This window comes from Neopelma chrysocephalum, unplaced genomic scaffold (assembly GCF_003984885.1).
Source record: "Neopelma chrysocephalum unplaced genomic scaffold, ASM398488v2 Primary Assembly neopelma1_94, whole genome shotgun sequence".
Lineage (NCBI taxonomy): Eukaryota > Metazoa > Chordata > Aves > Passeriformes > Pipridae > Neopelma > Neopelma chrysocephalum.
Window position 1 is genome coordinate 1,708,584 of NW_020897756.1, and position 71,331 is coordinate 1,779,914.

At 46.9% G+C, this 71,331-nt stretch overlaps 1 protein-coding gene and 1 long non-coding RNA gene across 3 annotated transcripts in view; one reads left to right on the top strand and one right to left on the bottom strand.

The window, feature by feature from the left end:
• MAFB (MAF bZIP transcription factor B) overlaps nt 1–306 on the top strand; it is a 3,713-nt gene extending 3,407 nt beyond the window's left edge. The window contains exon 1 of the mRNA XM_027693933.1: nt 1–306. This exon is cut by the window's left edge and continues 3,407 nt beyond it. The gene's annotated coding sequence lies outside the window, so the exon portion shown is untranslated.
• Nucleotides 307–11,373: 11,067 nt separating this feature from the next.
• Nucleotides 11,374–29,017, bottom strand: LOC113972639. Of its 2 annotated transcripts, none has more exons than XR_003535956.1 (4): nt 28,839–29,017; nt 27,574–27,688; nt 21,476–21,480; nt 11,374–11,385 (listed from the first exon to the last, which is right to left on the bottom strand). It is a non-coding gene; the product is annotated as an uncharacterized LOC113972639 (long non-coding RNA). The 2 variants fall into 2 exon arrangements; XR_003535955.1 differs by lacking the exons at nt 11,374–11,385; nt 21,476–21,480 and adding exons at nt 26,671–26,905; nt 27,175–27,197 and having other exon boundaries at nt 27,569–27,688.
• Between the last annotated feature and the right edge of the window lie 42,314 nt (nt 29,018–71,331).

Consider the following 71,331-nt stretch of genomic DNA (forward strand, 5'->3'; position numbering starts at 1 on the left):
TAATAACAAGATTGTAATGAACAGCATGGTGCTTGCAGTTTTAAATATTGTGGATATTAGTCATGCATCAGAAAACGATCTTTGGTTTTTACTGATTCAACTGTGTTGAAATCAAAACATTGCAGCAGCGGAAAAAAAATTGTTTTTATTTCATGTAAAGTTCTGAAGGGATCAGTTTCAAATCCTGCTTATGATATGAAAAATATTAAAAACCTGGTCTATTGTAGTTTTATTCAGACTGGTTTCTGTTTTTGGTTATTAAAATTGTTTCCTATTTTGCTTATTAAAATCATTGAAATGGCATTTCTTGGAGGGACCTGCTTCTCTGACGTCTCGTGTTCCGGGGGAAAAAAAAAAAAAAAAAGGAAAGAAAGGAAAAGTTGTGGCCCTCTCCCCGTCCTCACCCCGCTGCCGGCGCTGGGCTTGCGGGGGGCGCGGAGCTGCTTTGCCCACTCGGGAACGCTGCTGCCGGCGGGGAAGGAGCGCTCAGCCCCACACCCTCCTCTGCTCGGCTCGGAGCTCGCCCGTGGCAGGGGGAGCATCTCCCCAGCCCCTCCGGGGGACCCCCGCGCCGGCCCTGGCGGGGTGTCCCCCCCGGGCTCCGCTTCCCCCGCCGGGAGCGGGAGTGTCCGGCCTCAGCCTCCCGGGGCTGAGGGAGCGGGGAAGCGCTAAGGGCAGCCACCCCTCTTTTGAATTTTTTCTTTCTCTTTTTTTTTTTTTTTTTTTCCTTTTTACATTAGAAAAGGAGAGAACTTGGACAAGTCTGTCCTTTCCCCGTGCTGGCCGTTCACTCTCCTCCCGTCCATCCTTCTCGCTGTCCTCACACTTTATTTATTCCGGTTGCTTTTTTTTTAGCATGAGCAACGGGCAGCTTCGAAGACTCTTTAGGTGCATGTGGGGAAGGGGACGTATCTCCCTCCGCCACCCCCCAGGGCTCAGCACCTCGTAGCCCATCACCATGCACCAGCTGCTCTCAGGGCAGAATAGCTGCACAGCTCCCTAAAGTGAAGCAGGAGGAGGATAAAAATACCACCCGCTCCTTGCCTGGGTGCGGGAAAGGGACTCCCGGAGCCGGGTCGCAGCGTGTCTGGACGCTGCTGCTCTCGGAAGTGTGAAAACGTGTGGGACTTTAAATCCCTCTTAAAACCAAAATCCAAGGTACCACAGAAACAGAAAAAATAGCTTCTCTCTTCCCCGCTGCCCTTCCCAGCAGCAGTGAGCTGTCCTTGCAGGGACAGCGTAAGGCGTGTTTGGAGAACGAACCGGTTAAGGACAGAGTGTGGAAAAATAATTTAAAAGTAAATACAGTAACTTAAAACAAAATCCCCTCTTAAATCCCATCCCCATCCCTGCCTTGTCAGAGCCAGCTGGGCCAGCCACTGGGCTGAGGGAGTTTGGAAGGGGCCAGGGCCCGTCCCTGCCCCCCGGCTGCGTGAGTCAGGCCCGGAGAACAAGCTCGTACCCTGCTGCCCTGCCAAGGGGGGACAGGAGTTTGCAAAGGAAAAGGCTGGGAGAGCCTGGCTTTCCCTGTATAACCTCCCCCCTTGCCAGTAAATGCTATGGCTGGAGAAAGCCTGAGAGGAATATTGTTTGTGGGAACTGCCACCGCATATTAATGTCCCCTCATGCATGCATTGAATAAATCACTAGGCCTAATTGAACAACAACAACAACAACAACAACAACAAAAAAGTAGGAAAAACAGGCCTTAGAAAAGCCCTCCAGATTCCCACCGCAGAACGGTGTCAGCGGCGGGGCAGCCCCGCGGCACGGCCGGGGCTCTGCTGGCCCGGCCCCGCTCCCGGCCTTGCATTTATTCCTTTGAAAAGGAAAGAAAAACGCAACCCCGTCCCACCGGGGGACTTGGGGCCGGTGGGACCGGGACCGGCAGGGATCGGCGAGGAGCAGGGGCCGGGCCGCGGGGTCGGGCTGGCTCCTCTGCCCGCGCAGGCGGCTCTTGGAGGGGCTTCAACGCGCCCAGGGGGGCAAAACCCACCCGCACTTGTGCTCGGCGCGGCCTGGGCAGCACCGGCACCGGGGCCAGGCAGCCCCGCGGGGACTGGGGCGGGCAGCGCTGCCTGTGCCCCGCTGCCTGTTCCCCCGGGGGAGCCCCCTCAGCGAGGGGTGACCCCCTTCCCTTCGCTCGCCTATTGCCATCCGCGGGAGCGACTTTGATCTCTCGCCGTTCATCCCCGGGCTGACACAGGGGCAACCGCGGAGAGCAGCTACTTGAAGCGAAGGGAAAACTCCTCTTTCCCCTCTTTTTCCTCCCGGGAGCGGCCTGCCCGCGGGGTGCTGCGCGGGTCAGCTCGGGGGCGCCCGCCCGGGGCTCCCCGCTCCCCTCGGGGAGAAGCTGCGTGTCAGCTGCGGGGAAAGAGCATCATCCCTTCCCAAGCGCTCTTCTCCCCCGTCTCCGGACGTGCCGCTTTGCCTGCGGGTGCTCTGCCCGTCCTGCGGTGCCGCAGCCCCGGCCGGCCTGGCCTTCCCGGGGCTCGGAGGGGCCGGGGGGCTCAGCTGCTGCCGCACTCCGGGGCTCACGAAGGCCACGGCTCGGAGGGGCCGGGCGCTGACCACCCCCCGCTCCCGAAACCGCCCAGGCGACCCATCGCTCGCCCTCGGGGCTCTCCGGAGCGAAGAGGCTGCAAAGAGCCTCCAAAACAGCCGGGCGAAGCGGCCCTCATTCCGAGTCGCTCCCTGCAGCCCCGGGAAGGATGGGGTCGGGGTGCCAATGAGACAGGACCGGCCCCGGGCCCAGGACTCGGCCCGGCCCCACCAGCCCCGGCCGGAGCGGAGCCCCGGGTGCGGGGAATGCGCGGGGAGCAGAAGTGGCGGTGCCTTTGCCGGCGGTGGGAGCCCCCCAGGGCAGCCCAGGGACGGATGGGGCGTGTGACGGGGAAGGACCCCAGGTTTGCCCCGCTAAATTTGTCTGCCAGACGACGGTTCACTACGTGATCTCGTGTAGCGCAGGAGGACGGTTCCCTCAAGTGAAAATCACGATCTCGCAGTTTTGCAAGAGCTCTTGCTAACAGCCGCAGAGAGCTCCGCACCCCCCGCCGGGACAGAGGTGGCGACCGGCTACGGCTGCTCCCAAATTGAACGAGACACTCAGACAGGAAACACAATTGGCAACAGCCCCCCCTTCCCCCATTTACTGACACAGAGCTCACAGACTATCGCTGCCAAGCGCTTAATAGACTCTTCTCAATATTCCCTTCCCTCCTCCCCTCCAGGAGGGTGTATAAAGCTGATTGTCTTTAATTCCAAAACAGAGACATCTAAGACTAAAAAGACTTTTTGAACTAAAGATAGACACATCGCTCTAACACTTCCCAGAGATGCTGAGCGCTGCTGCCGGCCGGCAGATGAGTCGCTCGGTATCGAGGTGGGCAGGCGAGATGTGTTATAACGACGAGCCAGGGGTTTGCGAGATAACTGTTCCCAGCTGCTTTAGGGTTTAATTTTTTTTCTCTTTTTTTTTCCTTCCCCCTTTCCCCCTCGGGCTGGCGTCGTGCCCGCCTGGCTCTAGCAGGCTGCTCAGTGATTGACAGGGCAAGGTCAGGGAAGCTCTTCGGGGCTGGGGGTGCCGCGTTTCGGGGAGGGCAGATAAAACACCTCCAGCGCTCGGCAGAGCCCTGTCCGGCTCCGGGGCCGCGCAGCGCCGTGCTCATGTTCCGCGGGGTCGGGGAGCTGCCTGGCCCCGCGCCTCCCGCTGCCCGCATCCTGCCCTGCCCCGCTCCCGGGGGTCCCTCTTTTCTATTTTAATTTTTTTTTTTTAATCTTTATTCGGGCCAGTTTCACTTTACTTTTTTTCTTCTTCCCCCTTGCCCCCCCCCTTTAAAATCATTACGTTTCACTCCATCAGGGTTACATTAAATCTGAAGTTCTGTGCACACACACACACGCACACGCACTCTAAATAGCTTATTGCATAATCCCGTGTAGCGTGTTCAGTCTCATGCAGCGGTCTGGTGGGATCCCACGCTGGACTTTTGTTTCATGCAAGAAGGAGAACAAGAAGAGGGCACTTAAAAGACGCTTTCAAGCTCTGCCTTTCCTTGATTTTTAAATGGTGATTTCAGTACTGAATTCTGAATGCAGCACGAAGTGCTGCAAAAGGTTTTCTTGCTATTGCATCGAGGACAGGGAAGAGACAATTTATATTTTAGCTGGTCCTGCACATCACGGTGTGGAAGTGTTAGGAAATGGACTGTGGTGGACTCGAGACCTCAGGTACTGCAGATCCTTTGCCTTAAACAGAATCTCTCCAATGGGGGCTTATTGTATGTGCAGTTTTGTCACAGTACAGCAGAAATAAACACTGCAGTAAAGAGGGAAAAAAAATAATTCCACACAGAGAAAGAGACATGTTTTTCTGTCCCATGGAGACTGCTGGTGGGTTTTAGAGATAGTTGTCCTTTGCCATGTTTTATTTCCCCTTTCAAAGTTTCACTGTTTGTCTTAAGGCACAGATTCAAAACACTGCATTTCCACTTTATACATGTGTTCTCTTAAAAGATTTGTTTAGACAAGGAAACCAATGCTAAGTGTTCTCACTTGAAAGAAATTAAATATATAGAATGATAAGCTGCTGCTAAAATATATAAAAAACACTTAAATTAATAATAAGAACTTGTTCTGAGGCAAAATTCAATTTTACTTCCTATTATGCAATCTTTGCATGTAAAGTTGCTTTAATGCAAAATAGCAGCTCATCAAAAATTCTGTTTTATTGGTATCAAAAATTTATGATATCCTGAGGCATGAGGGGCAGAGAGCAAGGTAGCAAAGCTGTGTCCTTTTACCAAGTTTAGTGCTTTCTTTAAAGAAACATCTCAAACTTATTACTTCTCCCTTCTTCCTCGTTGTTGGAGGCAGTGGGTGAAGGTTTATAGCAGAGAAAACTCCACTGCCAATGTCACTGTGCTGCTCTAATGCACCATTTTAACTGTCCCCTCTCTGCAGACTCTTGCTTTTACTGCAATACTAGGAGATAGTAGGACATGTCCACACAAATACAGAGCTGGGATTATTTCTAAACTGTGATATTTTCATCCAATATTGCAATAATGCATATGTGTTGCAAATATATGGGCATTGCTCGTGCCTGCATTTGATTATCGAAGCCTGAAACCTCCCTCTGATAAAATGTAAAGACCTGATTCTGCTTTAACCTCGACTTTCCACTAATGAGACTTCATTTGTTTCCAGAAAGGTGCTCCTGGCTTTATAAAGGATATTAAACACTCGGTGACAAGGGCATTGTGGTCAGCATGATTTTCTTCTGAAATAAGTGTGGCAAGCACCTGAAATCTGCATTTATAAAAATAAACAGTACTCCTTCTACAGTAGAACTTCAGGTAATTTATTAAAGCAGGCCACTGCCCTTTCCCAGGGGTATGGTGACCTGGCCAAGGTGAGCTGCAGACTGACAGCAGGGCTCAGCCTGACGAGTTGCTCTGGGCCTGTCCCCCCCTCACACAGCTGGAAGCACAGGGCAGGATCCCTGAACACCAGGAATGGTGAGGCAGGAAGGCAGCACGAGCCTCTCTGATCCTGCCCGTCCCTGGTCCTGTTTTATTTACTGCTGAATGGAGCTGAAACTTTCCTGCTGCTTCAGGGGGCCCATTCACAGAAGAAATTACAGAGGGTAATAAACCTGCACCTTGGACTTCTGGTAACTGCTTCTTCCTTACTCTTATACTGTGGTGCACTTATTACCTAAAGCTTCTACAAACACGAGAAAAGGAACATATAATTATAAACAGGTCTCTGAGCTAACCCTGGCCCTCACAGCTCTCCAAATCTGCATTTTCCCCTTATTTAAGGCAGCCAACAATTACAGGAAAAAAGGGGTTTGAGCCTGAAATCTCTGCTCATGCAATCCTGAAGGAAAGCTTTTACATTTCTCCTCAGTCTGGTCCCCATCTCGCTCATTGTCCAACAACACCCAGCTTCCCATGTTTGGCAGTGCTGTTGCAGTGCTGCCATCAGCTCCAGCCCTGAGCCATCCCGTGCAGCTGCTGAGGCTGACAGACAGAGTGCATTCAGGACACCAGAAATACTGCTAAAAACTCCTTCTGACACAGCCCATCCTCATTCTCCTGTCAGCCTTGACCCGTGGATCGGGCGCTTTATTCTGGTGTTGCTGCGGTGATGCCACGCTGGCTCTGAGAGCACACGAGAATCCCAAGGGCTGAAGAGCACAAATTCATCAGGGCCAGCACTGGTTTTGTGGAGTGACAGGTTAACCCACTCCACAGGTGGATAAAAGGGGCAGCAAGGATGTTTGACAGCAGAAAATGGTTTTGAAAGGGTATTTCCAGGTCCTCACTTATCTCAAGTCAGACCCAAAAGAACAGAGTGTTAAGTAAATACCTGTGAGCCTCTGAGGCTACGTAACAAATGAATCATGCACGAGTCAGACAGACAGACAGGAATCATGATAATAACATTAATAGTAAAGAAAAGTCTATGGCATTCTGATTTGCAGTATTACCAGAACTCCCTCATGCAGTGATTTCTGTCCTGCTGCATGGAGACAAAAACCATGAACTGACACAAAGGAAAAGCATCCCTAAACAGCAGGTAAGTTTAAATTGGAAATAAACAGATCTTACAGTCATGTTACTCAGCTCAATAATTAATGAAATGGCTTGGATAAAATTTAAAACAAAGCAGAAGTATCAGCTGATGTCTGCTCCAGAATCTAAACCCAATGTTCTTACTAAGAAGTCATGTATCTTTTAAAAGAAACCCTTCTCCATAATCTGTTTTCAATTGAAGTCTACAGTAAATATATCAAGATTACTGAATCACATTGTTTACAGATGAAACAGTTTAAAGGTGAAGTTATTTTTGGTTTAAATCTTCTATGTTTTAAAATGAAAGGCATTTTTGGAGTAGCTGCTGAAAAACAAAAAATCAGAAAAAAAAGAAAAAAGGAAGAAGATGAAACGTGGCACTGTGAGGGTTAAGCAAGGTCCTAGAATCCAAGTAAATATTTATATGAGTGCTCAAAGAGGGGGGAAAAAATCTCAATATAACCAAAATATAAATCATGGTGCTTTATGTTAGCTGTCAAATTATTCTAGCCCCTGCATTCCAGTACTTGCTCTACTGGTAATGTCACATACAAGATGTGGGCTTATGCCCTGGTGCAGGTTTGGCAGGTAATTAAAGGCAGTTGCATGGAGGTTTACACAGACTCCCCGATCCCCTGAAAGACAAACAACCTGTAAACTGTGAGAGCTGCAAGTGTGCAGATCTGGATGGGAACAGGGATTCTCACAAGCAGGGGGGAAAGCCTGGCTCTAGGGTGCTGCTCTGCTCCTCATCTCCAGCCTGAATTAACTCTTTGAGGCCTCTGTGGCTGTTGCTCTTTGCACAGGCAATGAAAGCAGTGGAATCAGCAGCCAGGCGTTTGTCAGAGGGACAAAAATAATAATAAAAGCAAGCCCTGAGGGCAGCAAGCCCTCGGGTCAGGTTTGCCTGCATTCTTGACCTGGGGGAGACTATTCTTGCTAGAAGTCATCTGCGTGATTTAGTCTTTCTGCTTTGTCCAGGCTCTGTCAGTCGGAGACTCCATTCTCACAAGGGTGAATTATTCCCCCCAGGTTCCTGATGCAGCCTGTTCTCCAACCTGAGATGGTCCTGGGAGGAGACTGCAAATGATGCCCAGAGTGAGTCTCATGGCCTTTGACGAAACTCTCTCCCAAAAGAGAACCAGAATCAAACTCTGGGGCTCAGCCCCCTGTGAACTCTCATCTTCTCATTTGACTCTCTCCTGTGGATGGGGGGGCACAGATACCCCTTTCAGTTTGCTCTTCCTGCCGTGGGTGTTCCCACTCCGGGGGGGTGGATCTCTGCCCTGGGAGGCACCCGCCTGTCTCCTGCTCCGGGTAGGAAACGGGCACAGGGCTGCAGGTCCTGCTCTGGGAACTGGAGTGCTGTGCAGCCACACCTCTGTGGATGCAACCTCGGTGTGCTGGAGCCGTGCCAGCACTGACACCCTCTCATTTAGCCCTGGGATTAGCATGGCACCAGGGTGACGGGGTCCTGCCCCGCGGCTCCCTCCCCACGCCGTGTGTCATCCCCACCTCCAGCCTGCAAGGACAGGGGCTGGGGGCAAAGAGCAAATCCTCGGGATTTCACTGCCTTTCCATGCAGGCTTGCAGAAGAGAAGTCAAGCTGTAAGGGGGCCACCCCCCTACAGGGATAACCCCACCACCAGCATCATTCCACAGGGGCTGGTGAGCAGCCACCATCTGCTTGGCTGCCAGAGGACCATTCATATTCATTTAATCAGTCTCTTATGCTAATTTCTATCTACATCCTTTCTTACCTTCTAGTCATATACAAAATCAGAGAGCAAGGCCCTTCCTGAATTAGCCCAGATTCCTGTTACTCAGCTTGGGAAATGCCAGGTTGAATCCTGACTGTGAGGTGAAAAAACCTCCAGAATCCCAAAGCAAGCAGAGATCAACTTTTGGAATTGCACAGGACCCTTTATGTGCCCTAATCAAATGGTGATTTGTCTGTCTGATAGGAGTTTAGATAAAGTTTTCAGCAATTTGCAGTAATTAAATGTGAAAGGGGAAGAAGCACAGGGGTTCCTGGCAACATGCTGCAGAAGGGGAGTTTTGGAGGAAGGCAGAGAACCCCTGGTTAAACATCTGCCAGCCTGCATGGAAGGTAGTGGTGATTTCTCTGCTCTTATGGGGTTCCCCCCCTCCTCTTCACTCCCTGCAAAGATGTTATCCTCCTACTCTTAAAATCAACCAGAGGAGAGGGAAAATCCCTGGAGAGCAGGAAAATATCCTTCAAAACAAGTTATTGCCTTTGATTACAAGTAACAGATATTAAAAAAAAAAAGTCCCAAGGAAAGACACTCACCTCCTCCATAAGGACTTTGCTCCCATGTCAGAATTATGCAAGCTAGAGCACAGTGCAATGCTCAGGATACTCAAGATAGCTGTCAAGAGCAAAGTATAAACATTTCCAGCCAATGCACTTAACAGAAGTGTGTTTGCCAAGTGCTGCAGCCTCCTTCCTTGGTTATGGCAAGGAGAAGACCTTTTTTATTAAGTAGAAGAAAAAAATCCTCCCCCAATTAAAAAAAACTCCAACCAAATGTTTGAATGTCAACCTTTTCCTGGTGTTTTGCTTTGTTACCCAGCAGGTCTAGCAGCAGTGTATCCAAAGTCTACTCAGGTCCTCCCATCATGTACCCCTTTGCACAAATGTTGTCTGTGAGAGAACAGCCCCACTCACAGATGGGCCTGAGCTGACCAGCAGGTGGATGTGGTGAGTGAACCCACCACTGTGATCCCAAGGGGATGCAGAAGAAAGGGAGTGGAGCCCCTGTTGTGCATAAGGCACAGCAACATTCCTGGGAGAGCAGAGTCTGTGGGAATTTGGACATTGGACTTTGCTGGGACCAAAGGTTGACCCAATCCTCCAAGAGGGGTGAGGTGGCTCTGCACTCAGGGAAGAGAGGCACTGCAGTGGCAATTAAGCTGTAACCAGCATCTGCCTTTGCTTGAATCACTTTGCTCCACCCTGAACATGCAGTACAGCAGGGCTGGAAGCTCCTCCAGCCAAGAACTTGGGACTCCAGGGAAGGGGTGTGTTTGTTCCTCCTCTGAACTAACAACTTCATTCCAAAAGCAACCACAGTTGTCTCGAGCTACTGTCACCAGTTCCATATGCCTTTAGCTAGAAACAGAAGCTTTCAGTGAATGAAAAAGGCCTGAAGATGATGCTTCTGTTTTAATTAACTAATATACCCAAGAGATTCCTGCCTTTTCCTTAAAATCTCAAATGGCTTCTTTAATTGCTGTTCTCAGTGACAGTTTAATTCCCACTCCCTGGCCTGCACTTGCCTTTTCCCAGGGCACTCTCCCTGGGTGAGAGCAGAGCCCTCTCTCGTAGCCAGAGTGCAGGAGGGGCTGTTTTCCATTAGGGAACCTGCTGATGACTCCAAGATGACTATGGAAAACCCTCCCTGAGTTTGTCCCTCCATGCCACATGATAGAAGTGTTGACAGGAGGTCTCTCATCCAGCCTCCCACTCAAAGCAGGGCTGTTGCCAACCCCAGATCAGGTCAGCCGTGGCTTTGCCTCAGTAAATCTCCAGCAGTGAAGATCCCACCACCTCTCTGGATGTCTCTTCCACTCACGTTCTGCTAATTCTATTTCTAGGAACTTACCCATCTCCAAAGTAACTCTTTTCTACCAGCAGGACAATAACTTGAGGACACTTGGCAAGGTACCCCACCTGCTGTCCTTCAAGGACCTGACGACCCAGAAACACAAGAAGTTGAACACCTATTATGGAAAATAGGAAAATTAAGTCTTGTGTTTAGATTCATAAAACCCCCAGCAGGCTGTCCCTCAGCCTTACAGGCTGGAGCCACCATCAGCATCAGCAGTGAAGTTCTCCAGGCCCCTGGAGCTGTGCTCCTGGGATAGCCAGGAGCAGCTTGCTGCCTCTCTCAAGCTTATGTCTAATTCTCATACATGAAAATCAGATATTATTCTGCCTCTCCTGGCTTAAGGCTCAATTTGCTGAGGTGTTCTCAAAGCATTCCCATCAGATCCACCAGGTGTGGCAGCAGGATTTGTGTTCTGAGTGCATAATGTCCTATATGTTCACCTATACGTGTGTGTTTGCAGCCTCTTTCCTCCCCTCTGGCTCAGGTTATTCTGTGCAAAGCAGAACAGCTCTGACAGAGCACAGCAGGAAATAACGGTGCCAGGGCACCTCTGGGGATGGGTGTTTGCACCTTTGGGTGCTGCAGCAAACCCAGGCCTTGCCCTCTGCCCCCCAGGCAGCAGAGCTGGGGCCTCTGATGGAAAGGAGAGCTTTGGGTACCCACCCCTGGGAGAAAATCCTGCACGTGCCAGGGAGGCAGATGCCAACACAGGGCTGGACAGGGTGGATAATCCCCACCAGAGCAGGATTTAAGTCATGACTTTATCTCTTATGCCAGTATGGGTGGTGTGGTGGTTCAGATGGTGAGAGGGCTCATGGAAAAGTCCTGAGGATTCCAGGGAAAACATCAGTGCTGTGGTATTTTCACCATCAGTGAGAAGCTTCAGGGGTGATTTGGTTGTTCATCAAGCCACATGGAGGATCCAACAGCTACAAATTAGAGGAAGATGAAATTCCAGCCTCAAAACAGATTGAACTTTTTTGTCATGATAAAGCTGAAATAATGAGTGATTTGAACAACTCAAAGTTCTAATCCATTGCTTGGAAATTGTAGGGAAAAGATGGGATATTTTTCCAAGAGTTGTTTTAATCAAATTAGGAATTAATCCAGACATGTTCTATGGTCTATTATACAGGTGAAATCAGATTAAGTGGTAGCAGTGGTTTCTTCTGCTCTTACAATCAATGAAAAAAAATGTAATTGTGGTGCTACTGAAACAATGAAGAAATATACTGCTGAACTAGTGGGGAGGCTAAAGGACAGATGAAAATATTATGAATTCTAGAACTTATACAATAGATTGCATTCACTTCAGCAAGAATTCCACCATTGTTATTTTTTTCCACATTTAATTTAAAGAGGCAATATCCTTTTAAGCTTTCATTCGGCAGCAGGGTAGATTAAATTTAAAATAGAAAAGTGCTGCAGAATAGATCTAGGGATGTTCAAGGCTGGAGGACAACTTAATGAAGCAGAAACTGAAATACCATACGTCTCCAATAGCTTTAATTTATACAAATATTATCTTTGTGTCTTTCATAACATGATGCAGAGGAGCTCAGAGTACAGTGTAATTCCTTTGCTTTTCAAGATAATTTTATCCATTTTAGTACCTGGGTTTGAAACCAACCCAATTCAAACCAGAAGAGCTATAAAGGATTTTTCCTTTAATTGCTGAAACAGGCTTGCACATATAAAATCAGTTTAATGGCTGGAAAAGGCTGTGTGGTGGATAAGTGGGGATAAGTGCCAGACCACCTAGAGTCCAGTCCTACCACAGCTATTCAGGCTGGTCAGGGCTGGGCACAAAGTGCTGCAGGTCAGGGGCAGAGCTGGCAGCGGGAACTGGGAACCCTCCTACCCAAAGGCCATGGCAGATCCTGCTGCAAACAGCTGGGCTTTGTGGGACTGGGCTGCACCTTTGCTGGTTTGTGACCAGAAGCAGGTCAGTGGGACTGTGGCCCCAAAGCCTTGATGTGACAAAGCCAAGAGCAGGAGGAGCAGCAGGAGGGAGCTGAGAGTGACACACACTAGAGCTGGGATTTATTCCCTGTGGTGAGGGATTCCATGCTGAGATCCAGGGGCAGGATGGTTCATAACCCTGGCAGGGGACAGTCACAGGCTCCCAGAGTCCCTCTGGGGTGGCTCTTCTTGCCCAGGGAGGAGGGACAGTGTCACCCAAGCTGGTGACCTGCTCTGTGCTCTGTCCCTGGAGCTCCCCCTGTCCCGCACAGCCCTTCTGGCTGAAAGCAAAAGTGCTCAACACTTTGAGCTTAGAGGCAACAGCTTTTTGTGTACTTGACCTCCCAGATATTTTGGGATGTCACTGTACCCCCTCATATCCTGTATAGGATACCTGATCTTCTAACTCACTGCATGATTTTTGTTAAAAACAGCCTCATGTGACTTAATTTTCATTTCTGTCAGGTGAAATAGTATCTTTTACTAACATCTGAAAAGGGCTTTGAACCTTAAAGAGCAGGTATCTAATGTCTAGCACCTTATTTATTCACAGATGTTTGAATCTGCTCAAGACATGTAAAACTGGGCTTTTTTCTTTTCACTCCGTGTGTTAGAAGTGGGGAGAAAGAGAGAGAAAGAGAAAACATGTTGCTGGAAGACATCTTCATTCTGAATAAAAGTAGAGTTCATTAGTGAAGGAGGTTCATCTTTTCTTTATTCTTCATAACATGCATTTTCATGGTTGGTTACAAGTCTGGCATTGCTTCTTCCTTCATATGCTGCCAATAGTTTTCTGTGATCTTAATTTCCCCCCCTCTACGAAAACCTCAGGAAAAAAATTCCATATATTAGCCTGCAAGCATATGATTGACACACAGATTAATGTTACACAATTAAGGAATGTTATCAGGTGAGTGCTTCAAAAATCACAATATTTCACAGCCAGGCAGGCTTTCTGACACCATGGTAAGTAGAAATACTTTATAAAAATTATTTAGAATCACCATCTATCATCATGAGAAACCTTGTGTTGTGCTAAAATAATTGACAGCTTGATAGCTGTGAAATGTTCCCAATCCAATAAAATACACAGTATTTCCAATAACACCACTGATACACAAGGATTTACAGTAGTTCCCAATTTATTATGAAAAATGATGGAGTTCTAATTTGTGAGCAACTTGAGTGTGTTTCAACTGCACAGTGAATGTCCTTCAAACCATCTCTAATCCAGTCATTTCTTCCACGAGTAAACGAGCCATGAATATGCATATCAGGTGCAGCACAGCATGGGCTGCTCTGCCACCTCACAGCCAGAAGGTCACTGGCACAAATCTTCAAGGCTGAATATTCCCTCCACCTCAGGAAGGTGTGGAGCAGCTCCCCAGCTTCCTACACCACTAAAGAAAGGTGTAACTGGGGACAAACTCTCACCTATTCACTCTCCCATGGCTCATCTGGGTGAAAGAGGAGCTGGAATGAAAAGGCTGGAGCTGGAAATGAGCTCCCCAGGTGCTGGCAGGGGGTTCCTCAGAGCCTTGGTGTGACCCTGCTGGCTCTGCCTCCTCCAGGTGCTGTGTGGCACCAGCACTTCAGCTGCACTCTCCTCCCTGATCCATTGGAGCTGGGATGGAGATGGATCATCTCCTGACAGCCCATGCAGGAAGTACTTTGGGGGATCATCAAGTACATGTCCAAATTCCTGCATCCTCCAGGCCCCTTGGTGCTGCTGGATGAGGTCAACCAGCAGTGGGCTGGAGGTCCCAGGCCAACCTGGAGCTCCTGCCAGCTCCTCTGCCCTGCCCTCTCTTCTTCCCACTCCCATCTTTCCTGCTCTTGCCTTCCATGCTGAGAAGTTTGCAGCTGGAATGAACAGTTTGGGCTTCCCCTCTGCTCAGGAGAATCAAAAGAATTGGAAGATGCAGCACCTCTTTTGTTCATGCGTTTTTCTGGCATCCTTGGAATTATTTGGCTGAATTCTGACCTTGTTTGACAGGGGTTTAAGCCACAGACAATCTCTGACATTGATGGGGGTAAAGGAATAAAGCTTCTGCTAATGTTAAAAAACCCCCAGCAAACAAAAAGCAATAGATGTTCCTGACTCAGACCTGTTCTCTCAGCTACAAGAACATCAAAAGCACCAGGTAAAAATCTTGGCTTATTTATGCAACTTTTCTTTAAAGGAGAAATACTTTTGGAGTTTTTTTTTCTTTTTTCTTTTAAGACAAACATTTGTTTTAAGCAACCACTGAGACATTTCCAGCAAGGTTCAAGTATGAGGGATATCCTTTCCCCACCCTGTCCTCAGAATTAACAAGAGAGAGAAGGAACATAATATCCTAGAGTAACAATTAACCTTCAGCTCCTTGCCTGTCACAGCATATGCAGAGGAGGAAGGAAAGCTCAGTTGAATGCACACTGAGGCACTGTCCTTTCAAACTCTTACCAGAGGACACAGGTTTATTAAAGGGTGGAAAACTGGACCCAATTCTGCAACAGGCTCCTGAGGCACAGAAAAGGGGTCACCCTTCTCTAAGGTGTCACTGCAAGATGACAACTTGCAACAGGAATTTTCCTCACACCTGGGTTATTGAAAAAATAGGTGTAATTGTATATGTAATTCACTATGTAATTACCTATTTAACTATATATATATATAGCTATATATGTAGTTATCCATCCAATAGTAATGAACATCACTACCACTGCCTTTGCAGCTCCCTGATTTTTTTCTCTAGAAAAGCTCAACAAACTTCAAGAACTTCTACTTGGACCCAGAAAACGTTGTTCAGCTTTTCCAGCAGTAGCCTAGGAAGGGTTCTGGAGAGCTGTTTGACATTCATTGTCTGCACAGTTCAGCACAGAGATCTGGGACTCAAACTTAGGGGCCAGTGTGTACTCCTGTCTCCTGCTCCAACTGGAATTGCTGTTCTCCAGGGGAGAAAAAGCCTCCCACTGTCCAAATTGTAGCCACTCTCGTCAGAAGGATGTTTTTGTTTTCAGACATGCTTATTTCCCCCAGTGTTATATATAATCCTTCCAAGAAAAGAGGTATTACAGTTACTGCATTATTTAGATGGTATGTAGGATTGTATTATAATTTTCAGGGGAATGAAGTCCAACACCCATCAGGAGTTATTCAAGCAGATTAAATATATCCACTGGTTTTAAATCTAGCCAGTGGGCTGATTTCACCACTACCTGAAATGAATCTGGACAGGTCATGTTGGCTTTTTAAACCCCCTTTTCTTTACCCAATCTGGCTCAGACAACTTCACTCAAATATTTTCTTTCACACGTTGCTGGCAAAAGCATCAAAACCCTCCCTGGGTTTATATTACAGCTGACAAATCACAGTAATTCATGATCAGAGCTACTGCAGTTATTCAGAACAACCAGTGCAGCCACGGGGGCTGAGAGTGACTGACAGCACTGCAAAAACTACCTGCTAGAATTTCTTAGAGCTGCCAAGTAATTTGGGTTAACAGCTCTCTCTTTTCCATGAAGAAGAACCTTGTGAAGAGGTTTGGCCCCGTGGTGCCTCATCTCTAGATCAGTTCCAGCAATCAGAGGAGCAGGATGACCAGGGTTAAATTGGCCACAGTGGTCTGTGATGTTGAAAAAGTTGTTATTGTCAATGGAAAAAAAAACCCGAAAAACCAAGACAATTTAACAGGTCTTCAAGCATCCCTGGTTAATGGAGGGATTCCTGCAAAATATCTCCACTTCCAATCCATGCAGCCACCTCGAATATTGCGCTGATGGGGATGGACAGTGGCAGGTCCCTGTGTGAGGAGGGTCCTCACTCCTCACCAGCACTTGCAGGCTTTGCTGCCACAGTCATTTCACTGCTCACAAAATTACACTATTTTTAAATGGAGGTTTAAATTCTGTGACACACCAGTGCTGAAGAGACATGAATGATCTGCCTGTAATGAAAAGTGAAACTCTGATTGTCATTTCGAGTTATAAACACCAGGCCTGCCCAGGAGAAGTTTTAGGGCCTCTCTTTCCAAGTTTAACCAGGTTTCAAAATTACCAGAGGACAACCAGTCATAGCCTGGATTCCCTGTTTGATTTTACTCTCCTTTTTTAAGAGTTCCTTTATTTGTCTAGAATGATATAGAAAATAGTTTAGTGTTGCTGTATTTTGATCCTTCACGTTTGAAACCTTCAGTTTCTGACTTCTCCAGCAACTGTTTCCAATACCTTTACAAGCTGGTGTATTGTCTCACAGACTGCATCTTCAGATCCTGCCTCTTTTCAGGGGAACAGAGCTGAGACTTTTATTGCAGGAACTTTGCTGCATGACACAAGGATCTTTTGTGGGCACTTAGCTCTTTTTCTTTCTAGAATTCCTTACTCTAAAATAGGGGTAACTTTAGAAAAAAAAAAAAGGTACAAGACTGTTCTTTGTGTATTCAGCTTGCTAACTGTCGTGATTTTATGAGGAGGCTCAGGATACCTGGTATTTTTCTTAAAACCTTAGACCTTGGAGTCGTATGTATATACCAGAGTCCCAGCATTAATTAAAAGAAGAAGGTTTCCAGCCTGCATGGATGTGGCAAAAACCTGAAAATAGCAAACCCTGAGAGTAGAAGAACCCTTAAGCTGCTTGCCAAAAAAGCTCATGTTTTAGGAGGTAAGATTCTAATTTCTGGAAGGACAGGGAGGTGTGGAGGCAGGAAAAATAGGAATCCTTTGGCCAGCATTGAGCTATGATACCTCTGCCACTGCAACACATCCTCTGAAACACAGCCCTCTGTTTTTATTATGTTGGGCTAATTGGAGTCAGAGGCCATCCAAACATACAATAGGAAGTGAGATTTGGGGAAAACCCACACCCAGAAGACAGGATTGAAAGCAGCTTCTTTGAATCCCAGACCATCCCTTGCAGGCAGGTTGTCAAAGTTTCAGGTGTGCCAATTCTATCCTAAAGTTTCAAATTACAAAATGAAAACAAGCAGAAGCAAAATACTGTCCCTTACTCAGCTGACAGGTTAAGAAAGGAGTTGGAGAGATGGTGCCAGGCTGCAGGTCAGCATTTGGGTTCATCAGATCTGAGATGAAGGTCCACAAACACCTTTCACGCTGCTCCCAGTGAGTGGGAGACCCTCTTTAAGGACAGCTGCTGCCACTCTCTTCTCCCACAGTCAGGCTTTTCAGGACAAGGATTTGTTTGGTCCATACAGAAGGCTCTTTCCACAAAGCTCCCGCGGAGGAGCAGAGAGTGGATAATCCAGATCACAGGACAGGCCCTGCTCGGCTCAGTGTGTTCTCCCGTGTCGTAACAAACATTTGATAACAGTGCAGACCTGCACAAGCAAGTCAGCCCGTGGCAAAAAGAGCAGTGCACTGCAGTTGGGTGGTTTCTGTGGTGCAATCCCTGTAATGCTGCTCCCCTCTGGCAGTCCCTGCTCGAATCTAAGACTCGTTATAAGTAAAACAAGTTTGTGAGGCTCAGACAAGAGACCACTTTGTAAAGTAACTTGTGTGTGCATGACTTGAAAGAGCAAGAAAGCACTCCTAGGACACGTTATTACAGGAGCTGGCAGCAGGGAAAGGCTCCTCTCCTGTTTTAGCTGGTTTATTAGTAATGTGATTGCAGCACCTTAGATGGCAGCTGTGAATCAGGACTCCACTGGACCCAGGGATGTTCCTGGTCATAAAAAGCCCATACGTGGAGGGTCTTTTCTGGGCTGTGCAGATAAAACAGCTTTTTGCCCTCCAAATGCCCTCCAAATGAGTCAGAGCTCACTGGAGAGCCCAATATCTGCTCCTCCAGGGGCACATGTGTGAACAGTCACACTGTCAAACAGGGCTAGAAGGCACCTGACTGCAGTTGCAGCTGAATACAGCTAGAGCACAGCTTCCAAAACCTTGCAAGGTCCGAGTCTATTCTCTACAAACTTCTCAGTTATGCACCAATTCTAGAAAAAAAAAAAATCTTCATTTATTTTTTCTGCAGGCAGTTCAGGATTTTGCAAGTGAGTCCAGGAGAGGTTTGTACCAGACATGAGGCATCTGCTGTAGCAACTTCTCAGTCCTTTGCAGCTCTCAGTGTGGTCTGCCAGAGCTCTCAGTGCTGAGCTGTGACCATGGGCTCAGCCATATGGAGCTGCTCTGCAGCACAAATGGAGCCCCTGAACCTCCTCCCACCTCCCCTGCCCTCAGCACTCCTGCCCTCACCCTGCACGCTGCCTGCACCACACAAGGGATGATGGGAAGGTGCCTTTGGAGGAGCTTGACCTACTTTGGAACGGGGATGCTGGGGTTCACATTCTTCCTCCCCACTTTTACTGCCTGCAGTTTATGTAGGGCCTCCAACACCACTCATTAGAGGGGTGGCAGCAGCTCAGCCAGAATGTGCTTCACCCAGATCAAAGCATCATGCAAAAATCCCTTATTCAGTGTATTTATTAGACATCAAATAACATCTATAAAGCATGTGCTTTTTTTAACTCTACTGCTCCTAAATTGAGCAGCTACTTATCTCCTATATTGCAGAGACCTGCCTTGCAACTACAGGGAGCTGAGGAAGAAAGAAAAGGAATATTTCACTGTTCTTCATTTTCCTGACTTTCTCTCCCATCCTTCTCTCAGCCCCAGCAAACAGGAAACAAAAGAAGCCCGAAGACTCTCTGTACCTGCAGCTACTTCTGCACCTCACAGTAATCAGCCACCTCGTGCTCATGAAAACCCCTCACATGAAACACAGGGGTTATCTCCTCCAAAAAAAGCCCAAACCCAAACCACCTAGCACTAGCTTTGCAGAATAAGTTTGCTGGCCAGAGCTTTGCTCAAGAAACCCACCCAGTTTTCCCACCCATCCCACTGTCATGGGCTGTTCAGAACCTTCCAGAACTGCTTGTCCTTCACTCCAGCCTTGCTCCCTGGACATCAGCTGTTTGCCCACCTGCTCATCTGACTGATTCAGATAAGAGACTTTATTTCCTTCCACTTCCCTGGAATGTTTGCAGCAGTACCTGCAGGCAGTAATTTGGGGTCCAGACAGGCTGGGAGGGCTCTCTGAAGGGCTTTGCTCCCTGCCAGGCTCTGCTCAGCATATTAAGCAGTCACTGGTGGAGGTTTATGGCAGGATTTTCCAGGTAGGAAAGGATAATATGATATGCTATGGGAAATTTAAGAAGGGAAGGATAATTTGGTAAATATTTTATACAGGCACCCACTGGGAAGAAAGAATAGTTACAGAGTTAAAGTACTGGCTTTGTACACAGCACTTGGCCTTTGGCTTTTCCAGAGGCTCCCTGTATAACCTCTCACAAAAATCACTTGGAGAAAATTGGTTTTGAAGCTCTTTAGGGAAGAAAAAGTAATGAAGAAGTTGCTTTGGAGATCTGTCTCGCATTCATACCTCAGTTTCCCATATGCAAAAATGAAAGTGATGTTATTTCTCCTCCATTCTCGTTGGCGTCTCCCAGATAAAAGGTGCAGGGTGGGAAGTGCTGCTGAGGACAGGCTGCTCCCTGCAATGAGGGCTGACCTTCAGATCAGCTGCTGGCCCTTGTTCCTGTTTAGAGGAGCCATGCCAGTCTTGGAAGGCACCAGGAGAATGTGGGAAAAGTCCCAGCCTGGTGGCATTTGGCCCGGGCAGTGGTCACAGCACAAAGACTGCCAGAGCTCAGGAAGCATTTGGATGATGCTCTCAGGCCCATGCTGTGACTCTTGGGGCTGGTCCTGTGAGGGTTCAGAGTTGATGATCCTTGTGGGCCCCTTCCAACTCGGCACATTCTGTGATCTGTGACCTGTGCCAGGGGCTGTGGTGGGCACAGCAAACCCAGCAGCACAGGCTGCTCTTGGGGTGATGCCTCACAACACAAGGGCTCCACACCTCCCAGGTCCCTGCAGGTCCTTACACAGGGAAGGGAGCAACTCAACAGGTTTGGGAGGAGTGTGTGCATTTGTTTTTTCTTGATTCCACTCGGGCTGAAATCAGTATTTTTTGATGGGTGGGAGGGGGTAGGTGAAGCCTTGTGAAAAATCCTTACTAAAATACTTCAGGTTGTTCATTTTAGCACATCAATTAATTGAGACATTTGGCATAGATTCTGTAACAATTCTCCCCAAAGACTTCAGCAATTCGATCCTGTTTTTTTTTTTTCTAAAGCACTGTATGCTTTAATTAATAGTTTTTATATTTTAGAATAGCCAAAGGCAAGCTTCTTTAACCAGAAAAATGTATATATTGACACACCTTTAAGGCAGTAAACTTTTCTGCATATTAATATTGAAAAGAAGCTCATTAATTAGGCGGTCACACACACACACACAAATCTTCTGATAGAATAAGTGCATTGAAAGTTTTAGATCACTTGGGACAAGTTCTGCCTGGAGCAAAGCTGCAAAGTTAATGCTCTGTATTAACTCCAGCAATCAACCCCCAAAATGGCTGCATCCCTCAAGGCCAGTCATTCCATTTGATCAGGCTGCAAAGCAAATTAGCATTCTCTTTGCCCTGGCTATGATGTTTCCCATCCTTTTCATGAATGATTTATTGGTACCCTCTGTCCAGGATATGCTTGTTTTACCATCTACCTTTCCAGGGATGTTTGCCCCAGCAGAAGGTATTCCCTGGGGTTTTGGTGCTGACTGGAACCTGCACTAGATGCTGCTCTCTGCCTTGTCCTGAAAAGCAGCATTTGCTGTGTGGTGGCAGGAGTTCACCTGGTGACTCCTTGTCTTACTTCAAATTCTGGCTTCTTTATTCGGATAAACTCCCTTTTGCAGAAATGCTCAGAGGATTCAGGGAAAGCTGTGCCTTTGCAGGGACACGACAGCCAAGAGTTGCAGAGGTGACTCACATCAGCTGGTCAGCTTGGAGGGTGTCTTGCAAAAAAGCTTGGGAGTGAAGGAAGAAGTCCCACCTGGGGTGTTCATCACGTGCTCTGAGCTGTTCCTGAGCACACCCCGAGGGCCTGGCCCCCTCCTCCTCTGCACCCTCCAGCAGAGCTGCTGGGGTGCAGCAGGGCTCCCTCATGGCTCTCCTTGCTGTGCAAATAGGGCCAGAGCTGTTTGTGGTGGGAAGTGTCTCATCTGGTCCTGGGGTGGCTGGAAATTCTCCTCCATTCTGTGCGTTAGGTAGAGCCAAAGAGCATCAGTTGGAGCAATCTTTGCCTTGGGGGTTCTTCAGCAACTTCCATTTTCTTAAAAATTAGTTTTGAACGTAGCTGTAAAAAAACAATGCACAAAAATGAAGTTGGGATGATGCTTTCATCCTCTTCCTCTCCCATAGCTCAGCACTGGCTTGGAAAGGTTCTTGGAGGATAAGGTCCTCCCCACTTCTCCTTTCTCACTTCCTACTCCACAAAACCTTGTTACCGGTAAAACCCTTCCTGATTTCCAGGATAACTCTCCTACAAGGTATGGAGGAGTCAGTCCCTTTGGCTAAACTCTGACTCGTCTTTCCCACACGTTCCTGAGCTGAATCACTCTGTCAATCTCAGCAGAGTAATTTTTTTTTCTCCTGGAATTATTGACAAATACATGAAGAATCAATTCTAATGAGCTCTACTACCCTACTGTACAGACCTGCTGTATTATTTGTACTTAGCAGAGAACTGAACTTCAGACAGGTACCCAAAATGAACATGAACTTCATCAGCTGTATTTTGACTACCATGTATAACTACACTGATTTTCATGAGTTATTGCTTATTTTCATCTGTGCAATCAAGGCTAAAATCAAATCTGTGCCTTCTGATGTCCAGAGAACAGTGGCATGAGAACTGGTCTCATTAGCACTCATGGGAGATGCTGGTGCAGCCTGGGAAGGGAACGTGCAGCTTTTGACTTCTTAAAATTTAATGACACAGTTTATAGGGCTTTGATCCTCTAAGTTATCTTTACTTACAAGCAGGCTCATGAAAGTCAATGGGACCTATTTAGAATATAGAAAGTTAAACAGAGGAGTCAGTCTGTGCAAGATCTGTAGCAGCAAAACCAATATTGCTGTGTACAAATGCCATAACATTTTCTAAAAATTAATAAGTGTACAGATTGTTTCCTTCTCACCAAATACTGAAGGCAGTTGGATTCACTGTGGCTGTTACAAGTGGTCCCTCATGGGCTGGGGGAGCTTTCAGCGGTGGACTTGAATACATATTATTTTGTACATTGAGCTGCTCTATTCATCTCTCCTGGTGACTACATTTCTCTTTAAAATTCCTGAGGACGGTTCAATAATCCTATAGAATTACTATAGCTGTCAATGGAGTGCCTCTGGCCATTTTCATAGGTTTTAGGCATAAGCTTAACAGCAATTCATGTGAGTGAAAATGATGCAGGAATGGGGATGGGAGAAATATTCCTTGCCAGCAGGAGTTGTGTTGTGGGCAGCTCTTTGTTGTGTATGAAGTCCACTACCTGATGTAGAAGAAAAATACACCAGCTCTGCTTTTTTGGGTGTCTAATTCTCTGTGCCCCTGCTTGTTACAGACCTGTCCTTGCTTGCCCTCGTGTCTGCTGCAAAGACACAGAGCTCAGCTCTGCCCCACACGAGTGTGAAAAGGCACATGGCCTTTCCTCAGTGCACCTGCAGAAACAAAAAGAGGCTCTTCTTGATGCAGGCAGGGCAGATGGCTGACCACAATGAGATGAAAAACTGAAATTGTAATTATTCTACTCCTCTGCTCGAAACTTGGCACGGAGCTACCAAGTGAGTTTTAAGCACAGGACATTGCACTGAGTTGGGCTGGAGCTTCCAGACTTGCTGATGAACAATGGAGACCTGGGCACAGCCAGAGGAGATCTGCCAAGGCAACAGAGAGCTGACAATCATCTTTTGGGAACAGGTATCAGCAGCAGCACTCACATTCTGCTCCCAGGAGCTCTTTCAGTTGTTTTCTTCTGCTGAAAGATTTCTCTGCAGCCTTTCTCCAGGGAATGGGTCCCCAGGAGTGCAGAACAGCTCCTGCAGCCCGTGGGGATGAACAGAGTGTTGGAAATTGTGTCCTGAAACCCTCTAGGGAAGTGCTGAGCCCCAGCTGAGCAAACTGCCCTCCCTGGGAGCTGTGCCAGCACCACTGGGCTCACTGGGCAGGGCCTCTCCTTGCCAAGGGGCAGTGCTGCCAGAGCCCACCTTTCCCTGGCCACGTGAGTCAGGAGAAGTTCATCTCCCCAAGTCCCAGGTGTCCCCTCTCACTGCCCTGCAAAAGGGTGGAGAACTGTGGCCCTCATGAAGCTCAGAGCTCTGGGACTGCTCTGACTCCAAAGCACAGGGAGCAGTAAATCACAAGCATTTCCCCACAAAATATTTGACAAAGTAAAAACAAACAAAAAAAAAGTAATTTTTACTTTTTCCATTCTTTTGAGAGAAGCTTTCCAGTTGCTTAAAAACAAACAAACCCCAAAGCAGAAAACATCCAGCTTCTGGCTATTTCCAGTGTTTTCAAATTATTCTTTCAGTTTGGGGATTAATTTTTGATGTTGCTGAAAACCAAAATGTTTAGTTATTTGCCTTTTTTTTTTTTAGTAGTTTCAGCAAAACACATTGAAAAGATTTGGCTTCATCTGAGTGTGGGTTGGGAACATTTTAAAATTCTCAAATATTTTGCAGGCAGAGAAATCCCTTTCTGCCCAGCTCGGCCATCTGCCTGCCATAGTAATGCTCATTTTTTTTGCTTATTTTACCCCCTTCTTCCCTCTGATATTTGCACTAATTCTAAGTATCTCTGGACAGGGACCTTACTGTCCTTTACAATTGTTCAGCACTGTCTATTTAGGGTATTACTTTCATGCAGATGAGAAGTAATTATAATGGATCTGAAAATGTATATTTAAGTCTAAAGGCTATTTAAGATTCCCCATTCAATTTCATAGAATAATTAGCAGGCAAATCTATAGGGAGCTCTAATTTTCAGTCTTTTCTGAGGTTAATTTCTTCAGGGTTCAGTCACAGTGCTAAGTGTATTTTCTAGAAGCTTCTAGAAACATTTTTCTTGGGTCATCCCTCAGGACATAAGATTGCATTGGCCTTGATTCTTTGGCTTGTTGAAGCTGAATGTAAAAACCCATGGAAAAACTTGGCTTAAAATGTTCAGCAATTCCACTTAGACATTCCGATTTTACACAAAGTGCTCAAGCCTGGAAATACAAGTTTTTCTCCCGAAGGAAAATGGAGTTTTTTTCAGCAGGACTTCCTGACTGCTGCAGGTGGGGATGTGACGGGGACAATCACCACTGGGGCAGTTCTTTGATGCTTCTCTTGGCCCTTGCTGAAAAGTAGGAAGCAGCAAAATGCCTGAAAACATAATTAATGCCAGTAAAATTATATCAGTACTTTAACGCATCTGCGATGTTTTAACTATACTGAGTAATAAAAACCTTCCAGAGTCTTCTAACTGCCTTTGTATTAAGGATGGAACAGTTGTACCCCCACCAGTTACAGCAGGCTGCAGCTTCCCATGGCCCACAGACGTGGTGAGGGTAACCCAGCTCTCCAAGACCACGAGGCACTGAGCTGTGGAACTGGGAGGAAGCTCCATCAGCTTCAACTCACTCATAATAATTTATCAGAGAAATGCAATTAAAAAAACGACAGTTTTTTAAAAAAAATCATAGAATGTTATCTACTCCTCCCTGGTAGCTCTTGGACATGTTACCCAATTTCAACCCATTTGTCAGTGCATTCAGAGATATTAAGTGCTTATAAGTCACAGGGAAATGGGTGCCTGAGTTCAGGAAAATGATTAAAGAGACTGATTTTGTCAGTGCTCCCACTGACCCTGCTGTGTGAGCTCATCCCTGGGAGCCATCAGTAACTCCAGTCACTCAGTCCTGAGCTGGGGGTCCAAGGGCCACGTTGGGGCTGCTGCTGCTCATGGGATCTGCTGCTGGGAATGATTCATCCCATCCCTGCACTCCTACACACACAGACACTTTCCCTGCTCTTCACACAAACACTGCTCTGCAGGATGGTTTTCTGCAGCTGCCTAGATACCCTCATGATCTCCTCTTTTTTGGTGTCCTCTTTATCTCTGGGTAACAGGCATCACCTCTTCATTCCATCCTCCCCTGCTCTGATTTTATGCCATCCAGCTCTTCCTAATTCCCAATCCCCTTCATTAAATAGTGGCACTAAGGTGATTGACTGTGCCTATGCTTCCTTTTTTGTAGTCACATATAAGTTTTGCCAACAAATGTCCCTAAAATACTGTCACTGTTGCTTAAATGCTATCTCAACATTATATACTATTGCTTGATCCATTTTTAATTCCACTTAGAGCCCAGTTCTGCAACTTTGCCTCTGTGCATGCAATTTTTTTCAGAAGGCCTTTGGAGTATCTTTCTTCAGGGTCTGTTGATTTGAAAATCACCTTCTTATCAACAGCAAGATACAAGTGAAAAATTATGTCAGACCTCTGCTTCTGCTTGGATGATTTATAGAACATTCCTCCCACCAGTTCATTCTTTTTCCACACTTTCTATCCTCCAGAAGAAGTGGGGCAATGAGCAAAGGTGCAAAGCTGGTTCCTGGTTGAACCTCCCCAAAGTGCAGAGGTGTGTGTAAGTCTGTTAGAGACACAGGGGTTAAATCTGTTATAGGGATCTCTGGTTTGTTTTTCCCTAGAGCTTGGGTAATGTTTCCTCTTATTTTGTTTCCTCTCATGTTTTCATCCTGCAGTTTGAGGTAAAATCATCCTGAAGTCTCCCACGTCCTCCCAGTCATCTCTGCTTGCTGTCATCTCAGCTCTTCTGAACCTTTCATTACTCAGAGCCCCCTTCCACCTTCTCTAGCGTCTGTCACCTCTTTTGCACAAGTCTGACCTTCTGCCCCCTTGGCTTTCATTCCTCACCAGGCTTTAGCCATGTCTCATGTTGAAATCTCTGTGTGCAGATGCTGTGAGTTCCCCTTTCCAGGCTGTCACAGTTCTTGTGCTCTTGTAGGAAAACAACCAATCCTGTTCCTGCCACAAATCACTGCGGGACCATTGAGGGCAACTCAGCCTCCTTATCTGAGATCAGATCAAGGCTAGACCTAAAAAACCTGGGCCACAGGCCCTGGGGACCCTGGATCCAAGTTTGTATTATATGGCACGATGAGAAAGCATTAGACAGAGGCACATTTTTATTCCACCACGTGTATCTCCAGTGCACACAGTCTTACTCACACTCAACAACTTCTCAACACCCAGTAGCAGGACCTTCAGTAAGAGCCATTAATATGCCACAGGAATGGACCAGGAAAAAGTGAGAGCTCTCACTGATATCTTCTGAATAGCCATCAATTTTTAGGTTAAATGGCCAGAACAGACCATCCTAAGAAGGTGAGAGCTGCCCATGGTGCAGGAGAAGGAAAGGTCTGCACGTGGTACCTTCCTGGACCTCGAAGAAAATCCCATCTCGACTCCAAAAAAAGGGAATGGATTAACCTTACATATAAAAAGCTTGTGTGTTGGAAGTGAGATACACACATAGAGGGAAACTGGGGATTTTTTCCTTATATTCTTTATTGGATAGGAAGTGCTTTCTAGAATTTTCAGAAAGGGACTCTCGAGAGAAGCTGGGGTTGTAACATTCCAAGCAACAGAGTGCAAATATGTGTCTCTCCTTGCAGCCTTTCTCCAAGGACATTCTGTTTGCTGTCTCATGAAGCTGACTTGCTTTCTGCTCCCTCTGCTCTGGGATCTTCAGGGCTGCTCATCTTCCCACGCAGTCAGTTCTCCTGTCCACGTTCTCAGGAGCTCCTGGCACACGGTTCCTCATTATCTCCTGCCAAACCAGTGATTTGCAGTGGTGTTCCCATTGCAACATCCCATTCAATGCCCTGTAGTAGCTGTGAGAGCTGTGTGATCATCATTGCAATGTTTAAGGGGTGGCTGTGCATCTGCAGTGCTGGGCTGGGCTTGGCAGACGTGCAGGCAGCAAGCTTGGGTGGGTGAGGATTTCTGCCTGGATAATTAATCCATCCCTAGAAGCGTTATTTGAGGCTTGGGTGTCAGAGCAGATTTTGTTGAATTTTAATATTTCCTGTAACTTACACATCTCAGTCTTGCCCAGTTCTCTGGAACGGTACCACCTTCCACTCACTGGCAAGTTGTGGCTCTGTGAACATGTTAAACCTCTCATCCCATTCCAGAGTATTTCCAGCCCTCCAGCGAAGTGTTTGTAATCTTGTCACCCCATGTGGTTTGATCTTCCAACACCCAGCGAGGGTGAATAAACTCGCTCCTCATTAAGGGAAAATGGCACAGGACACACCCAGTGGAACAAAGCAATGAGGAACAGACCCATTATGGGCACATTCAAAGTGATCTCAGACTCCAGGGATGGTGGGTCCTGCTAAACCATTTCCACCCCAACGACCCATCCTGTATCTGCAAGTTCTGGGAGCAAGGCAGGAATGGTGAGGGAAGGGAAGACACCAGGCTACACGTAACTGCAGGTGCAATTCTGAGGGATGTGGCCATTTACCACAACTGTGGATACAGTTGTAATTAGCAGGGTGACAGTAAGGGCCTGAAGTTTCCAAGTACAAAAATGCCATCCGTACTGCTGTTTAGGAAAAGAAAAAAAAAGACATTAAACTGCAGTGGTTCCTGTTTCTTGGCAGGAATGGGAGAACTTTGTCACAGCACAACTCTGTGAATCCCCTGAAGGAGTTATTGCTCGTGCACAAACAGCCATGAGGTGATCCCAGCTTCTCTGGCAAAGTGGCCATTTTCTGTAGACTCTGCTCTGTAAAAATAAACTGAATACAGCAGTTCTTTCCCTTTGGATTTTTCTCACTCAGGAAACACCTATGCCCAAATCCTCAGCTGGTGTAAATCTGCAAAGCTCCTACGACTTCAGCAAGGCAATGCCAAGTTCCTCCATCAGGGAATGGGATCTGTTATTTTGGCTGAGTCTGTAAATCGCCAATTCTGTGTGTTTGGACCAATTGTTAGGTGGCTAATCCTGCAATTTGGACATGTGGAAGGTCTGAGCACTCCCATGTGAGTTTTTGGCCGTGCAAAACTGTAGCCAACACAAAGTGAGTGGGTAAGCACTTAGGTGTGTAATCCAAAGCATGAAAACATGGAGGCAGAGTTTAGCTTTTCCCTAAATGCAGCCCTTTAAATCCTTGTAGTCTCCTCGCACACAAAACCCACACACAGAGTCCCTCAAAACCCACACTCACAAAAACAGCTGTAAGAGAAGAAAAGACAATGAGGAGCATTGTGGAGGCACAGTCAGTCACATCTCCCCCTCCGCTCCCCACCAGCACATGCTGGGAGTCAGTCAGTCAGCTCCTAGGGGAGCACAGGGAAAACACACACCCACAGGAACTGCTCAGCTAATCCCACTCCCTCAAATCCTGCAGGAGTTTGGTGGTTTCAGTGTGGGACTTCCTTTCTGCTGCCTTCTCCACTCCAATACTTTGAACTGAAATTTTAAGGGAAAAAGGAAATTTGTTTTTCTGGATATTTTTTCCAACCTCATTGCATTCTCCCAGGGAGGGAAAAGTAATTTTTACAGGTAGGGCCTGAAATTAAGCCTAAGAACTGCCAAAAGTGGAAGATGATGTGCAGACACCTGCTGGTGAGGTCAGTGGAGACTCTGCTGTACCCAGCCCTGAAGAGGAGAAAAGAGGGTTCCTAGCCAGGGGCCTAAAAACCTAAACCAGTATGTTCTTCATTGAGAAAAAATAGTGCAAGGTTTTTACCTTAATTGTTTGACTCGTTCCTGAAAATAACTGCCCAAACTACTTAGAATAATCAGAATTCTCAGCTGGCTGACTATCCCAGTGTGTCCATCCCTGACTGACTCCACGTGCAAGTGCTCTCTGCCCTCAGCAGCTGCCCAGTTTGAGAGGCTGCCCTGCCTCACCCCCTGGGTGGTTACTTACAGTGTTTTATTTAATGATGCAAAGAACCAGGAGCCATGGAACCAACACCTGTGAGTTCAGGGGTGCCCCCTGAGCACTTCTGAACTGCCCCTGGGACCAGGACTCCCTGCTCACTGGTACCAGTCACCGTGGGATGAGTCAAGAGCAACTTTTCTTCTGTTATTTCCATTTTTCTTCTTCCAAGCAGCCTGGGGTCCTGATGTGCTCAGGACTTAGAACCTGTTTATGGACACAGTGCTGGGACTGCAAGGTCCTTGTCTTTTGGGACTACAAGAGCCAAAGGAGAAAAAAAGGCAGCTTTCTCTGCAATCCAACATTAAGGGACACATCCCTCGTGGTGCCATTTCTGCCACCAGGAAGGGCACAGGAGCAGGGAGGGAGCTCTGAGCCCTCTGCAATCCATCAGCTCATGGACAGGCATAAGTTTTGCTGAGCCCAAGCAGGAGGATGGGATGTGCCAGGGCCCTGGCATGCTGGTGATCCCAGCAAACACAGCTACCCTGGGAAGGAAACAAAGCTATGGCACCATGGCCTGTGCCACGGGCTCCCCAGAGCCCCCCTCACCCCAGACCTGGGGAAGGGAAAGTCCTTCCTTGTTCCCTGCAGCAAGAACAGCTCAGTTGGTGTATCTGGAAAACACAGACCTGCACACCAGTGCTCTGCTCCCAAGTACATCACACAGGCACTTAATTAGTTTTGTAATTCCCGAGGATTTATGAGCCTCCATCTTCACTAATTTGCCTCAATACAACATCAGAGAGTGTTTGAGCACGTCCAGGAAGTATTAACACGGGCTAAGTGCTTCTAAAAATATGATGCCTGTCAGAGAGGGTTAAATTTGAAGTAAATTTGGGGTTGGCTTTTTTTTGTTGTTGTTTGTTTTATTTTTGCCAGGAGCAGTACCCTTGAAGAGTCCAGTAACCTGCCTGCATCTTCAGAAAATTACAGGTGTTTAAATGGGCTATGCTAAAGGCATATAATAGATAATGTGAGATAATAGGGGTTTTCTACTCCTCCAGGTTCTTCTGCTGCCTCTGTGACTCCTCCTCCCCTCATCCAGGGGGGCTTTTGCTGTGCAGGAGTGGGTTCCCCCCAGCCTGGCAGGCAGGTCCAGGAGCTGAGCTGAGCCTGGTGATGATGTGCTGAGATGATCTGCTGGGGCTGATTGTGCAGCTGCAGCTCGGGACCATCCTTTCCATGCACTCACCATCATCACAAGCCCCATTCTGACCAGTCCTGAAGTGCAGTGGGTTCTTATCTCTCTTGCCTTGGTGGCTTCTGATGCACCACGATTGACTCCCAGCTCATCTGCTGTTTCTGGGCAAACCCACTGCAAATGCAGGCAAGGGGACAGAAATGCTCCTTGCAGTTTGCAGTCTAGTCTGCCAAAATAAAAAGGGTGAAAAGATCGTGCCTTCCTTCTTAGATAGGTTACCCTCAATTCTTCTACTCTCCTTTGTCCCTGCCAGCCAGAAAATATCTTTTGCCAATGTTCTCCCTCCCTTTTAAAAGATCTAGAGGCACAATACATCAGTTAGGGGAAACTTTATCTGTTTTTCTCTTCCTCCCCATTTTCTCCCCCGCTACATTTTTTTTAATGTACCCTTAAATATTGAATTTCATCTTTAAAACTGTGTTCAGTTTTAAAGTCAGGATAGAGCAAGGATGTCAATCAAACTCTCAGTGACCTCAGAAAGCCCTGCTCAGCCATAACACCTCCTGGTCCTGCACTGCCCTGGCAAAAAGAGGATTGAGAGGAGGGACTGGGGAAGGTTGCAGGGAAAGAAAAACGGCTGCAGATAGTCCTGAGGGAAGGGAAGCTCCCTTCTGGGACACCCCAAACAGCTGCTTAGCAAAAGTATTAATAACCTGCAAAAAGAATCAAAGGGATGGGCAAAGCAAAACAAGAGGAGCTGCCTGAATTCCCAGTCGGGTTTTGCACACCCCAGTGACGATGATTCACTGTCTGGTTTTCACTTTGTTCCCTTCCTTGGGCAGTTTCCTCACTCTGCTCAAGTTCTGCCTGTCCTTTCACTTTATGTGACCTTTTTGCTTTTTTTTTCTCTGGTTACTTTATTAGCAATGACCCAAACTCCGGAGAATTTGACCCACACTTTCTCTCTGTATATTTATTTTAATTTCATTGACTTATGATAGAAATCATTTGAGTGCTTCAAAAGCATAAGTGAGAAAAGCATTATTACGATATTGTCGGATCTCACCTCACCATTAACAGGGCATTAACGCTGGAAAATTGATTAAAAAAAATCCCATTGGAAAGACATATGTAGCAAAATGAAACCAACTTCCTTTATTCCTTTCCTGGTCTTGCTGACATCTTCCCAAATTAAAGCTGTCACCAAATATGCCTATTAAACTAGAGGCAGGTCTTACAGGGATGCTGCTTCCTGAGCAAACCATTCCTGCTGAAGCCCCCCTATTCCCCTGGTTTCTGCAGGAATGTGGCACTGGGGTGACCTGGGGCTCCCCACAGTGCCCTGGCTCTGGCACCGGGACTACCATGGGGTCAGGAGCTGCTCCTTTGAACCAGTGATGACAAAAGTGTGTGTCTGATAACCCTGGCAGGGAAAAGAAGAGGCAGGATAAGACCTGCACACATTTCTTAGGCTATTTTTCACCCCTTATGACTCCAAACTGAGCCACGAGGCAGACAGGGGAGAGGGCAGGGCGGCTGCTGCATCTGCTGCTGTCCCAGTAAGGGACGACAGAGCAGATTGTCCCTGGAGAAACCACTCCTGGGCTGTCAAAGACCTGCAGCAAACTTCCTGATAAGTGACATTTTTCCTATAATGACTTAGTTTTAGTCAGAAACAAAACATTACCTCGTGTTCTGCCACGAAGCAGGAGCGGAGTTGCTCCTCTTGTCTCACTCGCTGGGAATTTCTTTTATTTTTAAATTTAGAACAGCAGCAGCTTCTTTACAAAAATCTATGTACTTTTCTCCGAAGCTCACTAATTTGAACCCCAGACTTTCAAGCTGAATATTTTAGCTATCCCTTTGTCGATCCAGTGCTGGGTGTCCTGCCCTGCAGCAGGAGGGTTCTCGTGCACATCTGAGCAGCTCCACAGCTCCCACCCCAGAACTGCACTGGGCAGGTCCCAGGAGCCCCTTTTGCTCTGCTCAGGTCCAGGTAATTTCTGTGGATTGTTCCTCCTGCACAAGTCAGAGGAGATGCCTCAGGAGGGCACCCACTGTGAGGTGTTTGCTGTTGTCCCCCCTCGACACCCAGAAACAAGCCCTGATTCACAGAGATCAATGCTCAGCCTTAAAGGGATGGTTTTAATAAGACTTTCTGTTTAAATGGAGAATAAAACTGCATTTTCTTCTCATCATAGCCTCTGTTTCCTTCAGCTCTCAGCAGGCAATGGCTTGGGATACTTGTTGCTCTCAGTAATTTACTTCAGGACCCCCTTATTTTTATTTTATGCATGGCCTAATACAAGTGTTTCCTAGTTTCAAAGGAGGAAAATTAATTTGTTTCCTCTGGATAACAAAGTGCCATCAAGTTGAGCTCTGGATGGTATTCACCTGGGCAGTGGCCTGGGCTTGCAGTCCTGCAGGGCTTCTTCAGGAATCAGCCTCGGTGAATAATTTATTTTTCAGTTTGGCTGCTGGGAGTCAAGGGGAAATTCAGTTTAATTCAAACTCAGTCTCCCTCCTTCCCTGCACACATGTATGTGTTTTTGCTGTGCTTAGCCAGGCTGCACAATGGGTAGTTTTGCTGCTGTGAGTCATATTGCCTGTGATTTTTCTTGTAAGTTTTTATGTTTCTGTCCTCAAGTGCTGAGCTTGAAGACATCAGCTACTCAGAGCCTGTGCAGGGAACACAACAGAGGAAAACTGATCTCTGCACCCTGCTAAGATGCCACATAAATGTAAAAGCAGGGGGACAAAAAGGTTTCTTGGGCTGCTATTCCTTCCTGCAGCCAGAGCCGAGGCCGTGGGGTGGCCAGGGAAGCTGCTGGGAGCTGTGGGATCTCTGCAGGGCACAGGGAAGTGCCCATGGGAGGGGGACAGGAAAGTTCTTCGAGTTCTGTGCAAAGAGGAATCAGGAGTCTCAGAGCCCACCAAAGTGTTTCACTTCCTCTAAAGGTGGGAACTGGGAGGCAACTACTGACCTGTTCTGTCACTGGGAGCTGAACTCGGTGTTTGACCCTGTTCTGAAAGGTGAGGAAGGATCTGTGCAACTGCACATGTTTTGTGCTTGAGTTCTGGTGTTCACAGAGCAAACATATTGCAAAAGGCAGTTTGTTGCTGTTGCTAACACGGCCTGAGGAGGTTCCTGGAGCACTCCATGGCACCAACTCACTGCTGCTCTTCAAGGAGACACTGCTGGGATTTTTAGTCTAAACCATGGGCTAAACCCATAACCAGTCTATTCCTCTGTGCTGCTGTGCATGGTTATTTTGGAGCCCACACAGGCTGCACTCTCACAAAATCCATTCCTGTGTCTCCTGGCAGCCTGAGTTTGCCAGGCAAGGCAGGAACCAACCCCTCCAGGTGTGTCCATGTGGAGGAGGCTCCCAGGTCTTCCTCTGTGCTGTGCCTCTGCCCCCAGCAGGAACACAGGCTGTGCCTCAGTGTCTGTGCAATGCGCTGTGCAATGGCACTGATCCTTCCCCAGCCACGGGAAGGGGCTCAGGATTGATCTTTACAAAGGATATTTATTGTTTGCTGGAGAGGAATTCCCAATGGAGGAAGTGCCTCTTGCACCCAAGTTCCTTTTGCTCTTCCCTGAGCCACATTTCAGAGTAACCCAAGGTAAGAGGGTGGAAAATCTCATGCATCTTTCTTCCCAGAGCTCCTCTGCTCCCACAGTGTGCCTGAATCAGCAGTGCCTGTGAGAGTTCAGCACTGCCAAACCCTCCTGTCCTACAGCACAACAGAAACTTTCCAGGGGTCTGCCTGGTTCAGCCTCTCCAGAAGCCAAGAGGATTTTACCAGGGAAAAAATGAAGGTTTGGTCATGTACTTTGGAGGTAGAAGATACCCAAAACGAGGTATTCAGTTTTCCCTTTATGGCAAATTTTAATTCAAAGATACTTTCAGTCTAAAGTCTCCTGTTTCAGGCATTGGGCTGGAAAACAAAGTTAAACTGAACTAAAGCTTCCCCAGCTGGGCTAGCAGAGCACTAAACTTCTCTCTGGTAAAATAGGGCTACACATGTCACTAAACCAGTAGGACAGTATTTTGAAATGCAACCTGCCAAAGCAGGCTTGCTAAGGAATAGTTTTCAAAAACAGAGGGACTGATTTCTCGTTACTTTGTGAAGTTATTTACAGCTAAAGTGCCTGCTCTGGGTTACTCGGGGTCACAGAGTGTCTGAATACCAGACAGGTGAGATACACATGTATTATCTCCAAATTTCTTTCACCATGCCTTCCATATAAGGTATATTTTCACTACAAAACTTAACCTCTCCTTGCATCGGGTTGGGGGAATTCACAATTCTGTGAGTCAAAGCCCAGGTGAGCACCAGAAGAGATCACCCAGGGAGGGTGTGGATTTGTGTCCCCAGATGCTTTAGGGACAGGTCAGACAAGCAGGAGCACCATAAGGAGGCCTGATCCAGTTTTTGGGAACTGAGGTGGACTACATGACTTCTCCAGGTCCCTTCCAGACTATTTTCCCCAGCTTCAAGACTGGAATTACAGCAGGAAAGGGAACTTGGCTCTTTGAGTGCTTAATTGCTCTGTGAGTTCTGAATTTAACACATGGCATCATGTGCTCAGCAAAGCTCTCGAGCACTGAGGATGGTGCCACCAAGTAGGCTTTTCTCTGGAATACAGAAATGCCAGTTTGGAGCTTCAGTGAAGTTCTACTGAGGACACAGCAGCATCACCAAGGCTCAGAAGCAGCCTGCAAAGAGTTTGGGCAATATCCACTCCTGTTAACAACAGCCTGGAGGGGCCCTGCTGTAACTTTGGGGTTAAAGTCCCACTAAGAAGCTTTTTTTTTCTTTTTCCCAAACCCAGTAAGATTGGTTCCCCTCCTGTTAGCATGTGGAAGGTGCACATCAGTGCTCACCCTGGGGCTAACATTAAGCTCATTGACTCACCAGGAGTGATCAGGAGGGACTCACCTTGCCTGCCCCCTCTGGAACCTCACCCAGGTGTGTCTGCATGGAGTCATTAACTCCTGTTTGATCAAGTGCAAAGCCCTCACCTGACCTGGAGAGAGGAAAGGGAGGAGAGCAGGACCAGCTGCATGGCTGGTCCCATCTCATATGGACAGGGGTGCCCAAGGCGTCTCAAGGGCACTCGTGTACCATTGCTTCTCCTGGTGGATTGGACCTGAATGCTCCAGGACCTCTAGAGAGTGACAAAGTGACTAAGCCACCACCTGACGTGGCTCCAGTAGCCAAGGACTTTTTTTTGTATGCTCACATCTGATTTGTAGTTTTATTTTTTCCAGTTTTAGCCAAAAACTATTTGAGCAGAAAGCTGCCTTCATTTTTAACCTTGGTAATACTGCTTAGCTTTTATCCGATACTTTTTGCTGGCAGAACTGAAAATCATTTACCATGAGGGTCGGTGTTTCCTCCCCGTGCCCCTGGAAAAACTGGGACACAAAATAATTTAACATAAGTTGTATTATTATGGGTTCATATTTGTAAAACAATAAAAAAAAAGACCACAAATAGTGTTTTTCTCTTGATTGCACACACACTGGCAATAATGGCACATGCAAAGTTGTCTTCCAAAAAAATATGATTTCTTGTCATCAATAACACTGTAAGAGCCGCTCTTTGGAAGATAATGCTCCGTGAATCTGAACCATTCACTCCTGCATCTGCATTTTCTTTTTCTCTGAAAAGTTTCGTGGTAGTGGAGAAATAAAGCCTGTAAACTCAATTTTAACCTCAATAAATGTGGTTCAATCAATCGAAAGCATACAATCAAAAAGTAGGAAGAAGTAATGATAGGGCACAGCAGAGGCACGAGGGGGCAACTGCAGAGCTGGGCAGAGGATCAGGAGGAGGCACGAGCTGCTCAACAGAGCAGCCCCCACTCCCCTTCACTGTACTAATTAATCAGGCATAAAAAGCTCATCAAGGAGCAGTCCAGCAATGAGAACCAGAGTGAAACAAGGTTATCCTGAAGGTTAAAGGCACGGGATCGTCTTTTATTACTTAAAAAACCAAAAGAAAATCCCTCTTGCCACCCTGCCCCGACGTGCTGCTCGAGGGCTGACTTCAGTCAGCCCCTCCTGCAGGGCAGGTGAGAGTGGCAGCTGTCACTGAGGCCTTAAATCTCCTCGGGAGGGGAAAGTGAGCCACTGAGGATGGCTCAGCGGCTTTGCCTTTCATTTCCCTGTGCTTTGTTTCCAGCCTGGAGCTGTCAGTGCATTTACGTCGTGGCCCTCGGTGGTTTCCCGGGTGTTGCCTTTTCATTTACGTCACAGGAGCTCAGCTCTGCACACAGACAGAAACCAGTCCCTGTGCCCAGGAGTGCTCAGCATCATCTGAGCATGGTGGGAACAGTCCATTGCAGAGGTTTTATCCACTCCTGGGATTGCTGATTGTATTCCCTGGATCTCTGTTACGGCTTTCCTCAGTTGCCTAGTAGGTGACTACCAACTAAGTAGAGTTATGTCCTTTAATTAGTTAGTCAGTTACTTAGAATAATGAGGGCTGTTAGTTAGAAAATGATTCAATCAGTGTTGTCACCTAAATGCTTCATGGAAGAACTGCTGCTTCCCATTTCTCCGTGTTACCCCAGCTCAGTGCAGCTGCTCCTGGAGTGGGCAGGCTCAGCAGTGCTGGATTAGACAGGGGAGTGCCCTCACTGCCCAGGGGTATTTGGAAACCCAGATATTAGGCTGGGCCTTGCTAGACAGACTGGAGTAAGGCACTTGCAGCTGGAACTGCAGAGGATCAGTGGGATTGGATAACAGAGTCTTTCAGAATCTGGGCCCCTTCACCTGTCTGTTACTCAGAAGTAAGAACAATATAATGTTTTTCACTTGGCCTTAGTCTCTTGTGGTTCCACCATAAATTTTCAGGCCTGGGATAATGTCTTATTAAAGGTGATAATGCCCCCAGACTGAGGGGATGTTGGCATCAGACAGGAACAGAAGGAACAGAAGCAATGCTGGAGAAATGCCCCCGCTCACAGCCCTGAGTTGTTGGAGAGCTGACTGGTCTGCAAAGATGTGCTCTGGTACTTCTGCTGCTGACTGTGTTTGCCCAAACCGAAGTGTGGTTTCTTGGGAAAAGGGAAGAGGACTCTGAGCACACACTGTCCGGTGGCTGCCGGCATCAGTCAGGGGATGAAGTGGCCAGAAAAACAAAACCAGAATATAAACAGGCAGAAGGGAGAGGGGAGACAGAGAACAGAGATAAGAGAGGAAGTGCTAACCAAAGGACATACAAATTATATTGGAAGCGTATAGCACTAGAAAGGTGACTTGGCTCTGCTGAGACACAGGAATGTGGAATGGCATAGACATGAAGAGCTCAAAAGTGTTTGAGGAAGGTTGAAGTACCAGGACTTTCATACTCTGTTCAGTCTCTAGGAGAAGTAAAATACTTGAACAGCACTGAGCTTTTCTATTGACCACAGGCAGCTTTGGAATAGATGTCCTTCCATCTCATTCTTCTACTCCTTTGTGGACTTCTCTTGGTCAGGAGTGAATACCCAGGTTAAACCAGGTAGGAGCTTTGCAGCACAGAAGAGATTATTGGCCATAAAGACACTTATATTTTGGCTACTGGAGAAATGAAGGTAAACTGAAGCACGCTGGAGTTATTGGAGAAGCATAGTTTTTTTTCCAAGCTTTATGTTCTTATGCTATTTAAGAAGGCTTTTTTTTTTTATGCCAGTATATCACAGGTGTTTCACCTTTAGACGGTGAGCAGCAGTGTTCTCTGGCATGTTCATCTCCAGGTGTCCACAGGATCACCCAGCAGCAGCCCTGAGGATGCTTCCACAGGTGAGGGAAGTGAAAGGGAAGTGAGCTTTGCCTCAGGTGCCACGTTGAGTTTGCATTCAGAGAGCAGAGGAGCTGCAGTCAGTGGATCCTGACTGGAGGAGGAGTTGGAAAGTCTTGAGTAGGGCATTGAAATCTACTTCTAAATTAGATGCAAGAATGAGTTTCAACAAGTGCATTTGAGAAAGGGCATCAGCTCCAAAGGCAGAAATCCATTGCAGTGGAGTAAAATATCCTGTACATTGAACAGAAAGATTTCATCACCAAAAACTGGCTGTGCAAACAATATTCAAAAAGATGTTGATATACTTGGGACATGCCCCTCAGGTACCAAACATACATCTACATACTAAGGCATCACTGGCAGGAGGAAGAAGAAGAGTGGCTTTGAGAAAAAAAAGAACCTTGAAGGCACAACAACTGTTTCAGCGTCAAAGCTGCAACAAAGAAAGAAGTGCCAAGGGACAGTTTTGATCCTGTACCCTTGTCTTGATATTAAAATGATGGTGACTGAAGGTAGTGAAGCTATGGGTGTACATCTGATAAGCAAGGCCATGGTAACTCACCTGCAGGCTCAGCCCACAGGTCATAAGACCCAGTCAGCAAAGAAGTGATCAGCTGTGCACAGAATTTGTCAAGGTGTTAACTGTTATTTTTTGCTGTTAGTAATAGCACTGACAGATTATTATTTTGCAATCATAATCTCTGATCTTTAAAGATTAAAGTTTCTTTCCTTTCAAAGCTGTTAAATATTTTCTTGCTTTAAAGACATCACAGGTCACTGGCTTTTCTGGCTCTTTTGATACTCAACATAAGCAGTTTTATTTTCTCTGAACACAGTAGACCTTTCCCTCTGGACCCAAAGCAAAACCTTGGAAAGAAGGGAAATGCGTATTCCTTCCTTGCCAAATGACTGGCTGAATTGATCTTTGTTTTTTCTCCGTTGCCATTGTTTCTCTGTCATTAACTCTCTGTAAATAAGCTTGGCAACGTCTGGCTTTGAAGCTGCCTTTGCATATTGGACTACAGACCTCGTGGAAAAGAGGGTGAACTAAAGGTGCACTATCCTCATGGAGACACTGAGGATGCTGGGTGGTCTGTCAGGACACAGTCTGCCAAAACACACACTGTGCTCCAGCAGTGACTGCAGTGTGAGTGGCATGTGCAGAGGGAGGAAGGACAGAACCAGGAAAGTCACAGTCTTACCAAATGGCAAAGTATCACAAATTGTTACTTTTGAAAAGCATCCTGCACTAAAGCATTTCCAAGGAGAAAAAGGCAGGTAAATTCAGATTCTGCAAGTCAAATAAATTTATTTTAAGGAATAGAGTCAGTGAACAGGGAAGAAGAGAACAGGGATGTGCTAGTTCATATCAGGAGAGAAGGATGGGAACAAAGAAGCCCTTTAACTGCCTTTTGTGCTGCTGAGACATCATGGACCTTATTGGAGAGGTTGGATTTGAGAGCAGCTGATGCCTCAGTGTAGGAAAGCTGTGGCTTACAAAGTCATCCAGCAGACAAAGTCCTGAGCTGCCCTTTCCTGCAGCTCTGCTGGGATGTGCTGCCAGGGCAGAGCAGTGCCCCGTGCCCACGGGAGGGTTGGGCTGGGATGAGCACGGAGGCAGCAGCTCTGCTGAGCACAGTGGGTGTCACTGGGGCAGCTCTCTCCTGGCAGGGAGGGCACACACTGACCTGGAATGAGCCAGGGCTGGGTCAGCAGCTCCTCCAGTCACCACACACCACGGCTGAATTCACGGCATCCCTTGGGAATGGTCTCTGGCTGTGCTAACTCCCAGATTCCTGGGACATGTGTGGGAGAACGCTAATTGATTCAGGTCAAAAATGTGCCAGGGCAGGTTCCAGGAATTTAACAATGTAGACTATCAAATTCCAATGCCTGGGAATGTTACCTGCCACTGTTTAATTTCCTAGTAGCACTGGTGTAGCCCTGAGGGCTTGTGCACACACACAGACACCTCTGGTGCCTTTCAGCTGCATTTCGAAAGGTGCCTGGCAGATAATGGAATGATCAAGGGACTGACTTAAGAACAACAACATCACTGCTGCCTTTTTGAGTCCACATTAGAGCGTTTTTCATCGTGCTGGAGATCGTTCTATGGCTAGAGATCATTCTCTTGCATATGGACAACACTTACAGCTGAGAATACTGGAGATAAATATATAAATAAATATATTAAATATAAATATATATGTATTTATAAAATAAAATATCTCCTCTGCCCCATCCTGTATTCCAGTTCAGAAGAAAGACTTTGGAGTTACATTTCACGCAATCTGTGCTGAAAGTAAAAATCCAGTAAGTGCATTTTCCTTCTGACTGTGTGTGCCAGAGACAGCGTGAGCCACTTGGGAAAGGAGAACATAGAAGGCTTATTTGTCCAGATTTCAAGGAAATTCACTTCTCCCCGTGGATTAATTCTTATTGTACAGCAGCAGGTTTTAAATGTTTGATTCTTGTTTGTGTCTGTTTTTTAACCCGTATCTCAAGAGGATTTAATTAGATTTGATGTTCATGATATGCTATTTACCGGATTATGATGAGATCAGCTGATAAAGCTTGACATAAACTTGGCAACCCGTTTGGTGCTTTCTCAGTCTTTAGAATTTAATTATGGCAATTTCCAAACAGGAAGCTTGGAAGCAGCACAGGGGGATTAAGGACTTGCTGTTGCCCCACTGGGATCAGCAGAGTTATGGCCCTGCCACTGCTGTCCCCGCTCTCAGCAGGCACAGCCAGCTGGGATGGGAGGGCACATGTGCCCCTTCTGCCCCAAACACACCAAATGCCAATGCCATTCCTCCTTGGGAATGCTTCTCCCGAGGAATGGCACCAACTGCAGTGGTGCTCCATGGCTGAGGTGAGAAGGGAGTTAAGTGACGTGCCAGGGGTGTGTATAGACATTCAAAAGCCTGGGACTCATGCTTTGAACGGATTTCCCAGGGAATCTGCTCGCCCCAGTACAGCATAAAATGAGTTCAAATGCACAGGGCCAGAGCAGATGGAGTTTTTCACTGTAAAGATTATTTGCATGAAAGTGCTATTTTCCCACAGTTCCACTCATTTTGAGCTTTCTTTCCTTTTTACCATGAACAGCCACTTTTGCTCTGTTCCTTCTGTAAGACACCCTGATGCCAAGAGCTAACAGGCTGCAGTGCACAGAAACCAGCTCCTTCCTAAACCTGCCTCTGCTTAAGGATCAAAGATAGTGGTTGAAATGCAGAATTGTTTCTTTTTATGGATTTCCCCAAGCACAGAGATCACACCTCTCTCTGTTTTATCTGTGTTTTAAGCATCTCCTGAACAGCCTTGCAATCAAACATCTGAGCACACACAGCTCTTCTTGAAACCAAGGGGCTGGAAGTTACTCTCAGAACCAAGTCACAGCTCCCTTTGGTGAGCACTTTGTCACTGCTCTGTGGTGCCAGGTAAGTGAAGAGCCTTCTTCCTATTTTCCAGTGTAAGGACTTGAAGGAGGCATTTCTGATATTTTAGCCCTCGGGGGTTAAATGTTGGTTCTGGGGCCTTTTTAACAATGCCAAAAAATGTAGAGGTATATGTGGGGAGAACCAAGGGGATTCAGGAGCAAGTGAGTGTTCAAAACACAGATGTGACACTTGGGAACATGGTTTAGTGGTTGGTTTGGCAGTGCTGGGTTAACAGTTGGACTTCATAATCTTAGAGGTCTTTTCCAACCTAAATGATTCTATGATTCTATTATTACATTGGGATCTTAGGGCTTCAGGTACTTCAATGTTTTTGACAATCCTGTTTCTCACCTTCTTTGGAGGAGGCACCTGCTACAGCTGCTGAATTCATTGCTCCAGAGGAACACCCCAAGCCCAAGCATGAATCCAGTCTGCCTGAATTCTGGCAAAAAATATTTCCCAAACACCTTTTTGAATTCATTTTCCTTCCATAAAGCTCTGTGCTGTCCTTCTTACTTCAGAAGTGGTGGGACACAAGAAAACCATCCTCTGCAAATTTAGCTATAGATGATCAGGAAATGTGATGAGCTTTGGTTCTGTTCCTACTGATTTTCTGATAAACTGCAGATACACTCTTCTGGTCAGGTCCAGCTCTGCCTCCCCTTACATGGCACAGAATGTGAGGTGCTCTGCTCTGAGGTGCTCTACCCACAGTCTCCGTCCTCGTTTAAAGCTGATAATTGCTTGTCAAACTGATTGACATTTGTAGATCTGTCTTTTCCATGAGACATTACTCCCTCCACACACACCCACCAAAAAAAGAATAGACAATTTGATTTAGCACTGTTTTTCCCCTCCTTTAAGCACAGTAACTTTTTCTGCCTAAAAGTAGTAATTATTTAATGAATAGTCCTCCATGTTTCCCTGTCAGTCACTCACTGTAATGAACAACTCGTTTTGTCTGCTTTGTTAACAATAAAAAAAGTATTAAACTAATAATAACAAAGATTTTCTAGGACTTTGCTGTTAACACACAGGGTGCCCCACAGAATGTAGGATTGGGATAACAAGGGGGGGAGGGTGAATTTTCTCTCTAGGCATCAAGCAGCACTTTGTACTGTTTTTTGGGCTATGGGACTCTTTTCCCCTTGGTACTTCTCCTTCTTCTTATCTTCAACCATCCTGAATAATTGGAGCATATTTAGGGGACCAAATCCAGCTATTATTTGTTCCCCCTCTGTGAAAGTTGTTTTTTCTTTTTTTAAGCCAGATCTGTGAACCTCTGTTGAGCTCTTGGTATTGAGGTCAAGGCTTTTTACAAGCTAGAATTTTTATCATGAACTGGAGCCCAGAGTTAATTGTACACAAAGACACATTGTTGTTTCCATTAGGATTTACAGTACCACTGAATTTTAATTATTGGGTAACATTTCTTCCATTATAGAGCTCACTCCTCCTCCCCTGGCCGTGCCAACCCATGTTTCTTTCAGTGGCAGCAGCTTGCAATGCAAAGTGCAAATACCCCCAATAAATAAACAAATTGTGACCTCGACTTTGATGAAACATTATATTTGTCCCTGCCTAAAACATAAAAACAACAACAAAAAAAGCCAAGAGGACACTTTAATGGGAGCTGAACTGTAATCTAGTGTTTCCTGTTTACCGGCACCGGTTAATTTTAAAGTTCAAAGCACAGCCCTAGACAAGAGCTATACAGGAGGTCTTTATCATTGCTGGGACAAAACACTCACTTCTTATGGACAAAGGCTCTAGTGGGCAGTAAAATGTTCTGGGATTCTTTCTGTGTGATGATAAAATAGACATGCTGAAATGCTTCACCAATTGCCATGAAGAGAATGTTTTACACAGTTTTCATGCAAGTAAAACTAATAATTCACTCCCAGACTGTGAGGGTTTCAAAGACTTTCAACGGCTGAGCCTCAAGTCTTTTTATTTAAAGCAACAAGCAGTCATTTCAAAGGGCATCTAATAAACACAAGACTGTATGTATTAATTGGCTTGGCTCTTAATTTTCCTCCCGGTCTCTGTGCTAGAGCTCTGTGTAACACGTGGAGCCTCAGTCTGTGGAGCAGAGTTGATATAAGTAGCCCCAGAAGTATAATGGGAAAAAATGATGCATTCAATCAATAAAAATGCCTTTTCTGAACCAATTGTATAAAGAGTTGGCTTCAGTTTATCACTCAGTCTCCAGCCACTTCAGTCCTGTGTGGTGCTTTATGAACCATAGATATACCTCAGACACACAAAAAGAATGTTTCTTTGGCTGGACCAGTCAACTTGCAATGAATTCAAGCCCCAGTGGGGATGACATCAGAGGTGTGGTGGGTTTCCAAGCTGAAATAAGCCCAGAGAGGGCCCTGGAGAGGTTTTTGGGGGTGGGAGGACTGCAGAGTGGGCAACGGACGGGGGAGGTCCCTGTTGTGTGTGTCCCAGAGCCTGAGCCTTGCCAAGTGTCTGTGTCCAGTCTGCAATGCCAATAGTGAGCAAGAAGGGAATAAGAAGGCCCCTTTTTATTGATTTTATGAACCTTTCACCCTCTTTTATTATTCCTGCTGTGTTCTTCTCCCACTCCCCTCTGATTTTTCTTCCAGCTCCCACCCACAGCGTGGCTCTGATTCTGCCTCTGGACAAGGTGGTCTCCATGCAGTTCTCCCAAGTGCCCATAATTGTCTTTAATTCACCAGATCAGAGTGTGGTCTCTGAGTGTGTAGGAGGAATTATTCCCTTCCTTATATCCAGCTGACCATGGCTGTTGCCTCCATGGATGAGCCAAGCCTTGGTCAGCCACAGAGGTGGGAGAATACATGTTCTCCTTCAAAACATTTTGACAATGAGATGAACCTATGAACTGGCCACTGGAGGAATCCCAGCAGGTCCTGTAGAATCACAGAGGGGCTGTGTCTACCTCCTCCTCTCCCATATCTCTGGACTGGGAGAAAAGCTTTGACAAATTGGGCAAAAAATATCAAAGTCCAGGGGAAGTGTAAAGGGATGTGTCCACCTGTTAGGGTAGGGATTGCTCAGGGAAAACACACCCACCCACAGCAGCACTGCAGGGATGAACACCAGTCTCCTGGGCTGTTCTCCTGCCTTCCAGCCTCTGGCTGGGGATGTTTAGGGTGAATCACGTAGAAATTACACATCATTAATGACCTAATTTAGTTACAAGGTTATTGATTTGGAGGAAGGGGCACAGGCATCGTGGGGACCTTTTTGTTAGTGTTGGCTCACTGACAGCAGTGTGGGTGTGCTGAGGAGAAGTGCCACAATCATTACAAGCAATCCTGTCTCTCAGCCTCTGCAAGATCTGGATCCTCATCATTCCTGCAGGATCCAGGGCCAGTTTTGGGTTCCCCATTGCTTTAGCTCTGCTACTCTGGGAACAGACAAGTTCTAGGGGCTAAAATTTTAGAGGGGAATATAGAGTAAACACCAGGCCCCAAAGGAAAATCTTCAGCAAGATACCAGCAGTCTCCTATTCTCCAGGAATCCTGCAGTTGAACAGAACATTGGGTCTTTTCAGTCTAACCCCCATTGCTTTCACCTCAGATATAGATGCCAACCTTTTGCCAGCCAGTGCCTTGATAACCACCACCAACCATCCTTGGAAGGCACAGATTGGCTCTTGAGATGAATCAATGCCTGTCAGTGTCTCTGGGCACGTAACACCAGTTCCTCTAAAAGTCACAAGGGAGAAATCAGGCCATTGGTTGAGGTTTCTGAAGCTCATCTGCCAGGGGAGAAGCCAACACACAGCGTAGGTGCTGTGCTGAAGCTGCTTGTCCTTGCTCTCACAGAGGATGAAGCAATTCTGTGTCAAGGAGGCAATGGGACTTGCAGGGACCCAAGGGGGGCTCAGCTGCTGTAACCACAGAGACAGTAAAAAAAATTAATTAGGGAAGAGGTAGTGACTGGTCAGTGTGGACACACGGCTGGGAGAAGGGAGATTTCCCGTGCCCTGCGAGGGGTCAACAAAGAGAGCACAGCAGATGGCTGTTGGACTGAGCCTTGGGAAAGAAATCCCAGATGGGACTGTGCCTCTGACAGAGCTTTCTATGCCTCAGAACAGCACATACGAGAGGATGGGTCATGGCTTTGCTCTGCTGTGGCACGTTGGGAAGTGGTGAGAGAAGGGCTCCTGCAGGAAAACCGGCAAAAGATCGAGTCTGTCATCGGTGACGCCAGGGCAGGACTTCAGCAGAGAGGTGACTAAGATTTCCAGCTACTCTCATGTTTGCAGCAGCCCAAGGAAGGATCTGGTCCTCAGAGGGGCAGAGCACCCGCTGGCAGCTGCTGAGCAGGGGGTGACTCAGATATTTGGAGAATGACTTTCCTCAACTGCTGCCCTGGGAGCCTTCACGGACTCCCAAAACTGCAAATATCAGTTTTGCTGTTGTGTGTGACTCGCTGGGTTTGGACAGAGAGGACACAGAAACGCAGGGAAGGCTGTTCCAGAGCAAACCATGGTCTTTGCCACCAGGATGACTTTTATATCTGCTTGGCAGAGCTGTGCATTTTGTCATGCAGCACGAGCACTGTGTCTGTCTCTGGAAAGCCTCATGGCCAGGCTGCACTCATGTGCTTGAAGAGAACCTGTTTTAGCTCTTCCAGAAGAAACTTGGCTGAAACGTTAGATCCTAACAGTGTTTTGGGAGTTGCTGTTAACACAACTGATAGTGACAAAGCAAGCCATTCCCTGTGTAATAAAGATATTTTCCCCTGTCAGTAAACTTCTTGCCAGAGCTCGATGAAACAGGATACATTGATTTGACAGAAATTCCCAAATTCACAGTGTAACTCAAGGATAGTTTTCAACATTCATTTTTCCAGCACAATCTGAAATTTTTTTGATAAAAAAGAAAAGAAGAAAGAAGGAATTTCCTATTTTCTTCTCCTTCCTCCTAATTTTAACTAGTTTTCCTGGAATCTTTGTAACTTTGGGGATTAAGCTGAGCTCTGCATGTGCATTTTCTGTACATACAATTAACAAATGCTTGTCTTTCAGCTCTTTTAGTAAGCAAAAGAAAACAGAACAGGATTAACTTTCCTATCCTCCATTGAAAATGAGTTCCCCTACTGAGCAGTAAGCTCAACCACGGAATACACAGTACTTACTTAATACACTGGAAAAATATTCTTTGTTGGACTTATGCTCTCTTTCCTAAATTATTTTGCTTGGTTTTTGGGTTTGGGTTTGGTTGGGTATCTTTTTTTTTTTTTTTTTTTTACAGCCAGAAGGGACAATCAGCATAATTTCCATGTACAAGCTGGACACATATATTTTTTTTCCAGTAACTTTAATGAGAGCCAGGTTTGTGTAAGGAATTTAAGGGTGAGATATTTCCTGCTCCCTCTCACATCAAAAGAAAAGTTTTCATTGACTTCATTACTGCTGGGTCAGGATGGAGTGAGATATTGGGAAATAACCTCTGAGAAGAAAAGTGGCATCAGCAAGATGCTGTAGTGTCATTCTCTTATCTCAGGCCACTATCAAATTTATATAAATGTAGATCACTAATTGCATTAATATTTGCAGAGTACCTGTTGCAGCAGCTTTTTAATAAAGCAGAGGAGTAGCAGCAATGCAGCAGAGGAATCCTGCCAGTGTTTTTACGCAAGTTTGGTTGAGTCTGGAGAACCCACCGAGTTGGAAGGGCTGGTGCCCTCCAGTAATGCAGAATGAACAATGGAGAAATCAGCGTGTCCTTCCAGCTCCCGGGAGTCCTCCAGGGCTACACACGGTGATTGTGAGGCAGGGGAAGGAAGGCAGGGAAGTCCTAAAGATTAATCAGATAATAAGGGAAATTCCTTAGTCCTGAGCACAAGGTCTTTTCCCTCCCCAGGCTCGAGTTGCCCCTGGTTTGCAGCAGAGATAAGGGTGCCCTGCCACCCCGGGCTGGACAACAAACACACTTTATCTGCTCCCCACACTGCTCAGCATCAAGGAGCAGGCACCACTTGCAGGAAGGAGCTGCAAGATGAGACACTCCCTCATGCCCCCCTCTCCCAGCCTCAGAAGTCCCCAGGTCACACCAGCGTGGCCTCGGAAGGACAGGAAAAGCTCCTACCCCAGGTAGGATCTGGGGCTCAGCAGCAGCCGAACAAACCACAAAGGAGGAAAAGGCTTGACTTTGACTGTGTTTGTTTTTTCTTGTTTGTAGAGTTTGCACCTCAAAGCTGCCATTGCAGAGTGGCTTCATTCTGTGTGTGCTTTCCTGTAGGCCTGGCAGGAAAACAGAGACCAAAAGAAAGGGAAAAAAAAAACAACCCCAATCCCCGATGCTGGAAACATCTGGATTTTTATATGTGCTTTGCATCTCAGGAGAGTCTGTTTTTGTTTGTCCCTCTTGCCAATAAATTCAATGGTTTTCCCTGAAATATATGGGAGCCGGAAATATATATTAAAGAGAAGTATTCCTGGTTAAACTCCAGCTTGGGTAATTAATGACAGTGTGGCCGTGATGAGAAGCAGTGAGATGATAACCCCCACACTGTGCTATCTCTCAGCCTCTGCACAGTGAGCTGTAATCATTGTGCAACCCAGACCATCAAAGGAGAGAGAAGATCAGATAAGCAAAATACTGCTGAGATTTTGCATCAACGCTATTTAAGTCATAATTGTTACTTTTCCTATCTTTGGTGAAAATGAGGGTGAAACCCAATTTTTTATTTACACACCCTGACATGTATATCTGTAACCTATCAGACCCCTAGAAAGATGCATGTCCATGCATTATATTGTCTCTGGAAAGCCCTGTTTGAATTTCTGTTGGCTCTGTCAGAGGGTTCAGCACACAAGCAGGTGAGATGCAGCCTTCACTGTGCAGAGGAAGCCACCTGCAGACAAAAAATGATGGAGAGAAGCTTTTAGAAAGGCAAGAAATAACCAAGAGACACCAAGTAGAGCAACATGATCAACTGCCTTCAGTAGGTGAGCACTGATCTGGAGCTTAGGGTCATGTTGGCTGGGCTATCCCTGTTTCCCAAGGGAATTGTGATTTCTGAGGCCCTGAATAACCTTGACTTGACAAAGTGAACGGGACAGATGACTTGGGAATACCTCCTCTGCTGCATCTTAAATGCCTATCCAACCCTTCACCTTCAAATAGGCAGCTGGGGTCCCAAAAAACGCTCACCATAATGTGCACTTCTACAGGTTTCATATATTTCTAAGACCTGTAAAAACAGCAACAGTTTGGGTGCTTAACTAATCTTTTCTGAGCCAGATAGGAACCCTTCATTTGCCAGACTAGGGGATGATCCCATGCCCAGTGAGATAACTGGGTGCTTTATCACCAGTTTTGGCTGAAAGGCTCTCACCCTCATCCCGTAACTTCCTTGAGGTCAAGTTTGCTTCCTATATTTCCAGCACTTCTGCTTCTGGTCCTGAGTGGATCAGACTTTCTTGTGGGTATGTTTGTACTTCCCAGTCATTTGCATGTAATTTTATGCAAACATTTTTATCACAGATCAGTTCACACAACCACAAGCTGTGTTTTTATTTTCCCTGTCAGCCGAAAGCTTCGTCTACATTGGGTTTTTTCTCTCCTTGCTTCCAGCATAACTACATCAAAGTAATTGCACAGGTGCAAACCCTGTAATGCTCTAGGTGCTCTGCATTTGTGCAGCAAAATGCTCTGTTTTCCATGTACCTGATGTTGTCTGAGCCCAGATATCTTGTACTTTGCCTGCCAGTGCTTTCGGAGCTTCAGTGAAACACATGCATTAAGGTCACTGCAGCAAAGCAAAACTTGTGCACTCAAACAGGTCTTTGAGACATTTCTTGCCACAAGAGAGAAGTAAATTCTTTACAAAACAGGCAACATGTGTGCTGGTAGATCATTTCTTCAAAAGGCTCGAATTGGAAGAGCAAATGATTCTAGAAAATCTTCCAATTGTCAGTCAATGCTACACATTCACTTAAAATGCCTCTGTAAGGTCTGGCCCAAACAGCTGGGAGGTGACAGGGAGCAGTGGTGGGAGCAGAGGCTGAAGGAGCAGGAGCAGAACACAGAGGGACCCTCTGCAGGGTGGGAGATGACAAACTTGTGCAGAGTGTGACTGAAACCCTCCCTTTGCCACTCCAGAGAGCAGAGACCCGTGATCACACAGGTAACAGGCACCAGGGATCCAGAGTGCAGAGCTCAGACCAGATCAGAGCGATGAAAACCACCAGCAAGCTTCAATTTAAAATTGCTGGGTTGGAGCTGGCAACTCCACAAGAATAACGCTTATTATGTGGTATCCATTTCATCTGATTCTCCTGGCTGATTAAATGCTAACTCTTATCTTACAGTACACTGGAAGTTGTTGCTACATCACATCTTGGATTTATCAATAACTAATTCCCTGTTGGGGAATTAAGTATTTCATGACTGTATACGCAAGGTGCTCATTGCTCAATTTAAAACACGCCTGATCTGAAGTTAACACTCAGATTTTTTCACTCTTTCTTTTGGTGATTCTTACAAGTTTCAGTTGCAAGGAAACAGAAATTAACCCTTTGAACATGACAGAATCTTGGGCAAGATGAGAAATTGGCCCCCCAGATGAGCCTTGAAATGCCAAGTTTCAGCCCAATTTTAAATCCTAGAAAATAGGCATTTCTGGTGGATCTGCTGAGGCAGCTCTGGGTGAGCTGTAAAAGCACAGACTGCACCTCGATGCCATGAGGGGCCTGGAGCTGCTCATGGAAAAGCTCCATGTTTTCACACGCAAAACCAAGTGTAAGGTCTTTGTTAGCAGAGCCCCGAGTATTTCACATTATGGCTCCAGGAAGAGCAGCACATTTAACACAGTGCTGTGATCATGGACAATGCACTCGCCCAGTGGTGGCCATAGGGAAAGGGATCACAGTTAACTCCATCAGTGCTGAATGATGCACCCACCCTGTGCTCCAGCTCATGCCTTTTTCTTCATGAGAACAACGACAAAAAAAATCAAACTGAAGCCTTCTGGTGTGTCAGGAGATTGTTTTTTGTAGTTATTAATGTAATTTTTGTTCTGCTGAAAAACGACCGGAGCCAAGGCACGAGCAGGTGCTGCAGGGTCTGAGCTGCACTGTCAGCCTCTTTAGTGTGACCTTGAACCACCAACAACCACAAGTACAGACCAGAATACACTGGAGTGTGCTCCCCAAGGGAATATTCACAGAAGACTCAGATCAGTCCTAAGATTGTATTCACCACCATTCCTTTAACTCACATCTCTGCAAGTAAAACCACACCAGAGAAAGAAACTGCTCCACCTTAGTAAAACTAATTCCTTTTTAGTCCTTCTTTTTTTCTTTTTTTTTCCCCCCTGCAAGATTTCAGTGGGGGAAAGTTTCCTGAGTTGCTGGAATGAAGCTGGGAAGCTCTTTGATCCAGGAGCAAATGGGTTAAAACAGCTTCAGAGTTTAAAGCTCTGTTTTGCTCATCCTTAATGGAAACTCGGGGACTGAATTTAGAATTGTGTTTGTTGAGAACAAGGAAAAAGCTTTGGAGAGGAGGCTGGCAGAGAGGGATGGTATGCACGGGAATTAAATGCGGTCGGTGTCACTGCACAGGGCGAGTCTGAACTATGTATGTGCGTGTAAGAATTTGTAGGAGTCTGTGTGCTGGCAAAAGAACTGGCAACCTGCCCTAAAACATCTAATAGGCTCCTCCTGAGTTTTTGAATCCCTCCTCAGTGGTCTGTGACAGAGGAGAACTTGATCCCCATTTTAAAGCATCCCTGAGTGAGGGCTATGTGGGCTGTACATAAGGTGGTATTCAGACAAAAATAAAGTACAAAAATCAGTTTGGACCTTAATAGAATTGGGGACTATGTGTGGCATTCGGAACCAGCTCTTCCCACATCAGAATTTGGGGCTGCCTGGAGATTGGTCATGAACCTGCTTCAGAGCCAGGATCCAATTTCAGATTCCTTCTCAGTCCCCAGAACCCATCACTCCTTGCAGCCTGCATGTCATGATTTGAACTTACAATGATTTTGCTGCATAGAGAAATCAAATGAGCTGTGCAGATTTCTCTGAAATTTGCTCCCTCAAATCTCTAAATCTACAGGAGAACTTGAAGTTTCCTCCTAAGAAATAAGTGAGCCTGGCTGGTGTCACTAAGAGTCTTTTTACAGTAACTGGCTGACCAGTCCAGCTCTGGCCATTGCTGTTGCCAATTTAGTCACCAATTTCAGGGATTAAAGACTCAACAGAAGAACAACTGCAGCAGCCTGATCCATTTGCTCTGTCCTGACCTTGGCCCTGCTGGCTGATGCTTGCCCGTGCTGTGAGCTGAAAGTAAGGCAAGAACTGAGGAAAACTTCAGCAGAGGACACCTGTGGATAGACCAACCTACCCATGCTGGTCCAGAGGCCTCCTTTGTGCCACAAGACCCCTGAGCAGTCTCCATCTGCTGGGTTTGCACGAATGGCTGGTGTGTCTGGCTGGGAGAAAGGGCTCTGACCTGCTGTGAACGGAGGGCATTCAAAACCTAAAGCCACTGAAGACAACATGGGTAAGAGGAAGAGGGGACATCTCAAAATAGCATTTCTCCTGTCATACGGACTGCTGGAAAGTCCCTGATTGCCTGACACCAAGGGTTCATGTTACTAGATCAGTTTTGTACAAGTCTCTGCTGAAAGCCATAGGACTTCTGCAGGACCTCTGTAAGGGGAACCAGCCCAGTCACCACACACAAAAGCAGCTGTGCTGAGAACTCTCCATCTGCCTCTGATGGCCTCACATGGCACTCACAGAAAAGCATTCATCCTCCTATTTATTGCTACTGTCTAAATGCATCTTTATAAAAGCCTGGAATAGCTTCAAAAGCCTCTATCTTAGGAAAACAGCATGCATTTAATAGCCTTCCAGGAAAGTATCACATATAAACTGAACAAAATCGTTTAGCCAAGTAGCACTTAATTACAGCCAACAGAGCAGCACCCAAACTCTGTGGAGCTCCCACATGAAGGAGATCTTCCTTGGACAGGGACTGCAAAAACCAAAGGGACCCTGTAAATTCATCAGGCTCCCTGTCAAGTGTTGAGGGCTCCTGTGTTCTCCAGCTCTTCATTGCTCCTACTCATTTTCTTCTGTACTTCTGCACTTGGGGAGCTGCTCTGATGGCTGTGCAGGAGCAGTGTGGGACCCACAGTGCTGTTCACTGACATACAGTCACAGATGTGTGTGATCACACCAATCAAGGGGTTTCCCTCTCCTAATGAAGGTCCTGAGAGGTGATACCTGTGCTTTCATCCTTCCCTTACCCACAAGATCTCCCCAGAAGGTCACAGTGCAAAACCAGCTGCCTTCCAGCAAGCTTCAGACTTTCTATCCACCTTCACTGGAGCAGATCAAAGCAGCTGTCACCTCCCTAAGATGGAACATTTGAGTGGTTAAACTGGAGGCCAAAGGGGCTAAATTAGTGTTATTTTTAGACAAAGTTTGCTACCACTCAGCAGAAAACTGCCAGTCCAGCCAAGGTGCTGCTTCATATGTAAATATTGGTGCTGAGTGAGGGAGGCTCTCTGTGGGGCACAGGAGCCCAGCAGAGCAGTGGGAAGCATTGTGCCTCCACTGCATGTCCAGGACACAACGCATGGATGGGATATGGGAAAGGTCTGGAAGAAACTGCCCTCCCAGACAAATGGTAGAGCTTGTTCTCAGCAGCTGGCAGAGCAATCCCTTCTGGAACCTGGGGACAAAGTGCCCCTCTTGCACCAGTTCCTTGGTAAAGAAACATCTCAGCACTGCTGCAGGGACTGACCCAGCCCAGCATCCCAGGACAGGGCTCTGGGATGGGAGCAAAGGGCCTGCAGTGCCTGAGTCACTGGGGATGGACCAACTCTCACTTCCCAAAGATGGGAGGACTCCAGGTTCCTGAGTCATCTGCCTCCCTCCTCCCCCTGCTGCAGTGCTGGGGCTGCACCACTCAAGCTGTCCCATTGAGGATTCCCATCCCTATCCCCTGGGCTGGGGCACTCCGGGGGAGCACGGAGAGCTCTGTGGCTGTTTGCAGCTCTGGCTGCTGGGAGCTGAGCATGAGGAATGCCAGATTTAGAGTTCTGTAGACATGCCTAGTGTTGATTAGTTTCAGTGATACTAAATATTAACATTTGTGTCCCCTGAGTTCTTTGCCTTTCAGAACAGGACGCCTACTCGTTAATTAGCTGAGGCTTTTACCCGAAGGGTTATTTTGGGGATAGGCTGAACGTTACAAAGTGCTCAGTCTGTGCTCTGACCAAGTACTTTGCTGTGAATATAGAGTTGACATCACGTCATTTAGTTCATTTATTTAAGTGTTGATTTGTGGCTGATGCACCCACGGGTAATGCTGACAGCAGCTCCAGTTTCTTCATTAAAACCCAGGGAAATAAACACAGCCCTCACACCTCGTCGTTCCTTAGCTGCAACCTGCTCACACATAGAACAGTCATAGCATTGCTGATGACAGCCAGGGCCACTCAGCCAGGGATCACTCTTAGCCCTGATGTCTCTGGATGGCATCTGAGACAAGAGAATACCCGGGACCCCACCCAGCTGAAAGATGCTGTCAGGATCTCTGCAGACACAGGAAACCTCCTGCTTAATTTAGGGCATGAATAAGATCATTGGTATGGACATGGAACTTGCTGTCAGAGGTCTGTGCTGGAAGGATGACTTGGCCCTGGAAGGGCTGAGGTTCTGGTTCCTGGCCCTGCTGTTGTCCACTGTTGAGGCTCCACAAGCTGGATCACCACCCCATCGTCTCAGCTTCCCCTCCACTCCTTTGCCCAACCTTTTTATTCTTTCAGCTACCATTTTACCCTTGGTAAACACCTCACATTGTAACACCCCTGGCCACGGTAAGTAAAAGATCCCATGAAATCACCTTTACGTGCTCCAACAAGGAACACAGAAACCATAACCTTCCCAAGAGCAGTGAGGAAACTCTTTACTCCTGAGTATCTCAAAGATGTCATTTCAGGTGTCATGGGCTCATGGCTCTGCTCCAGGACCCTGTGCTGTGCCAGGGGCCAGGTCTGGACAGGGAGAAATGTGGCAGGAGGACTGGGGGAGTTGGAAGTGCTGTGGCAGGAGGGTGTAAGCCAAAAATCAGACAAGGGAGTTTCACTTGCAGATCACATGAGGTTCAGTGGTTTGCTGGGAACCATCCAGAGTATCACTTTGGGTCAAACACTGAGACAGGGAAAGCTTAAAGCTGGTAAGAGCAGCTCACTTCTACCAACTGCAGGGACAGTGGAGCAGTGGGCAAAGGTTTTGGTGAGAGGTTGGGTGTCTTACCAGGCCATGGCATCTGCTCTAACCTGTGCAGAAGGACAACACAAGCTGTCCATCTCTGTGCATGACCATCAGATGATGAGTTTGGAGGGCACAGACTTGTGAGCTGCCAGGAGGGGATTGGACTAAATGACTTTGGGAGTGAGAGGTGCAGCTTTTACTGCACAAAGAGAGACTTGCAGCTTGTCCTGCTGTCAGATCAACATTATTTTCCCTTTTTCTCCTTATGGACACTGTGCTGCCACAATTCTGGTCTTGGCTTATGAGAGAATTGACTGCCAGTAGTATTTTATAATAATTTGTGATACATACTGGGCTCCTTTGGGAAGCAACACACTACAGAGCAAATGGTCATTCTGGTAACAGCAGTAGCTGTGTCTAACACTATGACTTGGTGAACATAACTTTGATTAATTTTGTTTCCTCTCACTGATTGTTACTACAATTCAAACTAGAACCTTGAATCAAGGAATTGTTCCTAAAAGCTTGTGGAATAGCTTCTTCTATCTACATCAGTGTTAGCTGGTTTGGGTTGCTGTCACTCTCAAGATGACAGATAAAATGCATGAGAAGTCTATTTGTACCTACCAGTTCCTATCCTCTCCTGCAATATGAGTTCGTTCATAGATCCTAAGCTGGCCCATCTCCAGATGGAACTGATTCCTCAATCAGAAGGAATGTTGGGTCCCCTTAAACCCCAAGCAATTTAAAAGTTCTTTCCCATCACAACAGCTTTGACCTGGACCGCCTTCTTTAAACTGCCTCCAGAGTATTCTGTTTCACAACCAAATTGTTCATTATTGTTGCTCTCTCCAAACTACCTTTGATGGGACTCCTCTTCGAGATGTGTCTTCTGCAGAGAGAGTCTTGATGTCTTATTTTGGCCTTTCTGTGCCTGAATGACATCTGTGTGGGAAAGTTGGTGACACCAGACCAGCATCTCTTGTGATAAAAGGTCCCCATATTCATTCTGGGTTTATAAGTGCACAGTAACATCACACTACTTTAATTATATGTTTTCCTCTCCCTTCTCTTTCATCTTTCTGTAACTTTGTCAAGGTTGTAAACACACCTAGGCCTTAAGGCTCCTCCAGCAAGAACAGCTTTCAAATCCATCTACGCCTTTTCCTTGTGTGGAGCTCAGTGTTCTGTCCTTCCCCAAATTGCAGGGCTGCAGTAAATGCCTGGGAATAATGCATGTGTATAAAGCATATCCTATAAAAGCGGAATGGTGTGATGGTGTTAGCAAGCATCTCTGATGAAAGATGAACACAGAGGCTGCAAGAGGCTTTCTCACATGTAGTCCTTGAGTGCTGGCAGACTTTCCATTGTTGTGATGCTCTGGCTTATTGAAACCTCACTGAAATATCAACTTGTTTCACGAGGGGTTCCCATTATTCACAGACCCATTCTTTGTGTGTTAGGCTGACAAATCCTATGAAGGTTTCCTGTCCCATGCTGGATTGCTTTTGAAATTGTTTGTTTTAAATTGCCTTGTGGCTTTTTTGGGTTAGATGAATGTAGAATTGATTCAGTGAGAAGACACGGGATTTTTCTGCAATATAACTAGTATCCTTCAGGAAATCCAGGCTTCTCAAAGATGCTGGCCCTTTAAACAAGACAAAAAGAAATCAGCCATTGCCTGGATAATGCCGTTCTCATCAACATGCAAGGAGCTTGCTTGTCTGTCACATCGCCCACATCTTCTCAATCACTCCCTTTCATTTATCCTATTATGCCCCTATTTTAACTCGTGCTGTGGCTGAGACTCAATGACAGACAGAAGAAATCCAGCTGAGCATCATCCCCCCTTTGCTTCCCCCCAGGAGACGCAGTGCAGGACCTTACCTGGCAGAGCTCAGTACCCACACACCTGGTGGAGCCCGAGTGGGGAGAGACTTTGTACAGCCAGAGGAAAACACTGCCAACCCAGGGGAATCCGGGTGATGAGATCTGTTGTAGGCAACTGTTTTTCTGACTTTTCCCCTCTTCTCCATGTGTGAAGAGACAGTAAGTGTTTTGCAAGCATGTGCAGTTTGGAAGACACGATCACAAACCCTGACTAATGTTTGTGGCTGGTGGGTCCGTGGCAACAAGTCAAAGCAAGTGCTAATTACTATGGCTATTGCTGCTAATTTATTATTTAATTTCACTGTATTAGTGTGGCATTGCAGGGCCCTGACCTGGAGCCACGGCCCCACAGGCAGGACACTGCCCAAACACAGAACAAAGCAACGGTCTGTGCTTCTATGAACTTGCAACCTAAATATCCTGGTATGTTGACTCCTGACCTGTAACCTGGAGGTGTTTGAGCTCCTGACTCCAGGGATCCCAGAGCTCACACGGGGCTGTGTCAGAGGGCAGTGGGGCTCTGTGCTTGAGCAACGGTGTTACTGACCCAAGTTGCCCAACCAGGAGGAGGTACCAGCCCAGGTACTTGCACATGCAGGTGGGGAGATCTGTGGGAAAACAGTGAGAAGAATACATATTTCTGGTCTTTGGAGCCCGAGTCTCAAATCTGAGCCTGGAGCTCCCGTTTGGAAAACACAACCCCTTTCCTAGGGCTGAATCATGGCAGTCTCCTCCTCAGGCTGTCTGGCACATGTCTGCAGGTCCATGCATCGATGCCCAGCAGCTCAGGACAGAGTTCTTTCTCCCTGGCACGTGTGTGTCTCAGCCAGAGCCAAGGGGAGCAGCCAGGTCCAATACTCCCTCAGATTGACCCAGTTCCTGCAGACCTGCCCCATGATCTCCCTGCATGTTGTGTGGGGATGAACACCCCGTGCTGTCAGGAATGTCCCACAGCACTGCAGGAGCAGCCCTTGGTTAACTCTGCACTGAGAACAGCTGGAACTGGTTGTTTTAATGGATCTGGGGGGTTTTCTGTTATAAATGATCTAACAGCATTCTGCTAATTGTGTTGCTTAGTTTCCTGGGTATTTCTTCAAGCCATAAAATAATGCTGAGAGCCCATGGGTCTTTCTTTCATTTATGTCATAAGGCACTCCGAGCTTCCCATTCTAGTGAGAACCTTGCAACTGTCAGCAATAATAGTAATAAAAATACGTAGTGTTACCATTTCTGTATCTCCCTTAATTCAACAGCAATATCATTACCTAGAATAATTTCTAATATATGAAATAATATAGGCCGAGATTCTGGAGGCCCTGGATGGGAACTTGGCTGTTGGTCTCCAAAGGAAAAGAAAGATTCCACTCCTTCTGTACAAGAAGACTCATACCTATTACCAACAGTCTAGAGTTTGCTGTCGAAACAAACTTAATCTCTCTTTAATTCTACGTTTTATCCTAGATTAGGCAGCCCTTGCTGGGAATTCAGCTTCCCAGGGTGGGAGGAGGCAGTGACCGATGGGACGCACAGCCCAGGCTCTGTTCAGACTTGCAGGGGCCGGGGCAGTCCAGCCTTGCAGCCGGCTCGGGATCCAGCCACAGGGTTTGCTTTCCTGCTTTGGCCATGGCTGTGTCAGAGTCAGAGGGAACTGGGTCCATGGGGATGACAAGGAGAGTAAGAGGGCAGGGGAAATCTGTGTCAGTGTGCTCCAGACAAACACATGCCCTCCCAGCAGCCTCACAGCTGGAAGCACCAACTCCCGCTCAGCATCTTCCCGAATTGGTGTGGGTAACGTGCCACCAGGCACTGCTGGGTCAGCTGAGGTCACCAGTGTCCAACCTCTGCAAGGGAGGAAGAAGGAAAGCAGGAGCAAGACTGTGCCAGGCAATGCACTGTCACGGCTTGTTCCTCAAGCCCCAGAAACCTCCACACCCATTTTATTCTTCGCTGTTTCCTCATCGGCCTTGCGTGAGATGCTCCTGGGCAATGGATTTAGGAAAACCCTGTCATTTACACCTTAATGGCATATGGAGAAGCAGCAGCAATCTCCACGGGAACGGGGCTCCCCCAGCCCAGCTCCACCCAGCTGGTGAGGATGGATGAGCTGTCAGCTCCCGGCACAGGATCCCCCTGGATCGAGGGCTGGACGGACACCTGTGGGAAGCTCCCTGCTGCCATCCTGCCTGTCTGCTCGGCCAGGGGAGATTTCTGGCTGGCTGGCTTACAAGCCATCTGGCACATGCATAAAGAGCACATGATGGCTGATCACTGCCAGGGCATTTATCTTCATGAACGAGGGGGAGAGGGCTGTGGTGGCGGAGCCCCAAGGAGGTGGCCTGTCTCTCCTGGCCAGTGAAGATTAATGTGCTGCGAGATGTTGGCTAATGTGTATCGTGCACACACAGTGTACCTTTCCCTCTGTCCCCCCTCTTTTTCCCCCAGCTCTCCTCTCAGGGACTAATACAGCTTTGAATGATGGCAGGTTACGTGGAATACACTCCCTCTCCCCACAAAATGATCGGGAAATCTGCAGCAAAGTGCTTAAAATGGTTAAGGAAACTTTGCTATCCTGCATTATTGACTTCTAACTGAAAAGAAGTGTAGCCTATGGAAAGAATTTCACATCTCTATTTCTCTGGTATAAACTGGACTTAAGAGTATCTTCTCTTTTCAAATATACAGCCCATAAGTGAAATTCTTGCTTTTTTCTTTATGTCACCCAATTAAAAGGAAAATTGAGCTACCACTGTTCACATTTGTACCTAAAGGAAAAGACTGCCTTCTTTTAATAGTTGAAGTATAAAGTAAAGTTATCAGCTGATTTTTGAAGCTGGGTGGGTACATCAAAGCCAATAAGAAGCTACGTTGGAAGTTGGTCCTGCACTGCAATAATCATTCAGGTGCAGGTTACCTGTAAAATCACTGCTTGAGAAAGACAGAAATGAGCAGGGGGGAAAAATTGTAAGAAAAGACAATGAAATGGAAAATCTAAGCAGTACAAATCCAATTTGTACTTTGCCTCAAAACCACAGGTTCAAACTCTGTAGAGGCTGACCTGTGCAAAGCAGCTCCAGTTGGAAGCATTTATTTTACAGGTAAATGCTCTTTGCAGCCGGTGCAGCTCCCAGCTTAGGGAGAGTTGTGGGATTTTTGGGTATGGAAAAAGCCAGGCAGCGTGTCTGTCTCCAGGCCCTGAGCTGAACCACTGTGGGAAATGACCAAACTTCTGCTTGCACTGGTGGTGGAACATCTGGCTGGTCCACACAAGTCCAGAAAGGAGAAACTAGAGTAGCTACGGAGATATGGGAACAAGGGAATACGCAGAGCCTTTATGGGAGATGAATACAGCAAAACTGGCAGCAGGCATGAGATGGGAAATTACAGAGGGACAGGAATGATGGGAGTTTGTGGCTGAACACTTGCATTTTAAAGTGTCTTGAGGTAGAGGGAGCTGACAAGGTCAGGCAGAAGGTGAGTGGCCTTTCACACCCTGTCCACCTGCCCTGCTGCAATCTGCTGCCTCAAAGGGACCAGATTTCCAAACCCTTCTGAGCATACACAGGAGGCATTTATTCTGGCAAAGGGCTACTTCTCATCAAATCCATTTTCTCAGCTAGTCTATCACTTACAAAGTCTCATGTAGGAAACTGGTAATCTACATAAAAGTGAAAGGAATGTCATGCAGAACAGCTTAAAATATGGATCCCCCATCACAGAGCCTGTCACGTCTTCCTACTGTATTTCCATCACTGCAGACAACATAATGCCACTGCACCAGTCATGTTTCAACTAACACCTCAAGTCAGGTAGACACATAACAGGTTAATTAGGGGCTTTGGCAAATTGAGTCCACGGGCTGTAATTACCAGCACTCAAGACCTACAATTTCTGTTTTAATTAAAATAAACAGTGTGGAGAAGCTGACATCACACCAGAGTAACCGGCGTGTAAGTCACAGTTAATTATATTAAGCTGTGGCCTCCGTCATAAAAAATCCTCGGTTTGGATCTGGATTTATAGAGCCTGGCTTCACCATTTCAGCAAAGTTTAATTGCTGTGCAGAGGCCCTGACTGGTCTGGACAAGTCAGTGTTGGGGTGACGGGATCCACCGTGTGCGGAAGAGCTCCTGCTCCTCTCAGGGTGGAAGTGGGCAGTGCCAGCCCTTGAACCTTCCCTTCATTGCCTCCTGCCAACCTCTCACACCCTGACAGGTCCTGGTTGTGCCCCTCCACGCTGGGGCTGCCCCTGTCACACTGAACAGGAGTGAGCTCTGCTGCCCTTCCCAGAGAGCACGGCCGGGGGAATTGGGCCTGGGGAGGAAAGCTGGCAAATGAGCTCTTGGGGAGGGTGTGGGCAATGGGAGGTGCAGGGCTCTGAGGTGCTCTGAGCACCTCTAGGTGCAGGGAAGCCCCTGGTGATGGGGAGCCAAGGTCTCAGTGCCTGGGCGTGCCCAGGGCTTGGGTGGCAAATTTATCCTCTGCATCTAATAAATGCTCCTGTTGTGGCACAACTCCTGCCTTTCTCCCCATGCTCACTCCCCAGGCAGCTCCTCTGGAGGTGTTGCAGAGCTCGGTGGAACCATGACCCACACTCCAGCCTCTCCTCCGCCACCTCTCCCGCTTCTCCTCCTCCACCCAAGCTTCACTCCCAACCCTGCCTTTTGTCTCCTTCACCCACTTTCAACCCTGTGCCTCCTTTGATGCCACCCCACGTGCAAGGTGCAGCCAGACCCACCCTGCCCAGCCAAAAACACACCTGTGTTGCAAACCAGCCCAGGTGTATCGGACACGCGCTGGGCTGGGATGGCTTTGATTGCCTTGCACAATCCCGCTCCAGGAGCCTCCAGCCCGAGCAGTCTGCAGGGAGCAGACGTCTCCAGGGCTTGCCAGGACTCCCAGCAGGGCCAGGCAGTACGTGGGCAAATAATGAGGCACATGGGAGGGGACAGGTGACAAATCCAAGCTTTTGCTTTCCTAGTCTGGTTACGAGGAGCTCCCGAGTGTCCCCACAAGCGTTCAGGGAACCCACAGGGTGATGCAGCCCTTGAGATGGTCCTTGCTGAGTCCCTTGTTGCTACCTGGAACTGCCAAGGATCGGCAACAAAGCAGTGGAACAATATTCTGAGGGTTTGCTGGGGGGTGGGATGGTAACTCCAGCCCGAAGTGCAGCCCCATACTGTGTGTCCCAGCAGTGCCACTCCAACGAGACCCCTGCAAGGGACACATTCAGCGTCTGCAGTGGAGCTTGGGAAGCGAAACACTCTGAATTTCCTATGCCCCTGTATCTTGAAATCAATGCACTTCACCTTTAGGACCAACCTGCTGGCAGAATCCCTGGAAAACAACATTTCAGTGGAGCTTTGATGACCTAATCTCCCCGGGGAAGGACAGAGGAGGCCCTTGTATGGACAGCTCAGATGCAGGACAGACAGCAGTTTGCTTTTGCTTTTCCTGAGCAAGAAAATATTTTTGAAATCATTCTTTATGCCAGTCTATTTTCAAGTATGATAAAGCTAAGCAAATTGCCCTTTTTTAATTTTTGCACACACCTAACTTTTTTTCCCCATGACAACAAAATAATATGCTCAGGCAATACGAGTGGAAACAGTTGTTCTTTAGTCATTCAGTCACTTCAGGGTTTGTCTCTGACTTCCAGTAACACTGACTGATCCTTATTTAGTTAAGTATGGTTTCCCTGACATCTCTCCATGTGAAATTATGACTCTGTGATTTTTTTGATTAGCATATGATTAGCCAACAGTTTTTACTATGCCATAGGCCTCATACTGAAATTCTTCTTTTCAACCTTTCTTTCGTTGTCCTGCCACTATTTCCTAACAGTTGCTGCAACCTGAAGCCTAATTATTTCATTTCCACGATATTTTGAGTCCAACCAAATAGCAGCAGCATGGTGAGCTTTAAATTTGGTAGCTAATATTTAAAGTAGATCTCTTCAAACACGACTGTCTAACTGGCCATGGGTATTGCTGTTTGCTCGTAGCTCATCTACAAAGCCCCACAGAAAGGTGGTGTTTGTTTGTTTGTTTGGGTTGGTTTGGTGCAGGGTTACTCGCTGCCTTCGCTGACCAGGTGAGACACCCCATGCAAGCTCAGACACCGGTGTTTGGTGCAGACCTGCATGTTGCCCAAGCAAGAAGATTGCCCTGTGCTCCCTGCTCTGGGTTACTAATGCTTTGGCTCCTGCAGGTGAAAGCGGAGCAACAAAGCAAAGTCACCGGTGCCCAGCCCTGAAAAGGGTGAGCTGTGGCACTACAGGGAGGGCAGAGCTGGCGTGATCAGAGTGACCTGGAAAGCCATGGGTGCTCCTCCAGCCCCAAGCAGGGAGGAGGAGGCAGGAGGGTGACTCAGAGGAGCACCAGAGCCTTTGGGGATCTCCCACAGGCCGGTCCCATGGCACCACTCAGCCCCTCGCTGCCTCCAAAGCACCCAGCTGCACAAGGAGGACTTCTCACAGCCCCCCCTGCCCCTCTGGAGCCATGCACACCGATTCTGGGACATGCCTGAGCCCTCTTGCTACTGCCCCATGGCTCCTGAGCCACCCCAGCAGCTCTGCAGAGTGGCAGTGAGGGGGGCACAGGGTGGCTGCCCCCAGGAATGGCAGTGCCCTGACCCAGGGCAGGGCCACCAGCAGCCAGGACAGCGGCTCCTCACAGCCAGGACACCCAAATGATATTGTTGGTGCTGCCAGGACACCACAGTGCTATTGAGGGGTTTATCCCTCTGGGGGAATGGGCCATTCCACAGCCATGTCCTGCCCAGCATTCGGGCTGTCACTGCCTCTGAAAATATGTGGGTTTAAATTCCTTTACCTAATTGAGATGAGCCATTTGGGTTTTCCCCTCCTCTTTTTAGAGCTGTTGCTGGGCAGTCTGTCCTGAAAATGCTAGTTATGGGGTTGTGGTTTGGGGTTTTTTCCTCCTCTTATCAAAGCAGGATGCCAAGAGACAAATTTACTGTCCTGACTGTGTAACATCCTCTTTCATATCCTCCCTTCCACACTCAGGGAAAAGCAAAGTGCCCGGACAGGAGGCAGGGTCAGAGCAGGCAGGGAGCAGGCAGGGAGCAGGCAGGAGCACGCCCCAACCTGTTCTCCTCAGAGCCTGTTACAAGTCCCATTGGAGGGATGGAATGAGTTTTCCCTGACTTCATCCGGCTTGGGAAAGGGCCAATATCCTCCTTGAACCCTCTGTCCCTACATAAACCATATCCCTTTCATTTGGTGTCCGAGGCTGGGCCACACATGGGCAGTGATGGGAGGAGCCTGGGGGGCTCCCAGCAGCATGTCTGGGATTTTAACAGAGTCCCATGGCTTGGAGGGAGAGGAGAGGCTGGAGGGGAGAGGAGAAGAAGGGGAGAGAAGCACTGAAGCAGCACAGTCTGACCATACAGGGTCTTGTTGCTGGGACAGGGGCATAAAATTCTTATCATGCTACTGGAGTTTTCGTGTCCCTGAATCATAATTCATTTTAATTCAGCTCATAATAAAAAAGACACTTATACACTCATCAGAGAGTGAAGATGCACCACGTGTGTTCTCTTGTGTCTCTGGGTGGGACCATGGGTTTGGTGCTGACCAGGAACCTGCAGAGTCCATCACTCTGGTTTGTATTTACCACATCCTTGGCCTCAAGGGGTTTTATTCAGCCTGACCAGAACTGCAAACTTTTGGGGAAAAATGAAGTACATTTACATGTATTGAAAATTTTTTCAAAACTCCCACTCCTGCTTTTTTCCTTCTGATCATTTTGCTTTGGATGCAACCTCAGGCCTTGGGCTTGTAGGACAGAAAGCAGCTCCCAGTGATTCAGACCCAAAGCCATCCTTCCCTCAAATGTTGCCATAAACATTCCCAACAAAGTAATATAACAAGGAGGCACCTGTGTTTCCAGTGCCCAGCACTGCAGAGAAAAATCACCCCTGCAATCTTGCTTTCCAAGTGCCCTGGCTGTGAGTATGATAAAGGGTGAGCTGCTCCAACCTCAACAGAGCCACTGGAGACCCTCCCATGGCTTTTGGGGGCACAGGCTTTGGGCTGCCTGCCTGCTGAGGCTGGAGCAGACCACTTGGAAATGTCTAAACCAAGGGAAAATAATTAAAAAACAAACTACATTTGCTAAAGCAGGGGGTGGCACGTCCTTGGTAGAGCAGGGGGCAGCCTGGGGGTGCTCCACACAGCTGGGATGTGCCCCTGCAGCCACCCTGGCATGGTCCCAGTGCTGGCACTGCTTTGGGCTGCCCTGGCTCTTCCTCAGCTGTCCCACCAGGTGCCCCACGTGGCATCGCTTCCACAATCATTATGTCATCAGCTGGATTGCTTTGGAGTTAAAAATAGTTTCAGACTGGAGTGGTTTGGCCGTGGTGGGTCAGCTGGTGGGAAAGGAAAAGCCCCTGTTCTCCACCCACTGGATATTTTGGTGACCTTGTGCAGGCAAAAAGCCAAGGTGTGTGAGTGAGGAGCTTTATCTTGGCTGCACTGGGGTGAAGTCAGCTGGGAAAAACAATTGCTTTTTCATAGAACTTTCTTCCATCCCAGCACCAACGTGTTTCAACATTCTCTGGGGAGCTCACTGCAACGAGTGACGTAAATGCTGCTGAGAGACCTCCTAATAAAACCATGTTTTCCACAGTTACCCCAATTAAGAGACCAGTAGTCAAAGTGGGTTGAAGGTTTTAATTCAATTAGGCATTTTTGGGGGGGCAAGGAGAGGTTGAAAGAAATTTGGCATTTCTGTGAAATGAAGTGAATGTGGAATGAATGACATGAATATCCACACATTTTTTGTTGCTGTTGAGAATACTTGGCTTCTGTGGATACAGAGAGTTTTGCTTTCAAGTGAAACTTCTTTTTACCACTTGTGTCCTCCTAGTGCTGCTCGGCCACACCTCCAGCCCACACCAGCAGCAGTGCTGGGGGTGACAGGTCAGGTATCACATCACGCTGGACATTTTACCATCCTTTTTAATAAATTACTTTTTCTCTCTGGGAGAGGGGCAGGACATGACCTGGCAAAGCCACCTTGAAGTGGCCAATGGCTCAAATTCCTAAATGAGCTAAATACTGGAAATTCACCCAATTGCACCATGGGGAGCCCTGCAGACCCTTAGGGCAGGGGGAGTGGAAGGTGGTAGAGCTGTGTGTGCCCCCAGGCAGGGTGCCAGCCCCCTCCCCACACCCTCAGGGGTGTCAGTGTGCATCCCACGAGCCAAAGGTTAACGACGCTCCCCTTTCCCTGTGCATGGAGCTTCTCCTCAAACGAGCCTCGTGCTGCCAGCACAGCTCTGTGGCTGCTCCTTCCATCTGTTCCCCCGTTCAGACCAGAGGAGCTCAAGGAAACACCTTTGGCTGCCGGGAATGGGGAGAGGCTTTTGTGCTTCCCTCTGCCCTTCCCAGCCCTCTGACGTGGGCACTGCGATATTTCCTGAGCAGCTGCTGGATGCTGCACCTTTAGGAGCTCCAGCACTGACTCCTCCACACCCTTTCCCCTTCAGCAGGATTCACACAAAACCAGGGGATTAAAAAAATCCAACTATAAAACTCAGCCTGGACAGAGTGACTCTGCTCTCAGTTGTAAAGCTGGTGCAACCCCAGTGTCTTGGAGGCACTTTTGGGATGAGATGGGCAATTGGGGCATTCAGACAACATATCCCAGCCCCTCCTGAGTTTACTGGAATGGCTTCTTAGATACAGTGTGGATGATTTTTACTAAGTTGGGGCCTCTGCTAAAAATATCTTTTTCTTTTTTTTTTTTTTAATGGATTGACGTGCTGCACTGCTTCTACTTTTTTTTTATATGCTTTTCTTCTAAACAAATGTTAGGATCCAGGTGTTTTCTGCCATCTGCATACGGAGCCAGGTCAAATCAGCCCTGGCTTGTTCTGTTCTTGGTAGCTGCTGCTCCTCTGACACCTCTCAGATCACACTGACAAGAAAAACTTTTATTCCTCAGCCTGTAATTCCTGCCTCTGTGTGTGGGACAAGCTCACACACCTTGTAACTATTTCACTTCGGCTCAGAACTCATCTCCTCATTACTCAGATATAATTACATCTGACAAAGGTATTGAATGCACCAAAGCTCAAAGGAAAAAGGCAGAGGGATTGAACTGATACAGGTCTCTCACCCCTGTGAACATTTGTGCCCCCATAAAGAGCTCGAGGAGGAAGAGGATGAATAATTGTTGAAGGATCATAGCCACGATTACAGGGTGTGATCTCTCACCCAGCACCCAAAGACTCAGACAATTATGGAAGTTACCAAGGAAGATCAATGGCAGTGTAAGATAGGAGCACAGGGATTTTTTTTTTTCCTTTGTTTAGTTGTGTTTTTTGGGGTTGGGTTTCTTTTTTTTTTTCTTCTCTAAAAGGAAACCAGAGATCCTGATGTGTGACTTAACCAAACATTTCACTTTGCATTACAGGTGGGTTTCCAAAGGCACTCAGGGACAACCTGTCAGCTGCCAGGGAGCCTATGGCTAAAAAAATAAAGAAAGAAAGAATCATTAGAGAAGCATTAATAGCAGTAACATCAGCCCAGGGTTAGGGCAGGGTTAGGGTTAGGGGAGGGGGTTCATGGCTGATCCTCTGCTGGGGGTGATGACCCAGTGGGTGTTGACTCACTCAGGTCCTGCTGGTGGCCGGGGGACACAGCCTGTCCCACTGGAGCACCTCCTGCCCTGCCTGCCCTGCTCCTGGGCAGCAGCCTGGCTGCAACAGGCTGCCAATAACCTTTGCAGCAGGTTTATGTGCTGTTGAAAACTTGCAAAGAGGTCGTGGCGAGAGGACCCGCTCCGATTTCTCGTAAAACCTCTGCTGACACAAGCCAGGGGAAAAAACCAGGAGGGAAGGAGAAGTTGTGGGTCACCGGCTGAAACCTGCTTTCCTTGTCAGCTCTCCTGTTTTCTTTTAATTAAAAAAAAAAGGGGGAGGAAAAAAACCAACCGAGGCATCTTCTTGTAACAAATTGAGGAAAACAGAAAGCAAACACATGAAGAAGTGCCAAAAAAAATTACCTGGGAAATTCCAAAATGAAAGTATTTTGTTTAAAAAAAATTTCAATTAAGGTTGCTAAGTAACAACAGTGTGTCTACTTATCAGCTCGTTTACGAAATCTAAGCACTGAAAAGCCAAGACATTAACAGTGGTGGAGATCATAAATCTCACACTGCCGACATAATAAGCGTACATGCATTATTCTTATCAAGTACAAAGAAAGTAAATACATATTTCATCACAACAAGCTTAATGCTGACCTCTAAATAAATAGCTGTCTTTCATTAGCAATCTCAAAATAAAACATAAAGCAAACCCTATTAAAAAGAGCCATAAAAATTATGTATGTGGACACTAATGACACGTATTGATCAGCTTCACGTGCAAAGCCATACACACGCACAGTTCTGCCACAAATCAACAGGGTTATGTGGTTATGTGTGGGTTTTTTTCCCCTCAAATCAGACATTCCATAATATTCTCAAGAAAACACAATTATAAAGGATTAACTAGAAGTCAGCTGTCAGTTTGATAGATATATCTGTTCTATGCAAACACACACGTAAGCCTCAGTATTCATCATATCTCTTCAAGAGCACTTTACTATTGTAACTGAGATTACCAAACTAATATGATTTGAAAGGTCAGAGTTGGGGCTGCTGGGTTCTGGTGGGACACAGTGCAGAGGTGGGGTTTGTGCTTCACAAAGCTCTGTCTCTCTGCCTGGTGCTAATTAGGATAGTCCCTTGTAATCAGTGGCACCATTCCAATTTCCATTAGCTGGGTTTTGGACTCAAAGGGATGTTACTGGTGTGTTTGCCCCATTTCAGGCAGCACTAACCATGTGCCAAGCCTTGGGCAGGTGCTTGAGCTGATTTTTCGGGGTGGTGGTGGATCAGGGAGATGGATCACAGGAACATGGAGCAATGTGCTTGTCATACTTCCAAACCTCAACTCCAAGGTGCTTTGGCCAGCAATCTTCATGTCTGTCGAGCATTTTAGCCCTTTCCAGGCACAGACATCAGTGTCCCTCAGGTGTCTGTGGACGGGCACAGGTCCATCCTCAGGTCCATCCAGCAGGGTCTGTTCCCTGCAGAGCCGGGCACAGCTGGGATGGGGAGGGCAGAGGGGAGACAGCACAGCTGGTCCCTGGGGGAATTCAAGGTTTGAGTGGGTGATATAAATCTGTCCTAAGTTCTGCTCAGCGTGGTTGGGGCTCCAGGTCCCTGCCTGCCCAGGAGCTCCCATGTCTGGCTGTGCCAAGGTGTCCCAGCCGAGCCTGCCCACATCACATCCACGGGCTGAGACCTTCTGAGGGATGGACAACTGATTTTGACTCCTTGTAAGTAGCATTTGCTCTGCAGTTATTGCCATAATATATCAAATCCTTGTAAAAAACCACACTAAGTGCACCGAGGATCATATTGTCGCTGAAAGAAACTTCTGAAAACTCACAGATAATAGTTAAATCCATTCAGCTTTGAACACTTTAAAAACTGATCAGACCTCTTTCTTAAAGCCCTGAAGTGCTTTTAACTCCCACTGAAGCCAATCAGGGCTCTTTGAAAGCTGTGAATGGCAGAACTAGCCCCTGAAACATGTGAGCCTTGCTACAGAGAGTGGAAGCAGAAAATAGGTTACCCCTCCCAGCACAAAAATGCAGATGTGAATTAACACCACATATATAATGACATTTAAAAGCTACATTCAGTAAACCTTATTCAGAGTGAGGAAGAAATATGAAAGAAATCCATCAACATTAATTTAACTCAGACAAATAACTATTACTCAATGTAAGCTAAATTGCAAACTGCAAAGACTCGTGTATCAGTAAGTTCTAATGATCACTCCACCCCCAAAAATGTCTAGAAAAGAAATGGATAAAGTAGTCCTTTCATTCAATGTCTCATTTACAAAAAAAAAAAAAAAAGAACAAGAGCAAAACTGTGCTGAAATTTGAATTAAAGTGTTCATTTTGAAGTAATGGAGAACTATAAAAAATCTCCCAGGTTCTTAACTTCTCTCCTCCTGGGAGAAAAAGAGGGGAAGCAAAAGAAGTGTGTGTAGCTGTTTGTGTGGTGCAGAAAGTGAGGCTGTTTCAAAGCCTTTCAGCTCTGCTGATGAGGAAAAAAGTTTTTCTTTGAAATGAGTTACACTGCTCCCCTTCCCTGCTTTCCCCTCCCTGTGTTTCTTGGATGGAGCACCGAGGGCTGGTGAGAGGAAGAAAATGTCCATGTGGGCAGAGAACAACCAGGAAGGGACTTCCCTTTAAAATGTCTCCTTTGGTCCCTTTTGAGTAGGATCAGAAGGACAGAAAATTGGGAGCCAGTGGGGAAAACCCCCAGGCTTCGTGCCCAGGAACACTGACTGCATTTTGGCTGCCTTCTCTTCCCAACAAACCCCTGCATTTTCTCCCCTGATCAAAAGGAAAGCCTGTGCTCAGACCAGCAGTGGTGATGCTGATGAGAGCAGCATTGCTTCCAGATTAATGCTGAGCAAGGAATTCTCCATTAAAATGCTGTTTGCCTCCATGGCCAGTCCCTTTCCTTCACCACCACTGGTGAGAAGAGCACGTGGCTGTTGGACAGTGATGTGCAGTGCTGGCAGAAAAGTATTTTAAGGTGGATGTAGGGGGAAAAGTGTGCGTGAGATTTCTACATTAAAACTGGAGGGAATACCCTGTACAGGCAAAGGACAACACACACAGTGTGCTCTGTATATTTCAAAGCTTTTTTTAAAAAATAAAATATATGTAAAAGAATGACATTTCAGCCTTAATCACTTCATAGAGTATAATTAGTTAGTGTTAATCTGTCTAAACATGTCAGTGATGACAGCACTTCCTAGCCAGATAATAAATCAGAAGCAAAGAAATTCAGAGGGTTTTTATTTGGTATGATTTATATGCTGGAAAAAGTAATTTCTATCCATTTAGATTCACTTGGATATATTTAGTCTCGAGTCTGAATTTATCTTTAAAATCTCTCTCTATGAGATACTGAGAGAGAAAATGCTTTACACCTGCTGGTACCTGCCTGTGTGTCTGTGCCACTAACACTGTTTATTTTATGAAAACAAGTGGGGTGTTTTTTTTGATCCCTTCAAGAGGGTGCAAAACTAATTTTTAGCTCATTATGGAGGTAATCTTCCCCTGCTTGTTTGGCTTGGGCTGTTTCCATCACATCTGCTCTGGTGCAGAGGCTCTGTGGGCGTGAGCAGCACTGGGGGTGGTTACACTCACACGTTGTTCACTTAATGAAATGCTGGCAATGGGCCCGTGTTTGAAATGATCTGACCCACAGAGATCCACTCCACGCTCTCCAGGAATCCAGAGAGCAGGGACAGGGCTGAAGGGAGCTGAGTGAGAAATCAGAGGGGAAAAAGAGTGCATGGGCTGTTCTAAAAACATCTGGATCATGCACCAGATCAATTCTGGATGGTGCACCAAAAGGTCTTCCTAAATAGGGATGGAGGAAACCTTCTTGCCAACTCTTTTAAACTATTTTACACTGAGTGTTCTCACTTGGTGCCCTGCACAGAAATCTGGCTTTTGCCAGGCTCATGGGCAGAAGGGGATGAACTCATTTCCAATACTCTGAGTCAGTCCAAGCCTGAATCCTCAACTCACCTGTGTCCTCCCCTCCTCCCCATAGCCACCAGCACTGGCACCCGCTGGGCAGCACAGCAGCTTCTCCTTCCAGACAACAGGTCACCTGGGACACACTCTGGTGCTTTTTTCTCTCTTCCCTTTACGTATATTTTCAAGTTTTT